Here is a 62,756-nt window from a genome sequence, read left to right as displayed (position 1 = left end):
ACTATGGCAACAACCGAGAGGAGCAATCTCAGAGTGAAGGAATGAGAGGAGGGCGGGGAGGGCGAGTGTGGCTTATGGGGGGGTTTGCTATTCTATACGTAAAGAATGTATAGAAGGTAAACATTAAAGCCGCTTTATTGGAAGCTGTCTTCAACTCAACCAAATGGAACCAATCAGCCCAACAACGAGAGGTGTTCCCGTGTTCTCTGGGATGTTCCTGTGTTCTTCATGTTCCCGCGTTCTCCTTCATGTTCCTATGTTCTCCTTCATGTTCTCGTGTTCTCCTTCATGTTCTTGTGTTCTCTTTCATGTTCCCGTGTTCTCTTTCATGTTCCCGTGTTCTCCGTCATGTTCCCGTGTTCTCTTTCATGTTCCCGTGTTCTCTTTCATGTTCCCGTGTTCTCCATCATGTTCCCCTGTTCTCTTTCATGTTCCCGTGTTCTCTTTCATGTTCCCGTGTTCTCTTTCATGTTCCCGTGTTCTCCGTCATGTTCCCATGTTATCTTTCATGTTCCTGTGTTCCCTTCTATGTTCCCATGTTCTCCTTCATGTTCCCATGTTATCTTTCATGTTCCCTTGTTTTCCTTCATGTTCCTGTGTTCTTCTTCATGCTCCCCTTTTCTCTTTTATTCTCCCGTGTTCTCCTTCATATTTCCCATGTTCTCCTTCATGTTCCTGTGTTCTCCTCAATGTTCCCGTGTTCCCTTTTAATCTGCTTTGATCACCAGTTTCCCACCTGTTCCCGGTAGCCCGACTGTTATTAGTCCCACCTGTGTCCCGCTGTCTGCGGTGTTTCCTCTGCTTCCTCTTCCTCGTTTCCCACAGGAGCTTTGGCAACATTCGGTCTGCATTTTACTGTTGAGAAGGGATTTTTTGTTTTTATACTAGTTTGGATTTGAATTTTTTATGTCCTGTTGACTTCCTGCTTATGGTCAAAGTGTACATTTAAGCCTTAAATCTTGGTTTAAATCCAGAATTAAACCTCAAATGTTGATGCAAAATTGGGCAACTCTTTCTGGCTTCTCCCACCCCAACCTTCAGGTTCAGGGCAGATAAACTTAAATTCACCAAAATAAACTCAAACTGTGGATTAAAGGTTCTGCTGTGTTGTTTTGTGTGGGTGGCACTTATTCCAGCCTTCATCCGGGTTTATTCCTGTCATTTCTGTGTGCTGGAGAACGGGGTTGAACTTCAGGGAAGGGTTTTATAAGTGAACCTAAAGTAAATATGTCAGCTTTGTCTCCAACCCGACAAGGTTTTTGCTCTTATACAGATGGTCAAAGCCAAAGTGTTTCATTTAATAAAAGCTACGGAGCCAAGTTTGGACCAAAAAAAAAAGTGTTCTGCTCAGAGACACGTATTGCAGGATATAAATATATATATGAACCTTTCTGCCAGGTTTAACAGGTGTTATGCTCGCCATCAGTGATGCCCCCCCCCCAATCACCCAGTGCCCTGTGAGGTTGCCCCCCCCCCCCCCCCCCCCCCATGATCACTGGAGACGCTTCACCTCGGAGCTGCACTGCGGTGAGCTCCGAAGCCGACAATAATGTCACCCCAAACCCTCCATGCCCGTGTTTCCATAGCAACCCCAGGACCATTTGTCACAGGTGAAGGGAAAAGAAGTTGTGGTTTATTTATTAATTTAACTTCTTTAAGTGGTGAGTGTTGTAAAAATAATCCAGAGTCAGCTGCAGCTCGCTGGATGTTGAGTTATTATTTTATAAAGGTCACCGGAGACTGCCCTCCTGAGATAGTTCAAACATGACATCACTTCTATAAATAGAAAACATATCATTTTTATAATGCTGAATCACTGTTTTCAAGTTTAGGCACAAAGTTTTCTATACTTTTGTTTTGTTATATTTTTAATTAAAAAGTGGTATTTGTCAAAGAAAAACATAATAAAACAAGAAAGGAGATAGGTGGACCTTATTTACAGAGTCCATTCTTTTCCTTCTGAAAACTCTTTGACAACAGTAAAAAATAATAAAAAAAAACAAATTGAATTGTTTACAGATAATAAATCAAATGTTATTGTCTGACGGTCTCTGGTTCTGTGTTTTACCTGCTGACCGTGTTGGAACAGCAAATGTTGGTTTCTGAATTAGAAGAACTAGAGTTTTGTTGCTGATGCGTCCAAAAAAACAGAGGAAACAGATTCAAGTCTTCTGTATTTCTGACTGTATTTGTAATTTATTGGGAGAATTGCTGTATAAAACAGAGAAGAGTGCAGGTGAGATGCTTCTACCTGTGACCCTAAGCTGGAAAAAATAAAGTTTTTATCCTGGAGTTAATTACAATCAACTACTTCCTGTTGCTTATAGATGTTTTCATTTAGAAAAATAATATTTAGACAAACTGTTTATTTTTCCTAAATGACTTCAGATCAGTTTGTTTGGACAAAAAGTAAAAGTATTTTTTCACTTTTTACACATAAAATGTTCAAATATGTGTTGTAAAATTATTAATTTGTTTTTTATACAAATTCTTCTTTTCTTTTCTTTTATAAAGAGTCTATTACCTGACCAACAGATTGAATAACGCATTTTCTCAGCCATCCTCTGATCTGCGTTTGCCTTTTAGGGACTGAGGAGCAAAATCCTGCAGAACCAAAACCCGTCTGCAGCATTCGGGTCAAAGAGGACAGAAAAAAGACAAAACCTGCAGACAAACAAGTGAAACTGGGATGGTGACAAAACGTGGGAACTAGGGCTTTTGCTGTCCAACAGAAAAATCCACAAAGGGTTCTGTTGAAACAGGATATGAAGTGTAATGTTGTCAGAGTAAAAGACAGGAAATGAAATGTTCATTTCATTCGTACCTGTGTTGGTTTGTCAAAATAAACATCAGGAAATGTTCATTTCTGTAGTACCCGTGTGGGTTTGCCAAAGTAAAAGATAGGAAATGTCAATATTTGTCGTACTTGTCTTATTTTGTCAAAATAAAAGACAGGGAATGCTGTATACTGTGGTGCAAGTGTTGGCTTATCAAAATAAAAGACTTGGAATGCTGAATTTTGTTGTACCCCTCTTGGTTTGACAAAGTAAAAGACAGGAAATGTTGGTTGTTGTTTTTTTGGTACCTGTGTTGGTTTAAATTATAGAAATAAAAATGTTCCAGGCTTTTCTCCATTACAGTAATGAAACAAAGCGGCTGACAGGAAATGAAAGCAGTTACATGAAACAGTCTTCAGCAGCCTGTGAAAGAGGAGCGAGCTCCTCTCCTCCCCAACTGCTCATGGTTTTACAGAGATATGGAAGGTAGAGCCGAACTGTTTGTTCTTTCAAAGCAGCAAATTATTCATCTCTTTTGTCAGAGTGGCAGATCCTGACATGGTGTCCTCAACAGTGAAACACCTGACAAAGTGTCATCTCCATAACTCCCGCTTCTGTGTGAGCTCCCCTTCGCCTCCTCGTGCAGCGTGACGCTCTTAAACATCTACCTGCCCCTGTCACAGCAAGTGAAAACATCCCATTTAGCTGTGTTTGATTGACACCGCACGTCCAAAACATGAATCATCTCCGTCTCCCTACAAGCTGAGATGAAAGAGGCCATTTGTGCCTGTTTACTTTCCCACTGAAGCCGCTGAGCGGAGTAAACCGTGGAGTCACATAAAAGATTATTGAAATTCAATAGGACACCACTCAATGAAAACACAATTAGGGTCAGGGGAAGTGATAAAGCTTAAAGACGTCCGTTTGTAACAAGCGCAAAAGGAATTATGCAATGAGACACGGACAATTTTCACAGTTGTTTGTCAAACCCGACTTGTAAGAAGTTGCAGTGAATGCTTGAACGGCGTTCTGGGGCTTGAACGCACACATGCACTGCTGCCTTTTACGGAAAAGGATTAGTTAAGGCCACGGAGAAAGAAAGAAAAAAGGGCATATAGAAAAATTTGACTTTAATCTCAAGTTTCTGACTGGTTTTGTCAGATTTCTGAGATTAAAGTCAGAATTTTCTTTGCCCTTTTTTTTTCTTTCTCATGGCCCTAATCGTCTTCCGTAGCCTTTTAGTGCACGACTGTATTTTTCCTCATGAAGCTCACATGATCCAAACAGAATCAAACAGAGCGCCTGAGTGACCATGAATTGAAGCTTATTGATTTTTCATGAACAAACCGGAACACTTTGTTTACTAAGCAGACTGCACTTAAAAGGTCTGACTTTAACCAGACAGCCTCAATTTCCTGTTCGGGCCCAAATCAGCGGCTGTTGCCCACGCCACAGCGAGCAGTGTTTGTTGTCCAGATTAATCAGCTCTGATAAGAGAGCAGGAATAAAAAATTATGTGTGTGTGCGCTGCGGATTAGATGGCATACCTTGAGGTTGCTATGGTGACTGGCAGGCGGCAGACACCTGTGAATTAACATTAGTGCTGCAGCACCGGGATCTTAATTAGAGACGCAGGGAAAGAGCAGGACGGCCAAGCGATTCGGCGTGTTATCCCAGCCTTTTATCAACACGCTGCTTGCAGGGAATCAAACAGAATTTGCTTTCAAATTAACAGGTGTCGATAAAGAAAAATGCATGAAGGGATGAGCCACAGACAGATTTAGACTCAAACACAAAGGTTCGCATCCTGCTTGCGTTTGAAAAACGGCTTTCATGTGATTCCAGATGAAAATGAGGAGAAGCTGCAAAGCCTTGTGGTTTTGCAAAATATCTCCTCTGCTTCCCCACACACAGATCTGACCTAAAAAATGACTCCCACCTTTCTATTCAGGATCTTTTCTGAGTTTGATTCCTGGAAAGTCTGCAAACTTCCAGATCCCTCCACTCCGATCATCTATTGATCAATTTTCCAAGTTCATGCAATTACAGCCACAGCCTAACCTGCAGTTCTGATCCAGATTCCAGCTCAGACGAAGAAAACAAAGACATTCATGGATTTATTTGTCTGCAGGTGAACGTAAAAACGTAAAAAACACAAGTTTTATCTTTTGTGTCACTCTTAACATTCACAAAAATACAAAAGGCTGAACTTCACAGCTTCCTCTGCAACTGGAGACAGAAAAAACATCCACTGTTTGACATTACATTTTTAAAGTACATAACTTCAATCTGGACATGTTAGTGATTTGTAAAACACGTATGAATAAACCCAGGAAAAATACTCTATGGGCTTGTAAATAATTAAAATGATTACTTCCTGTTTAAGTTTAAAAGAGTTTTCTGTTGAAGTGACAACAGAAGCTGCTTTATCTTGAAGAATAAGTGTAGGTTTCTGTAATCGTGAATTAATCCGTGTCTCAAATGGACTTCATCCATCCAGTCTGTTTTGACCTTTGGCAGACATTCGTGCTTTCGTGGTCCTGCAGAGGCGGGAGGGACGTGAACGATGTTGCATCATGCGCTTTGGTTCCAGGCGCTGATTCTCCTCTTTTCTGAGGACGACCCGTTTCCGTCTTTTCCCACCAATGCAGATAACTTTGGCTGTAAAACGGTGTTACAAATGCAGCTGCTGTGTCAGCTTTAGTGTAATAAGTAAAGCAGGAACACTGCATTTGAATATTTGTACACGTTAACATGACTTGTGTTATCTTAAGGGTTGAGTAGTGGTAAAGATAAGTCCCTCCAGCCAGGCGTCTGACAACTGATGGAGCTTTAAGTTCTAACATCCGGGGTTTAGAGTGAACTTTGAGTATAAAGAGACCAACTAAACCTTTTCCCATGAGGAGTAACTGTTTTTTGAGATTACACCTCCACTCACCTGCAACACACACGTCTTTATTTTGTCAGGGCTTAAGGGAAAATCCTAAAAGTAGCCTGAACGCATCGTTTGATGTCTAAATGAATTTTAGGGATTTATCATATGCAAGTAAAAGAAACATACCGCGAAATACTGCTGGGGCAAAAATATCTGATATTTAAATGTAATTTCAACATTTTTAACCGTCTGCTCAGTCTCAGTATTTGTGACATGTTCAAGAAACAAAAGAGAAAATCAGTTTAAGACAAATGAAAGCTTTAAACCTTGGTTATGACAGGAAAACTCTTTAAATAAATGTGTTTATAATGTTTAGCCATAGTGTATTGTTTTGTAAAGGGAATAGAGATGGAAATGAGCAATGAAGCTACAATCTGGTGCAAGCATCTTTGCTTTTTCAGCTGAATGCTTTTGCATGCTGTCCTGAGAAACATATAAACAAACAAACAAACAAACAAACAAACAAACAAACATCAACTGATGTAATGTAGTAATTTGGTTTATTTACAATCTATCCTGACTTTGTATCACCCTCCATTCCAGGGAATTTGTTTCTAGTTATTTAAAATGTTTTAAGAATAAAAAACGTTTGCAGAATATGTATCTGTGACATATTTAGAGTCCCGTTTTTTTTTTTACTAGTTTTTTATTTTTTTTTCTGAGTTTTTTCTTAACCATCTTTCAATGGTGCACCTCAGAAAAAAGGTTTGGTGTAAAACCTCGTGAGGTCATAAACTCCCAGTTTTTTAAGGAAAAAGAATCAAACTTGTGTGTAAATTTGATCCTTAGAAACCAACTCTAACAAGAAACACGTACAAATATAATTGATATAAATAAAGTTTAGCCTCAAATACAAAGGGGTTTGTATGAATATACACCTCCTGTGTCCAAAGATTCATAACCTCCTGTTGTAACAGTAAATTCTGCTCAGCTGCTGGACAGTTAAAAAAAGATGAACTGGAAAATCCTAAACACAAATTTAAAAACAAAGTTTGTTTATTTTTTGACACGAAAGTTAATAAATTCAATTCAATTAAAATGTCATCTGATCTAAATTAAGTTAATTATAAACTAACCTACTGATAAAAAAGTGGACACATTTGATAAAAGTATTGGCTTCTTTTGTTTTTGCTTGAGACCCTTTTATAGTGGTTTGATAAAATTTAACTGGCATGATAATATGAGGATAGTGAGGGCGGGGGACTCCTGCTTTACGATCACCTCCTAATCCCCCTTTTAGGGGCTAAAATTATGGTAGACATTTCGAAAATCAAACCCAGAACCCATCTCTGCTTTATCAGTTCATCCTAACCTCACCTAAAAAATAAGATGTGAAGTGTTAAACAGAAAATACATTTCCAGAGGTCCGGACAAGCAGATGAAATCTTAGCACCTACACCCCAGTGTTAAAACCAAGCATTGAGCCAAACAGGACAATCCAGCCTCACCTGGTCGCCATGGCAACCACGGATGCAGGTCATCTGCTCTTGTTTTCTTCAAGGTTTATTTTACTTTCTCCACTGTCTAAGACTAAACTTAGCTTACAGGTTTATAATAAGATTTTTTTGATTTTTCAAATAAAATGAGATGTTTAGGTAATAAAATATCACAGAAGATGATTTTTCTTTTCTTTTCCCCAGTTTAATCAACTTTGGCTTATTTTGTTTTGAGGTTTAAACGGGAACTGAGAACTGAAACGAGAAACTCATTATCCCGTTGACAAAGTGATCCCGCGTTCGTTCTTCTCTGCTGAAGTGAACGTGCTCAGCCGGACTTGGAAAGAACAAACCGAACCTTTTAGCACCAGAACAGCCACAGTCCTGGAACCTGTTGGAACACCACGTTGGTAGAGCGCCTCCTGCTGCTGCTGCAGAATTCCCAGCTGGTCATTTAGTCCTCACACCTTTCCTTCTGTGTCTGAAACTGCAGAAGTAGGAGGTAGAGAAGAGCAGGCTCACAGGTGGAATGATCTGGAGCAGAGACTCTGGCTTTAAACGAGGTTTCATTTGCATCTGTCATTGGCTGTAGATCAGTTTTTCTAACGGACACCTGTGGGATTGTCTTGTTCTCCCCTTCTGTTCCAGAGCAACAAATATCAGGAGCTTTAACAACATCTCAGTTCTGCGGCCGGACTTCTGCCTGACTCATCCTGTGATATAAAAGGAAACTGAGGTGATTAAAATGCTGAAAGGTCTAATTTCCATCCATCATTTCCAGGTAAATTAGAGCGTTTTTCTTCTCCAATCAGATTTCGCACAACATCCTTTGATGCCATTTCCCAAATTGTGTCTCATTTATTCTCACTTAAAGTTTTCCTGATTAAATCCTTTATTTTCATGCTTACTGAGATGATTATTTATTTATTATTATTTATTATTCAACGTGACCATGAGCCACAGTTCTTTACCAAATCCAAGTCAGCGTCTTCTGTTGCCATAATAAGATATAAAACCAAACGTCAACATCTGACACTCAAGCTGTTCAAGCAACTTGGAATTGTTTGATTTTTCCTGGTATTGCCTCATTAATCTCTTGTGTAGCAGGAAATGTCAGATTGGTGGCGGGTATTCTGCCCGTCGTCTCCTCCAGTAAGCAGAGGAGGAGCAGTGAATGCACAGAGGGTTCCTGCAGAGAGGCTTTTCATGGAAACTCTGAAGGGTGCTTATTAAGACGGTCTGGGGTCCACAGGAGGATGGGTGTGTTTGTCAGGCTGCCTGATAAAGCACACTTCCTTGAAAAACATTTTCAGTTAAGGAGCAGGGTTAAAACTGAGGAGCTTTCAGGCACGGAAGCAGGTCGGAATAGGAAGCGAAAGTCCAGTTTTCCAATGCTGGAACATTTTCAGTGTTTTAAATCAAGAAACGACAAAAGCTACACATGTATTTAAATAAAATCATTCTGTAGTGAAATGTTTAGTGAATCCTATTTGTCTTATTTTGGGAAGCCAGTTTTGGCGTAATCTGCACAGTTTGAAAGATGAGTCATGGCGGGAATCTTACCTTGAATCCACTGCAGCACAGATTTCTTTAGTTTTTTGGCCATTTAGATAAAATTTAATGTTTGTTTTGGGGGTGTGCATGATTAATGATATATCTATCTATATGCCCAGGCTGTGTCCCTAGACAGGGAACACATTCTTACCTCCCTCCTTCTCTTCCCCAAACCCTCCTCCTTCAGTGTGTGTGTGTGTGTGACTGGTCTAAGGCCTGGTCTAAGCCACACCACACTGCACCAGTGTCAGCTGCACACTCCAGTGTGGGCACCTCCACAGCAGGGCCTCAGCCAAGGCTGGTTTCCCCTTGCCGCTTCATCCCAAGACCAGACCTCTATCACACCCATCCATTCATCCATACACAAACTCTCTCCACCCATCCTTGTCCTGAACAGCCTCTCTCCCCTGCACCACAGTCATCCCTCTTGCATTTAATGCTCTTTTTACACCCTCTGTCCATCCCATTCCTCTCATTCTCACTCCACTCACATCAGATTCGTATACCTTTTTCACCAATCGCACCCTTTCCATTCTTGCAATATGTCCAAACCATCCCAGTGCCTTTTGCTCTGCTCTATAAGCCAATGATTAATGATAACTATGCAAAATGGATAAAATAAACTTTAGCTCTAAGTCCGCCTCCGGATGCAAGAGCAGATGTTTTTTGTTTCTTCTCCTTTTTGTGTCGCTGTGCGAGACGCTGAAACAACTTTTTCCTGATTGGGTTTGTTTCCCATCTGTGACGAGTGTCGCAGCTCTCTAGAGGTCTGTGTTGTGGTTTAATTTGAGAAAAATCCACTTCAGAATACAAAAGTCCTCCTTCCTCCTCCTTCTCCACAGATCCTGAACTTTCTAGTGGAGCCAATATTTCTTCTGCATAATTGAAGACAGAAGTTTTCTCTGGAATTGAAATTCTGCACAAACAGCTTATTGATCCTTGTTTCATTAAAACTGCAGACCTCAAAGATACGTCCACAACAGACAGTAACAACAGGGTGCAGTTCAACACTTCTTATAGGAAACTTGTTCCAAAGACGGACCGTCAGAAGGTTCATGCAGAACCAACAACCTTTGAGCTTCACAAATGATGATAATTGAAACCAAAGCAACACTTTGAAAAATCAAATAGGTGTAGTTGTTGTTTAAAAAGAGCAGAGGTGATGTCACGGGACACTTTACGTGTGCAATTCCCTGAAAAAACATCTGTCAATCATAGGAACACAAGCATTAGCCCAGGTTCTGCAGTAACAATCATTGCAAAAACCTGCTGTTTGCAGTAAAGCAACCTGGGAGGCTTTTTTCCTGCAGCCCCCCCCCCCTCCCCCCAGCACACACACACACACTTTTTAGAGGTCAAAGATCTAAAAAAAAAAAAAAACAGTATGAAAATGTGGAATTAAGCTGATAACTTGGAAAATCTGACTCGTTACAATAAGAGAAGGAATAATCTCCAAAAATGTTCACTTGTCAACATGTTCACAATACAAATAATGTTCCCACACACATACTAATGCATTCAAACCACCTAGCAAACTATTAGTCCAAAGGTGAGCTAACACCTGTGCTCAGGTGAGTGTTTATGTTCTTCTAAAATGGATGATGGAATGTAAAAAGAAGGAGGGAGAGTGTCCAGCCATCCCCACACCAAGAACCCCGCCGCAGCAGCAGCAGCAGCCAGAAACCCCCAACACCCGCACGGCAGCAGATATAGAACAACCGCCCCCCGGACGACCACATCCGCCACCCAGGCCAGGGCAAGCAGGACTGCCACGGGGGCCCCCAAAGCCATAGGGCAGGAAGGCGCGGGGGAACAGAGAGTACTGCTCCAGCCCAACCAGGAGAGCCCCGCCGCGCCAGGTGGGCCCAACGCGGGCCCCACCCCAGAAGAATGCCAACAAGAGCACCCCACCACCACCCAGGAGTTCTGGGCATCCCCCCACACCAACCCCAGGTACGAGCCAGGACTCCCCAAGGGAGACCCGCCCCACACTCCACGCAGCCACCCACCCGGCCCACGGTTGGTCCAGGAAGGAGCAAGGCAGGGGCGAGCTGTCCCCTCCCAGGAGGAGGACACCCAGGGGAAGAAGGGGTCCACAAGGGGTGTTGTAAACATGGCCCGGCCAGGCTCGCCCACAGTTGGAAATTTGGCGAGGCCCAGCGCTCAGAGGCAAGGACCAGAACCCACACCACGGGACACGAACACCCCCAGGCTCAGATGTGATGTGAACCCCGGCTTCTGGCCTTGCCAGAGAACTCAGGCATCCCTCTCTTGGTTCATGCTTTCTACGTTTGTACCCCATCTTTTCTGCTGCGTTGTCCCTCTGGTCTGGCCGCTTACTTTAACAGATCCGTGGTGAGAATAAAACCCTAAATCCTCTAAATTCTCCCACATCCATTATTATCACAAAGTTTCCTTTATTCCATCAGTTTAAATTCACTGTTTTTACCATAAATCAGCATAAAAACACTTCCTTTCCATAGTTGGACTAATCTTTGCTAGTTGGTTTGTTTTCTTCTTAAACAACTGTAATCTATAATTCATCACAGTAGCTGTGGTATTCTGAAGAAAACAGTAGCTCCTCTCAAGCTGCCTGACAGGTGGGTGCCTGTGGAGAAAATGGAAAAAAGATCTCTCCTCCATATTCATGCTGGTTTCTGTCAGTGGGAGTAATTTTCTGGTCGCCGCTGTGTGGGTGCTTCTAAAGCAAACAAATCATCTTGAGTCTCTTGCAGGTTGATAATAATCTCTGGGTAAACCAAGATTAGCTGGGAGTGCACTTTATCGATCCGAGCTACAGAGCTGAAGGCTCTGTGCCTTCCTTCCATTTAGGAAATGCCGGGTTTCAATAAAAGAGGAAATTTGATTTAAAAAATCCAAAAAACTTGAAGCAAAAAACAAAATGTTATAGAAGTTGACTTCTTGGTTAAATGCCATCAGAAAACAAAGGAACGTTTTGTCACTCTTTGTACTCTGTATGTAAGAAGAAACTGGTCTTTCTTTTTTTAGAATTGCTGTGAATGTGCTTTGGTTCCATTCAAACCCGAGCTGCAAAGGTTTCGTGATGGGTCCAGCATTTAACGATTGCTAAAACTACTCTTACAGGTTGATACAGGCTGGGCAAACCTCTACCAGGCACACGTGAGGCCCTGCTGGTCATAGACCGGCGCACATTTTTTTCTATACTGCCGACTGTGCAAGGAGCCCGTTAGAGCTCGTCAGTGCAAGCTCCTGAGTGCAGCTTGACTGTTAGAAATACAGAGTGTAGTTTGGGTGGACATCCTACAGGCATTGGCGTATCACCTGCATTCCCCATAGCCAGTACTCAAAGTACTGTGTGGTGTAAGGCACCGTTCAGCAGCATCACCCGTGTGTCATAAATGCGTGCAACTTCTGTTAGTCTTAAGCTAGGTACACACCGGGCATTTGGTGCGTGTTCAAGAACATGCTAAACATAAGATTCTTAAAAATGCATTTAGCCCTTGGTGTTTACACTGGACAAGCAGGAGGGGCTTCTTTGTATTTTTCTACTATCTTAAACTGTCTCTCGGTGCAGTGCAGTTCTTGTGTTGTCCCTGATTCCAGTTTGCTCATCGGTGAACCTAGTGAACCTAAACTTGGCCATAGACCTCGCCTCTGGCTCATCTCACGCCCCCAGCCTTCCCCCAACGTCATCTGGATGAAACCCATCTGTTATAATATCCAAAAATGTAGTTGTAGTTGTTTTTCCTTACCGAGAAGGAGGGTCTAAGGGTAGGGATGCCCAGTTTAGTTTAGTCTGTTTAGTTTAGTTTAGTTTAGTTTAGTTTAGTTTAGTTTAGTTTAGTTTAGTTTAGTTTAGTTTAGTTAGCAGTTACCTATTATATTTTATGACTTCATGTTTTTACACAATTACCAGTATGAAGGCCATTGAGACAACTATTATTGTAATATTGGTCTAGATAAATAAAACTGAATTGCATTTACTAGCGTATGTCCACCACCAACAGTTGAAAGAGGGTGAGCACAAAATATAGAAACAGTTCAAATCTCACAATTTGGGAACAAAACAAAAATGGTTTGGTTCATTGCTAGCATCTTTGCAATGGCAGATATGGATTATCATATTGTCCGGAGACTAGACTTCGTTTACCTTTATTTAACAAACAAACAAACGCAGATGAGGTCAGGCACGTCGCCGTGTCTGGGTTCACCTGTCGCTACCAAACATCACTTTCAAATCCAAGTCCCTGATCGGTCAAATTTCGACCGGGTTTAACTTGCAACGTACCATTGAAGGCAGTGCATTTTGTCTATGGTGTTAAAAACATTCCTAAAGACACGTAAATCGAAGAGTTTTGAATGCAGAAGACAAAATGCATGTTTAGATCGACTTGAATGTGCGTTGCTGAGGGGGGTGTAAATGGAGATTTACAAATAATTCAATTCAAATCAGTTCAATTTTATTTGTATAGCCCAAATTCACAACAACAGTCGTCTCAGTGGGCTTCGTATAGGTACCGTAATTGAAAAAGTTAAACATAAAATCAAAAAGGATCATGAATACATGGAATTCAATAGGAAAATACTAAATTGAACTAACAAACTGACTAGAGCTTCATCCAGACGGAGTTGGGGGGACGAGTCGAGCCGGAGACAGGATCCACAGCCAGGTGTAGGAGCAGGAGCAGAGACGAGCTTCACCCATGTTAAAGTTTGTTTAGATCTGAGCTCAAGCTGACGTTCTATGATGAGACAGCACACTTTTCACATGTGTGGCAATGGTACGTTCCAACTCCATTGGGTAAGCGGTTGGAGCTGGGTACCTTCCCCTGCAGTTTCAGGTTTTAGCCACAACTGTGTCCCGTACAGGGAGTTTACCCCTACATGTGCTGCAGTTTTTTGATTTGTCCTGACCCGTGGACGGTCGAGAGGAGAGTACCATTGTCATGTGTGTGGTAAGTGTATTGGGGAGCATTTGTTAGGCTAATGGAAGTTGCATGATGTACAGGTGATGCTGTTGCATCGGCACACTCTAGTCATTGGTAAGGAAGTGCCTGTAGGACACCCATAGTACGCACAAATTACGCTCATCGCTCCACGGGTTCCTTGAGATTCTTGACATTTCCTACCGACCACCTCCACATCTATTTTTCACCCGTAGACAGACCGTATCCCCCCGTAAGGTCAGTTGAGCGTGAGGCTTGATTCTGAAGCGGTAAAATGTTTCTCAAACTGCTGAACTCTAATGTTCTGAACTTTCCTGACTTTCAGTGGGAAAAGTTAGTGTGTTCCTTCATTCCTGCTGGTCTGAGACAAAAGGACTTAAGTGTATTGATCGGTTCGGAGACGTGAGATACAGATACGACTCCACCGTCCAGCTGCGTTTTTGGGGAGTGAATGTGGCTGGGATGATAATGTCAGCTCAAGACTGACGTGTCTGCCTTTCTCCTCCTTCCTTTTTAATCAAAGAGGCTCCGTTGCGTTGGATTTGATTTGACAAACCGCATCTATTTTTGTAATCTGATCAATGCAGGAAACAATACCACAAAATAATCAATGGCTCAGTCTGGGAGTTTGCATGTTTGCTTCTGTGACTTCACTGGTTATTTCAAGACTTTGCAGACAAAAAGGGCAGAAAGATGGTTTAGGACATAGCTGAGTCTTAAACTGAAACAAGATTTAAAACTAAAGAATGATGGAATCATTAGACTTTCTTTCTCCAATGTACAAAGATGTCATTTTTGCTTTGTTATTCACAGTTTTTGGCTCTCTGTGCTTAAATGCTTCATCGCCACTGTCACCACTTTTTAGTTTCAGAAACTCACATTTTACCTCCAACTAAGACATTATAATTGCTGCTATGTATGACATTTACTAAGATATTTAGTAAATAGATTTCAAATGCTGTTTATTTCTTCCAATTTCAAGTGTTGTAAAACTGTGGACCTTCTTCCATCCCTGAAGCTGATCAAAAAAAACACAAAGTCGTCCCACCTGCATGATTCCCTGGATTCAAGGGAAGAGACATGGTTCAAAACAGTCCAATAACGGCAGAACGAGAAAGTGTGATTAGGCAGAATGAAATCAGGGCTTTTAGAACTAATGCCAAATATGAATACAAGGGGGTTTTAAGTTTAAGATCTAAAAGCTTTAAAGACCCACTACGATCAAAATAGTGTTTTTCTGATGATGGAGGCCAAATATATTAAAACAATTAGCTATCAGCTTTAGAGAACGGGAATTGGGAGTGGGTTCGTTTTACGCAGATGATCCCGCCCACCTCTCAGAGGAGTGAGAATTTTTGATGAACTCCTGCTGCTCTGCAGAAAAAAATGTTTTAGAATATGACAGATTTTTTGGGTTTGGCTAAAAACACCAGAATCATAATGAAAAGACATCTGCTTTGAAAATTGATGAAAAGATGATCAGAGTGGGACTTTAAAGGGCCAGTATTCTGCAAAACCATCTTATTGAGCTTTTAAGTGTACTATTAACCAACCCAAAGTGGTATTTTGGTCTATTCACACATGTCTGAGTTTTCCTCTAAAAACCTGTGCCAGCTTCTCGAAAATGAGTGGGTTCTCACATTGTGACTTCACAAAGTGGGGAACCGCCCCTTCCAGAAAGAGTCTGCACTGCTAGCACTGCCCATCACTTCACGTAAACAATAATCATTGACTAATCATAAGAAAATTGTAGACTTAATGACTACTGAAATAACCGTTAGTGACCGCCCTAATGGTCATCTATATGGATATAGTTCACTCTGAAAGGCTTGAGAAAAACAAATTCTAGACCAGGGGTCCCCAAATCCAGGCCTCGAGGTCTGGTGTCCTACATGCTTTCCAACCAACCTGCCATTGAAGCTCTTTACTGGCTGAACACACCTGATCCAGGTAATCAGCAGCAAAAAAAGGTAGGGTTCCTGGAAAACCAGCAGGACACCGGCACTCCAGGTCTGGATTTGGGGACCCCTGATCTAGACCCTTTAACCCTTGTGCTATCTTAGATGACCCCCCCCTTCCATTGACGTGTTCTCCCTATCATGACAAAGGTGGATAAAGCTGGAAAGATTTCATGTAATCCATGGACACCAGTGAAGATCACAAATCATTGAAGAAAAAAGGTTAAGAGCACTGTCTAGTGGGTCTAGATGACCCAACTCCCAATGTTAAAGTGCCTAGGATAGCACAAGGGTTACAAGAGTCTGAAGTGGCCTTTCTAAATGCTGAGATCTTCAGGAAGGCTTGAGGGAAAAACCTCAGGAATGTGATGCGACCATGCAATTACGTTCAGGTGTTTCTGATCAATACAATGAAAATGAGAGAAAAAAAGGATTGTTCACAGCCAGATGGGAGAGTGGATCTGTTTTGTAATTTCTCAGCATGAATTCCTCTGAAGCTGTTATTATGACCACGTCCAAAAAAGTAATTCCTTGGAGACGACAAAAGCTGAGAAGTTCTTAAAGAGAAATCTGGCAACATAACATTTCAGCGTTTCAGCCCGCTCTTTAAGGGGTTTATTGTTTAAGATAAAATAAATGATGCAGTTATGATCCTTTTTTTCTCCTTTTAATCCTGTTGAAATGTGATGGTTCTCGCTGAGAAGCCGCTCTCGTGGTGTGTAATAACCTCCCTGCAAAGGTCACACTGTGGTACTCTTGCGAAGCTTAATCAAGTCTACAAAAATGAACTGATGGGTTTATTACAAGATTATCCGTCACCGTATCTGGTGAGTCTCGCTGGATCAAGAAGCGCACATTTCACACAGTGACAACAATGTGTGTAACACTTTTTTAATCATCCACTCCCACCGATGTTCTCACATTTACTTCTGTTAGATTCAGTCAATAGTAAATGGATGAAAAAATAAGGACACAATAAAATTAAATTTAAGTCACACAGCTTTACGTACTGTAACGTAATTTCAGTCTTACGTAATCCATGAGTGATATATGTAATTCATGTTTCTTGTCAGATGTCAATCGAAGGTTTCAGCTGACAAATCTTTACGTGAATTTGTTTGATGGTGTTCAATTTTTGGTGGGGGAGCCGGGGGATGTCCATGTCCCCGTGGTGCAGTTTCTGCTCCTTGCGCTCGAGCGCTCACCCACTGGTTCCTTCCTGTGACGTCATTTCCGGGTGAGCTATTCCCAGTGCTAGTTGTGTGACTGCTGTCCTCTTGTTTGGCATTAGCCTTACTACTATTGCTTACTCTAAGGGTTATCTGGGTTAATATTCACATCTAGTACCTTTTATTAGCTAATTCACCACTGTTAAACCGCTTTCTGTTCACTTTTCTCATTTTGCTAAATAAACCACTTCTCTTTACTTAAACACCGCTAGCCTTAGCTTAGAACCTAGTATGGCCACCACCACTCCTTCCGCCTCTCCTCCTCTCTCCTGCCCCATGTGCCATATGTTTAGTGATGATCCTGCCTCCTTTAGTGAAGATAGGGGTAGGTGTGTTAAGTGTAGTCTTGTGTTAGACTTGGAGGCCAGGCTGGAGCAGTTAGAAGCGCGGCTCCGCACAGTGGAAGCTAAGCCGGCTAGCCAGGTCGTTACTCGTAGCGCGGGCCGCGCTACCAGGGCTAACTTAGCTAGCACCCCAGCGCCCTCCCAACAGCCGGGAGACAGTCAGGGGTTTGTACCGGTTGGGAGGAAACATAGTGCTAAACGCAAAAACTTAGAGCACCCGAGACTCCACGTTAGTAATAGGTTCTCCCCCCTCAGCGACACACCCGCTGAACACTCAACTCTGGTTATAGGCTCTTCTGAAGTTAGAAACGTGGAGCTCCCAGCGGCTACAGTCAGGTGTTATCCGGGGGCCAGAGTTGGTGACATCGAGGGGAACCTTAGGATGTTAGCTCAGAATAAGTCCAGGTTCCGTCGAGTCGTGATTCACGCAGGCGGTAATGATGCCCGACGGAGACAGTCAGAGGTGGTTAAGTTAAACGTAACTTCGGTGTGTAAACTGGCTAAGACGATGTCCGACACTGTAATTTTCTCTGGTCCCCTGCCGAACTTAGTCAGTGATGAAATGTACAGCCGCTTTTCATCATTTAACCGCTGGCTTTCTAGATGGTGCCCAGAAAACGGCGTTGTTTTTGTGGATAACTGGAGCGCGTTTTGGGGGAAGCCCGGTCTCATGCGGAGAGACGGCGTCCATCCCACCCGGGACGGTGCCGCTCTTCTTTCTAGAAACATTTCTGCTAGCCTTAGTCTGTTAACCTGACAATCCAGAGACGAGACCCGGGCGCAGAGCAGCAGTGTAAAACGCTCCTCTGAGCCTCCCTTAGGGTTAGTGCCGGTGCAAAACCCATGCAGGGAAAGTCAAGCAGGTCCGAGCTTTAGCTTATGTGCTGAAAGACAAATGAAAGGAGCGCGTCATAGAAACTTAAAAGTGACAGACAGCAGTTCTCACAAGCAGAATTATGTCATTAAATGCGGTTTATTAAACATTCGATCCATTTCCTCCAAGTCCCTCTTAGTCAACGAGTTAATTACTGATAACAATCTTAGTCTTTTAGCCTTAACAGAAACTTGGCTCCATCAGGATGACTATGTTAGATTGAATGAAGCAACCCCCCCCACTTATGCTAACTATCAGAAATCCAGGATTTCAGGGAAAGGAGGTGGTTTGGCAGTAATATCACAGTCTAGCTTACTTCTCAGCCCTAAAGTTAAAAATGCTTATAATTCATTTGAAAGCATCATATTGTCTTTAAGTCACCCAAACAGGAAAACTCGAAAACCTGTTTTACTCATAATTATTTATCGCCCCCCCGGCCCATATTTAGAATTTTTAACTGAGTTTTCCGACTTCCTATCGACTATTGTCTTAGATTCTGATCAAATTATAATATTAGGGGATTTTAATATTCATGTTGATGACCCCAGTGACTGCCTAGGAAAGGCTTTTGCAGCTTTATTAGATGATGTTGGTTTCACCCAAAGTGTGAATGAACCCACTCACTGTCATAAGCACACCCTGGACCTTGTTCTAACCCATGGGATAGAGATCAGCCAGCTGAGTGTCCTTCCTCTTAACCCCATCATTTCTGATCACTTTCTGATTACCTTCCAGTTTACACTGGAACATCCTTCTGTCCCAGTGAATAAGAAACAACTTAGAAGAACCTTAACTGACCGTTCTGTGTCTGAGTTTAAACACACAGTTCAGCCAGTACTTAGTGATATTCTGAGAAAATACTCTGAGACCAGCTCCCATAGTATCAGTCCTAGTATAAATGACCACTTTGTTAATGATGCCTTACAAGCCCTCAGGAGTACACTCGATGTTGTTGCCCCCTTGAAACCTAAGTTCGTCAGACAAAACCGAGTAGCACCGTGGTTTAACGCTGAAACTCGTTCTCTTAAACGAGAAACCCGTAAGTTGGAAAGAGAATGGCGCCGCTCCGGTTCAGAGCAGTCTCTGGATATCTGGAAACATAGCCTATTAAATTATAAAAAAGCTCTGCGTAGAGCTAGAAGCCAGTACTATTCAACCTTAATATCAGAGAATGGAAACAATCCAAGATTTCTTTTTAGCACTATAGCTAAATTAACTCGCAGTCAGAGCTCAGTAGAACCACATGTTCCTGTTTCTCTCAGCTCTGATGATTTTCTTACATTTTTCGATAGTAAAATCTCAAATATTAGACATAAGTTAAATCAAGTTATTCCTATTATCAGCCCAGAACAGGCTGAAGCGGTAGAAATGGAGGCATCCATAGAAACCTCTGTAACATTAGACTGCTTCACTGCTGTGGATCAAGCGGAAATAACATCAATTATTACGTCCTCCAAATCCTCAACGTGTCTGTTAGACCCAATTCCCACTAGACTTTTTAAAGAAACTTTTCCCCTAATTAATGATCCCATATTAACAATGATAAATGCCTCTCTGGAAACGGGTTACGTGCCACAGTCTTTTAAATATGCAGTTGTTAAACCTCTTCTGAAAAAGCCCAGTTTGGATCCTAGCATCTTGGCCAACTATAGACCGATATCAAACCTGCCCTTTATTTCTAAAATCCTAGAAAGAGTTGTAGTTAAGCAGCTTTACTGCCACCTACAGGACAACAGCCACTTTGAAGACTTTCAGTCGGGGTTTAGACCTCACCACAGTACGGAAACTGCACTAGTTAGAGTCTCTAATGACTTGTTATTGGCCTCAGAAAAGGGACTACTTTCTATTCTGGTCCTGTTGGACCTCAGTGCTGCCTTTGACACTATCGACCACGGTATTTTACTCCATAGATTAGAGCAGGACATAGGGATCAGAGGATCTGCTCTCCAGTGGTTTAAATCCTATCTGTCTGATAGGTATCAGTTCGTTAATGTAAATGGCCATTCCTCTCAGTGCACTCGAGTCAACTATGGAGTCCCACAGGGCTCAGTCTTGGGACCGATCCTGTTTACGCTTTATATGTTACCCCTAGGAAACATAATCAGGAAACACAGCATTAATTTTCATTGTTATGCCGACGATACGCAGTTGTATTTATCCATGAAGCCTGACCAGAATGACCAGATAGAGAAACTGAACGCCTGCATCAGTGACATCAAGACCTGGATGACAATTAATTACCTCCTCTTGAACCCAAAAAAAACTGAGGTCATTATACTTGGTCCTAAAAACCTCAGAGATGCTCTGTCTGCTCAGATAGTCTCCCTGGATGGCATAAGTATAGCCCCTAATTCCACAGTTAGAAACCTTGGGGTTTTACTTGACCAGGATTTATCATTTAAGGCTCACATATCTCAGGCATGTAGAACTGCCTTTTTTCACCTGCGAAATATTGCTAAGATCAGAAATATACTTTCTAAGAGTGATGCTGAAAAACTCATCCATGCATTTGTTACGTCGAGGCTGGATTACTGTAACTCCTTGTTAGCAGCGTGTCCTAAGAGTTCCTTAAGAAGTCTCCAGCTTGTTCAGAACGCAGCTGCTAGATTGTTAGCTGGAACCAGCAGAAGAGATCACATCACTCCTGTGTTAGTTTCGCTCCATTGGCTCCCAGTTGATTCTAGAATTAAGTTCAAGATCCTCCTGTTAACCTATAAGGCCTTACATGGAATGGCCCCGTCCTATATTAAGGACCTCATAGTCCCTTACCAACCAATCAGAACACTTCGCTCGCAAAATGCAGGACTGCTTGTGGTTCCTAGAATTAGTAAAAGTACGGTTGGAGGTAGAGCGTTTAGCCACCAAGCCCCTGTCTTATGGAATAAACTCCCAGCTCATGTAAGAGAGGCCGACTCAGTTTCTACATTCAAAGCTAGACTGAAAACATTCCTCTTTGGACAGGCTTATTGTCAGACTAGCTAGTATTCAGAGATTATTTAACTTAATGTTAGTTTGTTTAAATTAAACTTAATAATAACTATTTCTTTTAAAAGGCTGCTAGAAGTTGAAGCTGGGGTAACTATGGTGCACTGGGGTTCTGTCCTCTTTCCTTTTTTACTTCTACCCTTCCTCTCCTCTATTCTTGATCATAATTTATCATTTAGTTCTCCATGCCTCTGTTTGGTGCAGTGCGATTCATGTATTGTCCCTCTTTTCCTCTCCCCTCCTGGGGAGTGGGAGTGCTTCCAGACTCCAGTTGGCTCATCCGTGCTCCAGTTCCTGACCGTTTACCTCGCCTTTGCTCCTGCTCCTACACCTGGCTGTGGATCCTGCCTCTGGCTCATCTCTGGCTCGTCTCTGCTCTGTACCTGACCGAGTACCTCGTCTCTGCTCCTGCTCCTACACCTGGCTGTGGTTCCTGTCTCCGGCTCGACTCGCGCCTTTGACTGTCCCCACAACCACGGCTGGATGAAGCTCGTCTGCTGGACTTTTATATATGTAGTTGTAGATTTAGATAAGTTAATTCTTCTCTAAGATTTCTGGTAAATCGCCTGTCCGTCCTGGGGGAGGATCCCTCCTTCATGTGGGCACCCCTGAGGTTTCTTCGTTTTTTCCGGAATCCGGTTTTTTTGGGAGTTTTTCCTTACCGCGAAGGGGGGTCTAAGGGCAGGGATGCCAGTATAGCTTAGTCAGTTTGTTAGTTCATTTTAGTATTTTTCTATTGAACTCTTTGTATTCGTGATCCTTTTGATTTCATGTTTTACTTCGAAGCCCATCGAGACGACTGTTGTCGTGATTTTGGGCTATACAAATAAAATTGAATTGAAATTGAATTGAATGGTTCAACAGGGGGTAAGCCAGGTCGGACCATGTTTGTAACACTTTTCAGGGACCCCCACTTCTCTTGGGCGTCCTCCTCCTGGGCAGGAGTGGGAGGCCCCTGCCTTGCTCTCTCTCCTTCTCCTCCACCTCCCGCATGGTGGGTGGGTGGCTGCCTGGAGAATGGGCAGGGCTCCCTTGGGGGGCCCTGGCTCGAGCCTGGGGTCGGAGTGGGAGGATGCTCAGAGCACCTGCGTGGTGGGCGGCTCCTTGTATGGGCTGGAAGTTCTCTCCGGGGGCGGGGCCCTGCGCTGGCCCCCGGGGCACTCCCTGTGCTCCTGTGCCTCCTGGCATTGGGGGACCCTGTGGTGTTCCAGCTGTGGTCTGGGTGGCCGACATGATTGCCCACTGGGCAGATTTCCTCTATCTGCTATGCCATGCAGGTGTCAAAGGGGGGGGGGGGGTCCAGGCTGCCACGGTGGGAGTCTTGGTGTGGGGATGATGGGCCACTCTGCCACTTTTTTTTTTTTACCTTCCATAATCCACCTAGCAGGACAGAAACACAAAAGGGGTTTATTCAAATATACACCTCGTGTGTCAGAAGATCCAGAACCCCTGTTGTAACAGCAAAATATGTCCAACACAAGAGGCTTTCAGCTCATATCTAAATGCTCAGCTGTTGGACAGGACAAGTTAAAAAAAATACAAAGATTTGGGTCGGTTAGTCAAGAATTATGCAGTTTATGCGTATTTTATGTAGTTTATACGCAATCCTTGATAACCCAAATGAAATCCAGTAAACAACAGTAAAATCACAATCTTCTTAGTAGTCAAAAAATTCAAATACCTTAAAACTGTTATTTAAAATTTTATTTTGCTCTATGAAGTTTCTAAGAACAAAAATTACCAAATACTATGTTCACAACATAGCAAAAGTACAACTTTCCCTCTTCCATAACTTTAAATTGCTTTATTGAGCATTTCCCTCCCACCTAAGTGGGACAGAGGGAAAGAACATGAATTATACTGAACCAAAACAGAGGCATGAATGAGAACTGAATGATAAATACATGATCAAGAATAGAGGAGAGAAGGAGAGGTAGGTGGGAGTAGAGGACAGAACCCCAGTGCACCATACTTTCCCCAGCTTCTAACTTCTAGCAGCCGACTAACAACTAATTGTTGCTGTTATTACATTTAATTCAAACATCACCCGTACTTCATTAATGCGTCTATCTTCCATTATCCTACCAAATATTTCACAGTACACTTACCACCCGTATGACAATGGTACGTTTATACGCAATTATTACAAAAATCGCAAAAAACGCAATTGCACATGATTTTTGTGAGACGTAAAAGTAAATATTTGGCTTTCCATGACCATTCCAAGTGTGTTCACGTATGTCTAACGGACTTTTCATGCACATATTACCAATGTATAACTTCTATATCACTTTAAAATGATGTAATTGACCATGAATCACTAATGAATTTCACATAAACAGCGCAATAATCATGCACGCTTTATGTTTTCTACGTTTGTTTACGTGTTCTTTGCGTTGTTTATTTGTACTTTTTTGACGTGCAGACCACAACTTTTCTCCCTTTTTCTCTGTATATTCACGTATGACCAATTTTCATCCGTGCAACATGTTCAAAATGTACGTATTGGCTGTGTGACACAGCCACAAGCTTGGATTTTATTTAAAGACACTTTAAGTCCACATCAGCAATTAAGGCTGTTTATCATCATTCTTACCATCACCTGAATGTCATGAATAACTGTTTACAGAAAGGCATCAACTGTTTGCACTACAAATGCAAGGTCAGAAGCACCTATCTGAGTGCCAACGAGTTTTGTAACAATTCATTTCAAACGATCCAATTCACTGACCTAAAATCTATCCAAAAACTCCACTGGTGTGACTCAGAAATAAATTCCTGGCTACTGAACAATGCGGGTGAAGTTTTCCAGATTCATTGGAGTTCTTTCTAATCAAGTGTGATTTAAATCTGTGTACAATCAAACAAGTAAACAAGAAATAATGCAAATTTAACTATATGCCAGGCATGTCTGCATGCATACTGGTTTTGGTGCGATGGTGAGCAGGCAGGTGTGTTTACCAGAATGTGCCATGATGTCACCGAATGTAGAAAGAAAAGTGTGAAAGATCAGGGGCCGGGGCCGGGGCTCAGCCGGTCTGAGGAGCTAGATGGACTAGAGCCGCTCAGGTGGGTCTCTGAGAGCTCCGGTCAGCCAAACACCCTGGGCCTTTTGCCAGACTTGACCAAAGCAGGAGAAAGCAAGGGTTTGATCCCCTTAAAACATAAAGTTTTATTTGTATTTAACGGCGTTGCTCATGTTACCCCTGTGAATGCAGCAATTATTCAGAATGTCATCTGTGGTTTTAAGATGAGAGCATTGAATCAAACCTCCTGTCTGACTGTGCAGCTTATGAAATTACAACATTTCAAACATTACTGAATACACCAAAGGAGAATTATTGGAAATAGGCCATTTTAACAGATGAAAAGTCCCGGAACGCCAATAAAGACGCACGATTAACATTTCACAATAACAGGTAGCATATTATAAACAAATATTGGCATATTGTAAAAATTAAAATCCAGGACTGTTCCGACAGAGACCCCACTGAGCCAAAAGCTTTCCCCCACAGACGGCTTCATCTCTGAGCTTCCTCAACCCCGTCTTCCTCCTCCTCCTCCTCCTTCTTCTATATCTCCTTTTCCAGTCCTCCACTCTGCCAATATTATTCCATCAGGAGAATCCTTGATAACCCAAAGGAAATCCAGTAAACAACAGTAAAATCACAATCTTCTTATTAGTCAAAAAATTCAAATACCTTAAAACTGTTATTTAAACTCTTATTTTGCTCTATGAAGTTTCTAAGAACAAAAAATACCAAATACTATGTTCACAACATAACAAACGTACAACTTTCGCACTTCTATAACTTTAAATTGCCTTATTGAGCATTTCACTCACACCTAACTTGAAAATCCCCCCCCCCCCTCCTCCCGGGGGAGTGGGACAGAGGGAAAGAACATGAATTATACTGAACCAAAACAGAGGCATGAATGAGAACTGAATGATAAATACATGATCAAGAATAGAGGAGAGAAGGAGAGGTAGGTGGGAGTAGAGGACAGAACCCCAGTGCACCATACTTTCCCCAGCTTCTAACTTCTAGCAGCCGACTAACAACTAATTGTTGCTGTTATTACATTTAATTCAAACATCACCCGTACTTCATTAATGCGTCTGTCTTCCATTATCCTACCAAATATTTCACAGTACACTTACCACCCATATGACAATGGTACGTGCCATTTTCATGATGTCCCTTGAGGTGAAGTAAAACCCACCTGCGCTCACCTTAAGACGCAGCCGCCTCCTCTTTTCCAGCCCACTATGGGCCCAGAGGACCCCTGTGCCTGACACTGACGATATCCAGCTCTAGCTGCTTACCCTTTGGAGTTCTACAAGGTTTCGTCGACTACCCCTCCACCTTTCTCCAAAACGATGATGCATCGCCCATTTGTCCTTGTCAGGTTGACATTTCGATCCTGAAAATGAGACAAACATTTTGTTGTTTTCATAAAAAAGGTTGGGATTTTCCTCAAAAAACAGCTGAACTTTATTAAAAACATGTCTTCCACAAGGAGATGTCTGCAACATCCACTAGAAAAGGATCTGACTTGTGGGTTTATGCATCCAGTTTTCTCTGCAGCCACTCAGCTTGATTACTGCAATGCCTGTCAAACAGCCACAATCAACCCTCTACAGATGATTCAAAGTGCAGCTGCAAGTATTCATTTTCAATCAACCCAAAAAGGACAGAGGGGTTCATTGAACGGCACCATCCACCATGAACACACCTAAAACACCCAGGTAACCCTCCCACCTCTCCATCAATTGCAAAATCGAAATCTTAATCTGTGTCAATATTGGTCATTGGTCGTTTTACGTTATAGTAATATATCCAATTTTCCAAGATCGATTATCGATTTATTTCACTTGAAATGATTTTTAAACGTTGTCAGTCGATTTGATTAACAACACCCCTATTGAACTGGACGTTTTTCACACTGAATGTTTGATGCAGATGCTTAAGCCGGGGCTCTCCTTTACATCATATAATTAAAAGCTTTTCTGTATTTTGTGGATTTTGTTTTTCTTTTGCACAAAAAAAGCAAAAGTCCATTTTAAATTTTCAGAAACACGTTTGACCACTTAGGTGAAAAGTGAAGGGTTTGGACATTTTTAATCAAAACGACTTAGTCTGCAGCCAATCATCTGCCTACCACTTGTTCACACCAATCACCCTCATGTCCTCTTTGGTCTTTCACCAGATTTCTTTTTGTCCTGGTAGCTCCAATCCCATCATCCTTTCACCAACATCGTCCAGTTACTCCTGTCAAGCCATCTCCATCTGCGTTCATCTCCAAAACATCTAATCAGCTCTTCTTCTGATGGATTCATTCCTGATGGTATCTCTCCTGGTCACTCCAACAACTCATCATCTTCATCTCTCATATTCTGTCTCTAAACATCTCTCCCAGCAGCTCCTCTCTCAGTATTCTGTCATTCTTTAGATCTAAAGAGACAGAATGCAGCTCCTTCTGACCCTCTCTGTTCTCCAGAAACCTCTTCAAAGCAAATATTTTATCTGTGGATCTCCTTCTCTACATGAAACCGAACTGTTGCTCACAAATGTTCACCTCTCACCTCAGTCTGGCTTCCTAAAACTCAACTGTCCTTGGCTTGGACATCGAGGTCGTGGAGGACTACAAGTACCTGTGTGTTCACCTAAACAATAAACTGGACTGGACACACAAGGTCCTTCGGGGTGTGCAGGACTCTGCTAAGAACTTTTTATGACTCTGTGGTGGCTTCGGCCATCCTTTATGCAGTAGTCTGCTGGAGCAGTGGAAGCTCAGGGAGAGAAAGGAAGAGACTGAACAAGCTGGTCAGACGGGCCGGCTCTGTCCTGGACTGCTCCCTGGACTCCATCGAGGAGGTGGGTGAGAAGAGGATGTTAGCCAAGCTGACATCAATCATGGACAACCCCTCTCACCCACTGTATCAGACTGTTTCAGACCTCAGCAGCTCCTTCAGTGGCAGACTGCTGCACCCACCATGCAAGAAGGAAAGCTGCCGCAGGTCCTTCATCCCAGCTGCCATCAGGCTGTTCAACACCAGCCTAAATAAATAGTTTTACAGTTTTTCGTTTTTTAGAAAAAAAACAGCAGGGGTTTTATTTTTATGTGAAGGTGAGTAAAGACAGGAAAGTTGCATTTGTTCAGGTCTTCCTTTAAATTCAAAGTTGACCTTCTAGCTGGGTTTTTATTACAGACCCACTCTGAGGAAATCTTTTTTTTTAAATGCCGTTGTGGTGTTTTTTTGATGATGGAGGACATATATTTGGAAAATAAAGCCTAAAATTTGTATTTTTTAATATTTCTTTATTGAAATTGTTGTGAATTAGGAGCAGACAAAAAATGCAGTTTGAAAAAGGGGTTTACTTATGAGCTAATGAGAGAGCATGTAAACAGATGGATGAAGGGAAGTGGGGGCGGGGTTGCTCCATGAACCAGCAGCATCCAGGGAGAAACAGCAGAACTGACCTGTTTATGCCAAACGAGCATTTGTGACAACAACCTCGCCTTCATTTTTTCACTTGGACAGACTCTCTTCAGTCTTCTGTCACCTTCATGACACAATGCTGCTTATTTTTTAGAAGAACTGTAAGACAGGTGAACCCGTCACCCTGGAAACCCCCGGGTGGGGTTGCACCACCAGAAAAGCTGACGTGCAGATGTCCAGAACTCAAACACAAAAGAATGTAAAGCAAACTCAACAGAAATGACCCAATGATAAAACCTGAGACGGAACGACAAAACTACAGAAAAAGGCAAAAGTTCAGCAGATGATCCAATAATGAATAACTCAACGAGGAGCAAGAGAAGAGCTGAGAGGACTCCAGGAATTAAAGACCCGATCTGAGGAAAATGGTGTTTTTAACTTGCTCTTGTTGCATTTTTCTGATGATGGAGGACATATATAACATAATTTAAGATTACAATTGCGTTTCTGAGTATTTCTTTATGCAAATTCTCATGAATCAGGAGCAAGGAGAATAGATCAGAAGATGATCGGAGTGCATCGCGTCAGAAAAACCAGAGAAGGAGGGAAGAATCTGAATAAAAAAAGAGGATGAGAAAGCGGCATGGGCAAGAAGAAAAGGATGATTAAATGTGAAGAAAGACAAGTAGGAGCAGGGATGAGGGAGATGCTGAACAATGAATAACAGTAAATAAGGGTGGGATGCGAGGGACTGGAGAGATGAGGGAGAATGAGAGGCTGAGGGGATGGGGGTGAGACAAAAGGCGCTAATTGGTTTAAATAATTAGATCGTTATAAATAGGTACAGGAACAGCTTTTTAGGTTATTTGAGGAGTTCTGCAGAGTTTTATCTAAACATAAATCAACATTTTATTGATTTATGCTTTATTCTATAGATAGGTTTGTAAATGCGACCATAAACTCTTTTTAAAATGTCAATAATTTCCATCTTTTGTAATCTTTGTACTTGATAAAGATAAAAACTCAGGTAGGCTTAAGTAGGCTGGTAGGTGATGAGGTGAGTGGTCACAGCTGGTCCCAATCAGGAAGCAGAGCAGAGATGGGCGGGGGAGGAGAGACTGCCAGAGGCACCATGACATGCATTGCTTAACATTGTGATCATTAAATAAACTGAATTTACTGAAGACATATTGAAATTCAGGTTGAGTTTTTTCTAAGTCATACTTTAAAAAATAAGAAAGGAAAAGTGTTTTGGTACATTATCGGGATATTGTATCGCCAGACTCTTGCCAATACACTCCCCTACTTTATAGCATTCAACCAATTCATTATTTATAAGCAAACATGTAGTTCAGCATCACACTTTTCAACCACTAGCTGGCAGGACATCATCTGGCCTCTGGTAGCAGCTTTGCACCGCAGCAAAACATAGAAAGGATGTGGCGAGAACCGTCTCACAATAGAGCTTCGATTAGTCTGGCGGTTGTTTTACCGCTCAGTGACAGCAACAGAATGCAACTCCATTTGAAAAGACTTTTGCAGGTTGTTGATGGTCGTTACATCCAGTGGTTATTTGTCAGCTGTATTGGAAACACATGACCGTTTGGTTTCATCCATTCTATTCCTCAACAAGCTGCTTCTTTTGTTCATTGTTGTTGAGTCATCAGCATTACACAATGACACGTGCTCGCTCAAAAAGATTCTCCTTCAGATGTTGAATTTTAGTTTTATTTGTTTTTTTGTGTGTAATAATGAGTTTGTGTAGCTAAAGTATCGTTGGCGTCGGGACCAACATGCTGTTTGTGTGGGAAAGTGTGGCCCTCCACTAAATACTTTATCTGTGTACTAATATTTGCTGTCTGAAGGAATGCCAGTTTGCTGCTGGTGGGGGTGGGCTGGTTTTGCCGAGAACGCCTCCGCCCGCCGCACAGATGTGTTCATGGGGAACGCCGCTCGCTCGCTGTGTCTTGATTGCTGCTTGACGCTCACCTCTGTTTGACAGAGTAATCCTTTTGTTGCCGTGGTAACAGGCCTGGGGCTTGTAATTGTTGTAGTTATATATTTATTGCTGTTTCTTTTGAAAGGTACACTAAGTGAGACTTTGGAATCTGCATAAAATGTTTGATTTGTTGAACAACCTAATTAAAGAAAAAAAATCAAATTTGTTCCAGAATCAGTAGAATGTAGTTGTTTTTTGTTTTTATTACAATTATTTCGTGTTTAGCTTTGATTTTTCTTGTAACCGGAAGATGCAAAAGGAAACAACATTAACTAAAGTAAATGAACTGAATCCGACTGGCTTCTCCAGCATCCCTGATCCGCTGAGGAGGAGCAGTGATGAAGATCTCAGCCTCTCCGGTTCGGACCCTGCAGGCTGAAGATACGACCGTTTATGATTCCCGTCAGGGGAGAGAAATAATCTCACATTCAACAATCTCTAATCTGTCCTTTCTGGCTGAACGGTGTGTGGTTGGCGTGAAATGATGCACCCCCTGGCTAATGTTTGCTGTTGGTGTGATAACGGTCTATTAACCTCATAGATAAACTCAGCATTGCCACAGCATCCTGAGGTAAGCCTTTTCATTCACATCCTTGTATTTCTTTCACAGTCTCTGCAGCTTCTCCTTTAGTTTCCAAGCAGATCTTTAAAATTCAAATCCCCTCAGTCTTACTTTAGTCTGAGTTTCCTGCACTTTCCAACCCGGCTGCTCCTCCTGTTGTCTTTGCAGACAGCTTTTTCCACGCTTCGATGCTTATCTGATAGGAGACGGAGACGGGATTGGGGGGCTCAGAGGAGATGAGGAGATGAGGGGATGAGGGGAAGGGGAGCACCGATAAGAGAGAAAATCAGAGCAGAAGATTTAGGGGAGACAAAAGGCAGAACGGCAGACGTTCAGAGCCATTTAGACAAAGAGGAGCTCAGAAAGAGAAAGCCTCGTCTCTGATCTTATTATCCATTTTATTCACCTGGAACAGCCTCACAACTTCACTCCTGTGAGTAAGAGGACCGAATTTCCTCATCTGAATTCACTCAGTCTGCAGCCTCTGTTGTGTCTCTCCTTTAAAATTATGAAAATTTTCTATATATTTATATATATAATTATGTTTCTTAGGCTTCTGAATCCACAAAAGACTATATTTAGTCTGGTATGGCCCAGAGCGGCTCTCCTCTCCATTACCTGTCTAATTATATCTGGTGATGGAGAGGAGCAGGCGGAGCATTGTTATCTCTCAAAGCTGCCTGTCATTGTGGTTTGGAGCTGCAGTTTGTGACCAGCGGCAGAGAGAAGAAGCTTTTTAGAACACAAATGTGGACGGTTCAGGAAATCAGAGGAAACTGCATTCAGACACATTGGGCCCATCATTTATTTATGTTTCTAGCAGCATAAAAAAACATTTTAAAAGGTTGAATTAAATAATTTCTAAGTAAGTCAGGGGATTTTTGCAAATTTTCAGAGTTTATGAATATTTTTTCCCACAACTGATCCAAACGAGTGAAATTTTACCAATGTTTTGTCCACTTTCTGTTTTCCTGATTTATATTAGAACTTTACTTAAAAACAGAGGAAATAAATAGTGGAAGTACTGGAGTTGGTTATAAAATCAGAGATCGTACTTTCTGCACCACAGGATTCATCTTTAGGAGTTTGCAAACAAGCTTTTTGACAAAAGGACTAAATGAAAGTGAGAAAAATAAATAAATGAATGTTTGCTAAGAAAAAACACCCGTCAAAGGCCAAAGGAAGACCTTTCATGACGATGTGTCCGTTCCAAACCACCTCTGGTGAGGTTTTTCAACCCAATACATGAGTGTCTGAAGTACAGAGAAATAGATTCATTTGACCAAATAAATGTCACATTATCTCAGATAAACTCGTGATCTTGCAGTGGGACTCTGTGACGGAGCCAAGAGGCTCCTGATTGAGTCTTTTCATCTGTCCTTCAATTCAGATATCCAAATTTTAAAGGGCGTATTGATCCAACCTTGATGAGGAACTGATTGATATCAGCGGCCGAGTCCTGACCTGTGTGCTGCAGAACCTGTGTGTAAAATGAAAGCCATCAAACAAATTCTGAAATGTTTAGCAACAAGGATTTGACAGCTTTCAGCGCTTGAGTTTAGCAAGCAGTAACATTTTGTAGGGAGTTTTTATTATACATTTGTAAATCCAGAATGAATATTCAATAAACTTCTTTATCAATCTTTAGTCTGACATTTTTAAGGCTGGACTAAATCAGGCAAAAACAAACAAAATGTGAATAGATTTATAAAATTCCCCCTTTCCCTTTGAGTTTGAGTTCTATTTTTTGTCTCAGACGAGGAAAACGAAGACGTTTGTGGATCCATTTGTCTGCGAGTGGATGCATCAGAATGGAACTGCATTTTTTCATCTGCCCCTGATTCACAACAGTTAGAATAAAGAAATACTTAGGAATGCAATTTGAAAGCTTTTCCTCTTAAATGTCCTCCATCATGAGAAAAATGCAACAAGAATATGTTAAAAAACACCATTTTCATCCTCTTTAAGATGCAGCCGCTCCTCTCTACAAGCCTCCTCGGGTCTGGACAACCCAAAAACCTGCAGAGCTCATAAGAGGTGGCCAGTGGAATTCCCCCAGTCGTCCATACGGCTGATCTTTTGGTCTCTTTTTTCCATGTTTGCAGTCTCAGTACCTGCAGTTCAGGCAGGAATCTCTTCTTCTGCCTCTGTGAGAAACCAGACGTCAGCTGTGGGCCTCTTGTTAGCTGCACACACATTACCTGAGGCTCATTACCCAATATTTGTTTCCCAAAGGTCAACTCCAGTGTCACAATTGATCATCCACAGACTGGAGGTTACACCGGTTTAATTAAAATGTGGCTCCGTTAATTTTTCTGAGCACTTGAATTTGTTAGGAAGTCTATGCTTCTGTTTTCTGAGCATATTAATGACGGGAATAAATGAGCACATGAGGAAAGCGCCAGCAGAGGACGTTTCACAGAGAGCACAACGATTGTGTTGGTTTTTCCAAAAGGCTGCAGTAAATCTTTGGCAAATCTCTGCAGCTCACCCATAGGAAAATGTTTCTCCTCTGGTGTTTGTGAACGCTCCTGAACGCTGCAACGGGCCCGGTAAACCCCAGGGTTTGTCTCTTCCTCCACATGCCTGCCTGTCTTCATCAAAGCTTCTCCTCTTCGTTTCAGCTGGAATCCGCCTGTCTGTCAGTCAGAGGGATGCTTCGCCGAAGCCACGCTTGTTTCTGCGCCAACGCTCCAAGGACCAACTCAAGTCTGGGGGAAATTGTTCATTTGTTTTCTAGCTGAAAGTGAGATGAGAAGACTTTAGCTGTTGCGTCCCTCGGCTTCAATCGTTGAGCTAAAAGGGATTCGTGTTGGATTAGGCGTAAGGGCTGCTTCTGTGCATCAGTAAGACTCCAGACTTAAGGATCTTACAATCCGTGGAAAAACAAACTCTCCAGCTGTTGTTTCTTCCTCCTTCCTCCTTTAGATTTTGTTTGTTCATAAATTTGATTTTCAAAGCTCCTGAATGCTGAACTCAAACCTACAAGTCCTGAAAAGAACATGTTTGCTCCCACAGAGCATTTACACGTCTGCTTCAAGACCCACTTCAATGAAACTGCTGTTTTTGGTGTTTTGTTGTGGCCTTTTTCTGATGATGCAGGACATATGAAGAAAATGTAGATCATATTTACAAAATGCGCTTTGTGCGCGTACCTACACTTGGAGGTTTGCTCTGAGATGTGGAAGCGGTGCAAATCTTTTTCTGACTTGGCGTCGTAGAACTTCTCCTCCATGATCAATTTCCAAACGGTTGGCACTTCCGATAATGAAAAGGGGCGCCATCCATACGTCACGACCAAATCCAAGTCCCTGATTGGTCAGACTTCCACTGGTTTCACTTTTAAAGCACGTTCGTTTCTTACGCTTTTTGTACAACGAGCCTGAAAAACGGTCTCAAAAATTCGTGCAGCGGCGTGATAACGCGACGGTTTTCAACCCACTAAATCCACGTTTACATGCGTTTTCACGGATATTACATTGAAAGTGGTCACTTGAATGCGTGTTGCCGAGGGCGACATGAGCGCATCAGAGCAGCAGGTAGCCATTAGGCTGCTAAACCTTATTCCATCACTTCAGATGATACTTTAGAAGAGGGAAGAATCAGGCGGCACCGACAACGGTGTCGTGTAGGGTTGTCGTGTGTTGTCACCAGATGTCAATCATGTCCTTGTTTGAGCCAATGGGCTTAAGGCTCCGCCCTCATGTAGGCAAAAACGACCATTCTGAATTAAAACTGTCAATTGAGGATTTAAAGCTAAGAGAGGCGGGCAATTAAAAAAAGTTGAAAATAGTCAAAACAGCTACTGTTACAAATAAACATCCTTTTTTATTTGATAGATGTGTTTTTTATTCAAGTTTTGACTATTTTTTCCAATTTGATATTCATGTTTTTTTTCTAATTTACAATATTTTTTTTTATTTTTGTCAATTCTTTTAAGTTTACATCGTGTACCTTTGAGTTTGAAACAGTTTTTTAAATGTACAAAATCTGTTTTTCCTGATTTGACCCAAACGGTCGTGAATGAATTTATCGATTTTATAGATGCAGGAAAAGCTTCTGTACCGTTTTAAGGAGAAAAGCAACAAAGTTAAACACTAAAATCAGGCATTTTCTGTTTTCCATCCCAGTAATTCTGAATCAGAGGGACAAACTTGTGCGACCCCCTCCTGTAGATGTTTTGAAGTCGTTTTCAGGTAAAACAAGCACACTTAACTGTGACTGGATGGAGTTTAGGCATCCACTTGTCCCACAGAGGAGGATTTCTCACTCCATTGAAGGCAGACTTTGCTTTTGACTGTTGTCCCCTCTCCAATGATCCGAACATGACCTCAAAATAACAAGATGTTCAGAGCAGAAGATGGCAGCCATTAGTGGAAAATGACTTTCAGGGAACTTTTTTATTCCAACCACTATTGAACATTTTATGTTTCATTAACACAGAGATGCAGGAGAACAGGCCACTAATGCTCTGATCATTTTGCAAATGTTTTTTCTTTTTTTGGAAAGACAAGCCTTTCCTGTTATAGATCTAAAACCTTGAGAAGTTTTTAAAATTGTATTTCCTGTTTTCATTTATTTTCGAAAGCCACCATCTAATGGGGCTCCCAGGTTGAATTTGCAGCCAAGTGCAGTTTCTATTTTATCCTTTTTGATAAAAAACAAACATCAAAATGTCACAAAAAATAGGTTTTCAAAAAGCAACGTCTTCTTTAGTCATGTGTTTTTTCCTTTTGCAATCATAATGTGGACTTGTTGAAGGAAGAATAAGTAAAATAAAACATGTTTAACTTTGACCGATCAGGAACTCGGGTTTAGTGACGTATGGATGGCGTCCTTTTTTTATTTTATTTTTACTTTAACCTTTATTTACCCAGCAAATGTCCCATTGAGATCAATAATCTCTTTTTCTCTTTATAATTCACAGACGTGCCAATCGATCATCCTATTCTATTATTATGTGTGTCAGCCTGGGGGCGGAGCTGGCAGCGCAGACTCTTCCTGGAAGGGCGTTTCCTCACTTTGTGACATCACAATGTGAGAATCCAATCATTTTTGTGGATTGGGTGGGCCTGCCGCTCAGAGAGCAGGTCATTGGAGGAATACTCAGAAATGCCTGAATGGATCAAAATACCACTTTGGGGTTGTTTTTATGAGGAATTAACATTAAAATGCACTTAATAGCTCAAAAAGTTGATTTTGGATGATATAGGCCCTTCACAGAAATCTCTCCCAAAAGTGCAACATGATATATTTTTCTTTATTCTGCATTTTTTAGCAGCAGCTACTTATACTCTAGAACAGTTTATTGTCCGAAAAAAATGGTAAATGACTGCATCAGAGAAATTTCTCAATAAAATTCAGAGAGAACAGCCTTGGTAAAAGCAGAACTGATGAAGTTAGTTGAACATTTTCTTGATGAGTTTATTTGTGATGTGATGAAGAGTGGGCGTTCCTTTCCACCCTTCATGATTCTAAATTTTAAAAGACTAAAGCAACCAGAGATTCTTGAAACGGAACGAAAGGTCGCTAACGAGTGTGAGACTAAAGTTTCCACCGTGTTTGAACCGACAACGCCGTTGGGTTCATCACACCGTCTAATTGGCCGACGCGAACGAAGCTTTGTTAATTACCTCTGTGCTCATTTCACAACCTCACCAACTTTTTGGTCTCCTTACTGGAGGATCCTGTGATCGTTCTTTGTTTTATCTCCCTATTTAAGCAAACGATGAAAAAAACAGGAGAAAGGAAAAGTGGGACACAGACGGGTGTCGAGAGGATGAAAGTACGGGGGGTAGAAAGGACAAAGATTGCTAGTAAGAGAAATGATTGGCATAAAATGCTGCTGCTGTGCCGCCCGGGCCCAATTAGAACGCCATTATGGAATCGCCATAATGATGCATCATTTAGCACGCTGTATTTCTGCTCTCGTCGGTGAAGCCTCAGCAGTGCAGAGCGCCATTATTCCCGCTTCCTTCTGCTGCTCTGGCCCCACACAAAGGACAAAAACAAAGGCTGTGTGTGGGTGCTGCTTATTATTGCCACAGCCGACAGCCGACTGCCCTCCAACCGGGGAAAACTTTTCAGACTCGACGGATAATTTTACCTCCGCCTTCCTTTGATGCCATCTGTCTGCATAGTGCCCCCCCTTCCACCGTAGGTGTAAAAGCCAAAACGTGAGATTCTTGCTCTGGTTTGTCTTTTGACAGAAAGTTGTGTTCTGGTCAAAAGTTTGGACTATTTTTTTAAAAGGAGAAAATGTTTAGTTTTAGTTTTCCCAGAAACAAGGAGAAAACTGTCAGGAGAACAGGGAGAGGTGTGAAAAGATGAAACCAAACTGGCACTATGTGGCTGAAATGAGAAGACGGATGCTTGGCTTGATGTGAACAGCTGGAGCCACAGCTGCTCTGTGGCAACAGGTTATTAGTGGAGTACCTCAAGGATCTGACCTAGGTTCTTTACTCTTCATTTTCTTAATGACATAAATGATGTCTGCAAAGATTCTTAAATTATTTTGTTGTTTGCTGATGACACTCATGTTTACCACTCCAGCATACCGTAGGTTTAGCTCAGCGGTTTACAACCTAAAGCTTCCGAGCCTCATGTGGCTCTGTGACCCGACCATTTTGCTCTCTAGTTAAGAAACTGAAAACGTTTTGAGTTTAAAATAGGTTCTTCAAAGTTTAAATTAAGTAAGTAGTAAAGGAAAAAAAAGGACAGTACGTGTCACACACTTTTTCGACAGTTTTAGTGCGCCGTTTACCACAGATATCAATTGGAGGTCAGTAATTCAAGGATTTTAAGTGTTTGACAAATATGTTAAGGGTCACTGTATTGGCTTTGGCTTAATTATAGCTACTTGGATTTACACATTTCTGGCTGAGATTTGTGATGATCCCATGTGAAACATGGTGACTTTTATTTTGAAAGGAAGTCATGCCAAATGTCATAAACTATTTCACATTTTGAAAAACAGATATTTTCTCTTCATGTTAATGTTTTATTTATGCAAAAAAGGGCAAAAGGTAATATATAAATATTATAATTGTAATAATAACATAAATAAAACTCTGTGTGTTTTTTTTTTTTGCAAAGGGAAAAGTCTCATTTCCCACTGGGTTGTCGTCAATAAGAAGTCAAACCTAAATGCCTCTTTACGTGTTGAAGGTTGCAGATCTTTGGTTTAGCTGAATTAATGGAAACTATAAAAGTTGAAATGGTCGAGGTTGAAAATTGTTTCCATGAGAGTAATTTATTTATGAACAGAGAAAAAACTAAGCTTGTGATTTTTGCAGTTGCTAAATCCATCATGAAAATATAACGCCGAACATTGACTACAAAAGCTTTTTCCATCCACACCAACCCTTTGTTTTACTTACAGAGAAGAGCTGTTGGAAATATTGATTCAAAAAAAGGACATGTCAGGGTCGGCTCGGCAGAGATTGAGCCACAGGACAGAGGAGATCTTCAAATAAAAGGGTTTTATTTTACCCAACACAAAAATGGCATGGGCCTGGATTAAAATGGGGTCAACTTAACAAAAATGTAACTGAGAGAGTCAATAACAAAAGCTCAAACCAACTGAACCAAAACTGATCACCCCAACAGGAAACATTACTAAGAGTTTATACTGGCTGATCAGACCAATGACACAAAAGGGAGGGAACCTCAAATACAAAACATCAGACCTAAACCTAAATATTAACTAAATAAGTAAATTACTAGTAATTTAAAGCTTTAACAAACAAATCGGAAGTTATACTTCGAAACAAGTTTAACATATTCCAAAAAATACAAACAGTCCAACATAAGAATAAACTGTGTCTCCCCCTCCATCTTCTCCAGATGGAAGTGTTCAGAAAGTTGTCCAGCTCCTCCCACTGCCTCCCATCAGGCCTCAGAGAGAACTCAAAAGAATAGAATTACTCAAAACAAAATGTGTGAACAAGTCATTAAGTCCATTTGGTTATGTAATGTGTGAAATAAAATAAACGGTTTATTCAACAACAAAGAAATATAACAAATGAGTTTCACTTAACTGTGTGATTATTAATGGCTTTGAAAGCCAAATCCTGAATTCTGCTAAGCACTGTTCAGTCCTCGTTTGTGTCCGTTTAAGAAGAGAGAAAATCATTTCAAAGTTCCTTCTGTGTGTAAAACACATAGGTTTATGGTGTGAAGTCAAGGAACTCAATGGATGTTACATTTAACCAATAAACAAGCTGTTTCATTAATTGAAAAAATATATGAGTATGGTTAATATTTATTATATATGTTGTTTGCTATTATTATTAGTTGTCATCTAGTGTTGATGGGCTGATGTAGAATGAGTGGATACTTGAATTGTCTTTTGTCTAACTCCTATTTTTAAGAACTAATCTTGTAAGTTAAAGGCCGTGTCTCACAGCCACTACGTACATTTTGCGCTTGTTGCACGCATGAAATTTGCTCATCCGTGAATCTATGTGGAATATATATGAGGGGGAAAATAAGTGTCTTACAATTTCTGTTTTTTTGTGATTTCCTATCCATTTGGGCCTAAATAAACACCTTAAATTTTAATTTTTTTACAAATGTTTTTTATTTTAATTTCCCAACACGTTAACTGTAGAGGACAACAGGACGATATTTCTGTGAAAATAGAAGTCAATTTGGAAAATCAGAAAAAAGGAGCAGATTAAATCTTTAGAGTGATATTCACCCAAAAAACATTACATTTTGTTCTGAAACAATAAAATTCTGCATCACTCTTTTGTTACTTGTTGGACCATCTGCTACAGAGGAAGATCGACCGGTAAATTGAGAGCTTTGCTTATTGGCTCAGCTCTCTCCTCACCACAACGGACCGATAGAGCGACCGCATAACTACGGTCGCTGCTCCGATCCGCCTGTCAATCTCCTGCTCCTGTCTTCCCATACTCATGGACAAGACTCCAAGATATTTAAACTTCTCCACCTGGGGCAGGGACACTCCACCCACCGAGAGATGGCAAACTCCCTTTCTTTGGTCGAGAACCATGGCCTCAGATTTAGCGGTGCGGACCCTTATCCCGGCCATTTCCCACTCTACCACAAGCCACTCCAATGCATGCTGGAGGTCCCGGCTTAATGAAGCCAACAGGACAACATCCTCTGCAAAGAGCAGAGATGAAACCCTATGGTCCCCAAACCAGACCCCCTCCGGCCCCTGCCTGTGCCCTAGAAATTCTGTTGTTGAACTGTTGTTCCTGGATCTGAGGTTCGACTATCGGACCGACTGTCTTCTCCAGTACTGTGGCCTATAGACTTTCCTAGAGAGGCTGAGGAGTATGATTCCCCGGTAGTTGGAACAAAACTAGATCAAAAACAGATCCTCAAAAATGTTATCAATGTACTGTGAAAAGTACGAGATTGAACTCCGGTATTCACAAACTTTGGCGTCATCTTGATAGGCAGGGCGCCCTGGTAGCACAGGTGTAAACCTGTTATGATGGACGTTTAAAAAACACAAAAAAATCAAGTTATTTAAAAAAATGACAGTTATTTCTTCCTGAATCTCATCCTTTTTATCATCTGAAAGCTCCAAATCTGAATCTCTCTCAACTATCTGGTATAGAATCCTCTCTGCTTCTCTTTTTCTCCATACATTATGTGCAGTCATTAAATACCGTAATTTCCGGACTACAAGCCGCTACTTTTTTCCTGCGCTTGCAGCCTTGCGGCTAATTCAGTGACGCGGCTAATTTATCTCTTTAATTAGCGGTCGCCATGTACGTACTTTCGAACTCAGTGAATAGTTTGAATTCTCTATCTAACACCAAGCACGAGGCATTTTTATTCAACACACCTCTTAGCAGCCAAACAGCATGGACTTGACTTCAGGTCTTAGACACTTCAGTCATGGTTCAACAAAATGAAACACGCATGCCCGGCCGCATCCCAGAATCCTTTGGGGCCATTAGACCCAACGTGCACGTGATCGCCGCTACATTATGATGAAAATTTCAAGTTAAAAGCAATCGTTAAAAGCAGCGTAAAAAAGTCCACCGTCACCAACGGGTTTGGAAAAGCCGGTTTGCTGCGTGACGGAGAGAACAGCGCATGGAGTGAATTTACACTCCATTTACGGTTTCTAAGGAAACCGTAAAAGCGGAATTTTGCTTTGAAAAACTCACAGCCTCCGTGTGAGCTGGAGACATCTTCTCCTGCTGATTGAGCTGCGGGGCCGATGGCAGTCTGAAGGCTCCCACACGTAACAACGCACCCGCCCGTCATACACAAAACGTACAGTATTAAGTCCGATTGCTTTGCACAGACACGATTTGCTCCGTCCACCGGCGCAACGGGGACGAAGTGTTCCTCCTTGAAGCCGCCCTGGCCAGAGGTGTCGGAGTAGATAGGAAGGGGAGACAAGGAGCGCGCGGGGCGGGAGCGGAGCGCAGAGGCGTCCGCGGAGTGCAGAGGCTTCTGAATTCTGACGCACGCGCCGCACTGAGGCGCGCGTATCGCGCTGAGGCGCGCGCTTTTCAGTCGCCGCTGCTTTATTTTTCCGTTGTGTTTTCTAACCAGTCCTGTTAGTACCATAACGCTGCTGCGACACAAGCGGAAGGAGAGCTTTTCCCGTTCACCCCTCCATGCACTGCTGCTACTTGCTAATTCTTAAACACGTACAACAGAATGGCGAGCCGGGCGTTGGCCCCGCCTTTAGCCCCTAAGACTCATGGGAAATGTGGAATCGCGGATGTAAATTTCCTCATTATAACTGAGGGATGTAATGTTGATTATATGGTTACTGTTTGTAATTTTATGTTAGATACCTAGATTGTCAATAAGTAAAAAAAAAAAAATGAAATAAAAACACCATAACTGAGGGACTTGTGAACAGAATATAGGTCCATGCTGTTTGTCAGATGTCGATACACTCAAATACGTGACCCAGAGGCAAAACTGGCACCACCCACAATGTGCTAATACATTGCACTTACTCTGGGATACTGGCCGTGATCTGTCAGGATGACAATATCGGCTAACGCATGCGCGGCTTGTACTCTGACGCGGCTTGTGAATGTGTAAAGGCAGCCATACACGTGAATATGGGTAGGTGCGGCTTGTAATCGGGTGCGCTCTGAAGTCCGGTATTTACGGTACATTAAAATGGTACATTAAAATGGTCCCGGTGTCCTCTACAGTGGACATTTATTAAATGCCTGCTGTTTTAAAACCGAAAACATGAAACTTTTTTCAAAATATTGTTCTTAACATGTTTATGACCAAGAATATATATAATTATCATGGTAAAAAAAGGAATAGATACATAATATTTGACTTGCCTTTCACCTTTCCATAAAATGAGGTAAATGGCATGGAAGCCATCTTTGTAGAGGTAAAACTTAAAGTTCCCAGCATGCAAACTCATCACATGACACATCAATGGAAAGCCCAGGATGTCCTCTACAGAATAGAATAGGATTTGGAAAGGCATCTCTTAATTCCTTAGAAATATACAGGTAAAAAAAATGTCCATTATAGAGGACATAAGTGAATGGGCCGGGTATCAGGAGGATATGTGGAAAAAGTGAGAAAAGTCTATATGTACGAATAAATCCACGCAAGGAACATGTAAATCAACGTAAAAGCCACACAATATGCAAATCATGCATGAATGCGCTGTTTGTATGCAACTTATTACTGATTTGTTCATCAATGATGTAATTTTAATATGACATGTGTGCCGTATGCTTTCACTTTCGGCTAACTTGGCAATGTTTTACGCCGGATGCCCTTCCTGACGCAACCCTCTCAATCCAACTGGGTTTGGGACCGGCACAGCATCGGAGAAGGGAATGGGGAGCAGCCCAGATTTGAACCCTGGTTTCACAGACGGAAGGCGCCGCAAACCAACACAAGCTAAACCGGCCCCTTAGGACTTGTGCGCCGTATACGCAAAATAAAAGTTATGTAAATAAAGTTCATGTGTGAAAAGTCTGTTAGACATAAGTGCAACAGTCGTGGAAAGACGCAAACTTGCGTATGCATCTCGCATAAATCACGCACAATTCCATACGATTTACGTAAAAATTGCAGATAAAGTACATAAAATCCACCTAAACTGTTTAATTCTCAACCAAACAAAAATGTTGAACAGCTCAAAACCGAATTTATGTAAAGACTCGTCAGCCGAAACCCTCGACGGACATTGTGCACATCGAAGAACGCAATAAACACGCATGAACAATGTATGTCGCATGTATTGTGGAATACCGAAACGTTGTACGTGGAAAATGCGCAGAATGTGCGTCGTGGCAGTGTGACACGGCCTTAATGAAGTCAACCAATAAACAAACAAAGTAATAAACAAATAATCACTGTTTGTTTCAAATGTGTCATTGGAAATTTTTTCTAATACAAATCCTGTTTGTTGTGCTGTTGATGCGAAACATGACGGCAAATTAAACTAGATTGGTTACATTAAACTATTGGTTACATGCACACATAATTCATTTGGGTAGAAATGAAGAACAGCTCATCATTAGAAATAAAACACATCTGTCTGTGTTTATCATAAAAACAAAGCTGCATCAGCATCAGTCGACAGCAGAAGAAGAAAACGTTAGCGTCTCATTAAACTCGCCTGCTGTTGCTGTTCCATGAACCTCCACGCCGTGCAATAATGCTCTGCTCAGGAAGACTCTTACCCTGGGAGGGGGCGTTTGTGGCTCTCGGGCTACTTCCCGCTCCCAGGTGGCGAAATGTGGCGGCAGAAGCTGTAGCCTCAGAGCAGACACCATCTGTCTGTGTGCGTCTCATTACATCCCTGTGATGGAAACCGCCGACCTCCTGCAAACCCAGCGCTTAAAAACAGCCGCCGGGGGCAGAAATTCAGACTGGCTGCCACATTTTCCCTGACTGCTTCACTTTCTCCTGGCTGTTTGTGTCCTAAAGATGACACTTCTTCTTTTGATCCTTTAACGTCGCTGTCAAATCTTACAGGTTCTTAATCAGCTGAAGGTCTAAAGAAACCTCAGATAACCGCAAAGTATTCACTCCTTCTGAGCAGATGTTAACTGCATTAAGTCAAAGTTTCTCTGCAATGTGGGGAAACTCTCTTCTGCTCTCCAGTTTCACAGAAACCCTCAAAGGAGATCCATCGGTTTTCAGATCGACTCGTTTCTAGCTGCTAAAATATTCACAGACCGTTTACAGAACTTTTATCTCTCCAAGAAAAACCTCTTTTTCTTTGCATTCCAGCCTCTTGACAGTTTTAATTCTTTGGTTGCCATCGCATCATTTGCTTAGCGACCTTGTGGAGTAGTGTGAGTTAAAATCCGGGCTGAGTGCTGATGCCCAGAGCGGCTCACTGAAGACTCAAAAATCTGTTTTATTCATAATTATTTATTGCCCCACCCGCCCGTAGTCAGAATTTTTAACTGAGTTTTCCGACTTCCTACCGACTACTATTTTAGATTCTGATCAAATTAAAATAATAGGGGGATTTTAATATTCATGTTGATGACCCCAGTGACTGTCTAGGAAAGGCCTTTGCAGCTTTATTAGATGATGTTGGTTTCACCCAAAGTGTGAATGAACCCACTCACTGTCATAAGCACACCCTGGACCTTGTTCTAACCCATGGGATAGAGATCAGCCAGCTGAGTGTCCTTCCTCTTAACCCCATCATTTCTGATCACTTTCTGATTACATTCCAGTTTACACTGGAACATCCTTCTGCCCCAGTGAATAAGAAACAGCTTAGAAGAACCTTAACTGACCGTTCTGTGTCTGAGTTTAAACTCACAGTTCAGCCAGTACTTAGTGATATTCTGAGAAAATACTCTGAGACCAGCTCCCATATTATCAGTCCTAGTATAAATGACCACTTTGTTAATGATGCCTTACAAGCCCTCAGGAGTACACTCCATGTTGTTGCCCCCTTGAAACCTAAGTTCGTCAGACAAAACCGAGTAGCACCGTGGTTTAACGCTGAAACTCGTTCTCTTAAACAAGAAACCTGTAAGTTGGAAAGAAAATGGCGCCGCTCCGGTTCAGAGCAGTCTCTGAATACCTGGAAACATAGCCTATTAAATTATAAAAAAGCTCTGCGTAGAGCTAGAAGCCAGTATTATTCAACCTTAATATCAGAGAATGGAAACAATCCAAGATTTCTTTTTAGTACTATTGCTAGATTAACAATCAGTCAGAGCTCAGTAGAACCACATGTTCCTGTTTCTCTCAGCTCTGATGATTTTCTTAAATTTTTCAATAGTGAAATCTCAAATATTAGACATAAGTTGAATCAAGTTATTCCTACTATCAGCCCAGAACAGGCTGAAGCGGTAGAAATGGAGGCATCCATAGAAACCTCTGTAACATTGGACTGCTTCACTGCTGTGGATCAAGTGGAAATAGCATCAATTATTACGTCCTCCAAATCCTCAACTTGTCTGTTAGACCCAATTCCCACTAGACTTTTTAAAGAAACTTTTCCCCTAATTAATGATCCCATATTAACAATGATAAATGCCTCTCTGGAAACGGGTTACGTTCCACAGTCTTTTAAATATGCAGTTGTTAAACCTCTTCTGAAAAAGCCCAGTTTAGATCCTAGCAACTTGGTCAACTATAGACCGATATCAAACCTCCCCTTTATTTCTAAAATCCTAGAAAGAGTTGTAGTTAAGCAGCTTTACTGCCACCTACAGGACAACAGCCACTTTGAAGACTTTCAGTCGGGGTTTAGACCTCACCACAGTACGGAAACTGCGCTAGTTAGAGTCTCTAATGACTTGTTATTGTCCTCAGAAAAGGGTCTACTTTCTATTCTGGTCCTGTTGGACCTCAGTGCAGCCTTTGACACTATCGACCACAGTATTTTACTCCATAGATTAGAGCAGGACATAGGGATCAGAGGATCTGCTCTCCAATGGTTTAAATCCTATCTGTCTGATAGGTATCAGTTCGTTAATGTAAATGGCCATTCCTCTCAGTGCACTCGAGTCAACTATGGAGTCCCACAGGGCTCAGTTTTAGGACCCATCCTGTTTATGATCTACATGCTGCCCTTAGGAAACATAATCAGGAAACACAGCATTAATTTTCATTGTTATGCAGATGATACACAGTTGTATTTATCCATGAAACCTGACCAGAATGACAATATATAGAAACTGAACGCCTGCATCAGAGACATCAAGACCTGGATGACAATTAAAAAACAGAGGTCATTATACTAGGAAAAACCTCAGAGATACTCTGTCTGCTCAGATAGTCTCCCTGGATGGCATAAGTATAGCCCCCAATTCCACAGTTAGAAACCTTGGGGTTTTATTTGACCAGGATTTATCATTTAAGGCTCACATATCTCAGGCGTGTAGAACTGCCTTTTTTCACCTGTGGAATATTGCTAAGATCAGAAATATACTTTCTAAGAGTGATGCTGAAAAACTCATCCATGCATTTGTTACGTCGAGGCTGGATTACTGTAACTCCTTGTTAGCAGCGTGTCCTAAGAGTTCCTTAAGAAGTCTCCAGCTTGTTCAGAACGCAGCAGCTAGATTGTTAGCTGGAACTAGCAGAAGAGATCACATCACTCCTGTGTTAGTTTCACTTCACTGGATCCCAATTGATTCTAGAATCAAGTTCAAGATCCTCCTGTTAACCTATAAGGCCTTACATGGAATGGCCCCGTCCTATATTAAGGACCTCATAGTCCCTTACCAACCAATCAGAACACTTCGCTCGTAAAACGCAGGACTGCTTGTGGTTCCTAGAATTAGTAAAAGTACGGTTGGAGGTAGAGCGTTTAGCCACCAAGCCCCTGTCTTATGGAATAAACTCCCAGCTCATGTAAGAGAGGCCGACTCAGTTTCTACATTCAAAGTTAGACTGAAAACATTCCTCTTTGGACAGGCTTATTGTCAGACTAGTTAGTATTCAGAGATTATTTAACTTAATGTAATTTTTTTTTAAATTAAACTGAACAATAAAAATAAAGTTGTCACTAGGCTGCTAGAAGTTGAAGCTGGGGTAACCATGGTGCACTGGGGTTCTGTCCTCTTTTCTTTTCTACTTCTACCCTTCCTCTCCTCTATTCTTGATCATAATTTATCATTTAGTTCTCCATGCCTCTGTTTGGTGCAGTGAGATTCATGTATTGTCCCTCTTTCCCTCTCCCCTCCTGGGGAGTGGGAGTGCTTCCAGACTCCTGTTGGTTCATCCGTGCTCCAGTTCCTGACCGTTTACCTCGCCTTTGCTCCTGCTCCTACACCTGGCTGTGGATCCTGCCTCTGGCTCATCTCTGGCTCGTCTCTGCTCTGTTTCTGACCGAGTACCTCGTCTCTGCTCCTGCTCCTACACCTGGCTGTGGTTCCTGTCTCCGGCTCGACTCGCACCTTTGACTGTCCCCCCAACCACAGCTGGATGAAGCTCGTCTGCTGGACTTTAAATATGTAGTTGTAGAATTAGATAAGTTAATTCTTCTCTATGAGTTCTGGTAAATCGCCTGTCCGTCCTGGGGGAGGATCCCTCCTTCATGTGGGCACCCCTGAGGTTTCTTCGTTTTTTCCGGATTCTGTTTTTTTTATAGGAGTTTTTCCTTACCGCAAAGGGGGTCTTAGGGCAGGGATGCCAGTTCGGTTTAGTCTGTTTAGTTACAGTTTAGTATATTCCAATTGAATTCTATGTATTCATGATCCTTTTTGATTGTATGTTTACCTTACAATTACCAGCACGAAGTCCACTGAGACGACTGTTGTTGTGAATTTGGGTTTTACAAATAAAATTGAATTGAATTGAATTGAACTGGCTGCACGGTGGCGCAGTGGTTAGCACTCTGGCCTCACAGCAAGAAGGCCCCTGGTTCAAGTCCCGGCTGGGAGACCTGAAACAGAACATCAATGGGCGACCTTTCTGTGTTGAGTTTGCATGTTCTCCCCGTGCATGTGTGGGTTTTCTCCGGGGGGCTTCCTCCCACCGTCCAAAAACATGCATCATAGGTTATTAAACTCTAAATTGTCCATAGGTGTGAATGTGAGTGTGATTGGATGTTGGATTGTGACCTTGCGACAGTCCCCTGCCTTCACCCATAAGTGGCTGGGATAGGCTCCAGCAGCCCTGTGACACCTAGAGGGATAAACGGAAGAAGATGAATGAATGAATTGAACTTCTCCTCCAGGGGAAGGGTCAAAAACGGAGGACAAATTTTACACGCCTAACTACATTAACAGGAATTTTTTTTTACTTTACCCTTTAGAGCACAGAAACTGGGGAAACTACTTCAGCATCAGCAAGGCAAGTACAACCAAGCGCCACAGTGACGTGCACATCAACTTTGCCTCTCCACTCCACTGTTTTATAGGTCCACTGCAGCACAACAGCACTCAGATTCATCGTCATCAAGTGAACCTTGAACATTTTCTAGTGGAATGTTCCTACGGGTAGAAATGCAGTTCCTCTAGTTCAGGGGGTTCTCAACGTTTTTGTAATGGAGGGCCAAATTAGACTGGGGGGCAATTTTGGTGAAAAAAATGGATTAACAGAAAAAGTTGTTTTTAACAACTTTAATGACCAAGTGTTATTAGTACGGTTAACCAGCCCCTCCAGATGTTTTCCCAGTTGCGGTTGGAGGTTACTGCCCAGATCTTCTACTCGTCTAGTATTCGTCTTTCTTTTGCTCTGAAAAAACAATGCCAGCTACTTTAGCATACATTGTTTTTACAAATTCCCATCACTGAAGGACTTGCTATTCTGGGCCATTTCCAAAGCCACACTGTAGCTAGCTTCTGTCACAGCTTCACTGGATTTAGCCATTTTAGCCATTGGCCCCCGGGCCACACTTTGAAAACCCCTGCTCAAGTTCATGGAACCAAAACAGATGTGATGCTGCAGACTGTTTCCATTCAGACAGTTCAATATGATTTGATTTGATCTCAGCGTTTGACGAATTCTCCTTTTTTAACCATTTTATTAACGTCTAAGATTTGAGCTTGTGTCGTCTGAAACCAGACAGCTAAACTCTTCCGAGGCGGATCTGGTCAGACTTTCTTTCATGGGTAAGCAGAAACACTTTGACTTCCTGTTTGTGTGAGGTTTGCCTCAGCACTTAGAATAAAAAGGTAGTTTTTCAACGAATCAAATTTAATTACTTCATAGTTTTGTTAAAATCGCGTGTATACATATTTTGAGTGACACTCTCTATCAGCTGTTGGGTGGACTGTCTTCCTATTCCAGTCATCTTCTGCTGTTCCTTGTTTAGGAATTGCCCTCCGAGTCGATTTTGTCATGACTTGCTAGTCTAGACAGACCCAGACGCTGGAATCCGGAAGGAAGTCAACAGGTGAGTAGTGGTAAGTAAGGATTGTTTATTTTCTCTGATGTGGTTAGATTTGAGAAGTTGCAGGAAGGCGGCGAAGTCGGAGATTCGGTGTTGGCTCGCGACGTAGCTGGAGGTTCGGCGAAGCTTCGTGGCGAGGTAGGTAGCTTCGGTGATCTTGTACTGCTTGGAAGTTCAGAGATTCAGGCGTCCACTCGTGGGTTTAGGTGATCCTGAAGACAAGGCAAAGTTCGTGAGGCGAGAGCAAATAGCATAGAACAAGAAACTATGATGACCAGACTAAGCACCATCAGGGGCAACGAATTGGCGATGAATACTGGTCCTTGAGCTCCTTAAGAAGGTCTGGCGGCGTGATGAGGTGAGTGGACGCAGCTGGGATGAATCAGTGGCCAAGCAGAGAGGGGAGGGGGAGGAGAACTGACAGAGGCACCATGACAGATTTAAGACCATCATTTTCAGTCTCCACATTCTTTTGTCTCAAAATAAGTGTTAAATATAGACAAGAAAGGCAATGCCTGCAGGATATTTGCTTTTCCAACAATCTTTTCTCACATATGGGCTAATTTAGACACATTTTCAAAATTATTAGATAAATATTTAAAAATCAAGATTTAAATTTACTCAACTTTATTGTAAAAAAACAGAAACTTCATTGGGCAGTTTCCCTAAAGCCTCTTTTAAATAAAAATAGAAATAAAGATAATGTTCATTTTTTGAAGAAAATAAGCCAAAGTGCGTGCAGGCAGGATGTTCTGTGTCACAGGTACAAGGTGTGTTCCTGAATCCTAACATGTTTTCGGCATAACTGCTTTTCCTCTGACGACTGAACCGAACTCTCAAAGAGCTGAAGACATTAATGACTGAACTGAGCACTTTTGGGGCTGGTAATAAAATAATTCAAGCCTAATCAACTGCTGGAAAAGAACATCAGCTAAAAGGCCCATGGCAGCGGCGTAATTGTGCTAATCATTACAAATGACTATAGTGCAATATATCTACAAAGACGGAGCAAACTGTCTGTGCAAGTGCAAAATTCTGAGTAATTAGAGACTTTTACAGCCTCAACTAGTCCTTAAAGTTAAAGCACTAAAGGAGATAAAAATGTTAAACAGTGGATTTCCAGAGCTTCATTTCCACAAGCTGCACCTACAGACGATCATTTTATGACAAAGCTGTCATGCTGAGGCTGAACAGGCGTGTGCGAAGAGCCAGAAGTAGCTTTTCACATTAAAGTGCTCACTCAAGAGGTGCCACTTTCCACTCATCCTGTAATGGTTCTGGACAGAGCGGCAGAATCGTTGCTGAAGAGTTCTCTCAGAAAGCAGGACTTATCTGCATTTACTGCATGCCCCCCCGAAGGCCACAATTACCCGAGCTGCATTACAGGAGAACGCTTCTGTGAGACGGCTTTGCTGCCCAGCTCTCAGGATAATCACACACGTGTTGCTGTTGTGAATCAAGTTATAGTGTTTGAACAAGCGACTTCTTCTATGTTTTTCAGCCGCTCCTTTCTTGGAAGCCACTGCAGATCATCTGCCTTTGTGTGACGGGGTTCTTCTTAGCAGTGAATAAAGACATCCCTCTAAAATAAGAGGACCAAGCCAGAAAACACAGTCAGACTCCAAACACCTAACAGTGGGATATGATTGATCCAAAAACAATAATCAAAGAAAGAAGTCGACTGTTCTGGGCGAGCCTGCTGCCACCCCTGCAACCAAGACTGCTCTCCCCCAACTGGGAAAGGTTTACGCCTCACAAAGGCTTAGCCCCTCCCACTGGCCAATTAACCAATCACTTCCAAATTCCTGCCTTGCCACCTGGAGAATTCTTAAACATCACTCCCAAATTACAGATATTTTACAAAAAAAGACAGTAATAATTGAAATACAGAAATAGATTAGAAACAAAATCAATTAGACAGAAAGGAAAACAAAAAAAAACCAAAGAATTCTGACATGTGATGTCACTTCCTGTTTCCTGTGTATATGCATGCTGATGTGGACATTGCTCTGGTTTGGCTGTTTGTGGAGGGAAACTTAGATGGTGAATAAGATTCTGTTTAAAACCAAGTTAGAATTAAACAAAATATGAAATCTGAATGATGTGTTTGCCTGTGTGTGTCCACTGAAAACTATAAACTGCTACTGGGCTGGGAGATGAGACAAAACATTTCATGTATTTATGTAGTTGTTCCTTTAATGAAAATTGTTGATTTTCATGAAAATTGTTGATTGTCAAATATGTTTACATGTTTGTTGTTCATTATTGAACATTGTCACGATTGGAAAGGAGCAGAATTGAATCCTATTTTTTTTTAATTTGCTGATAATGAAGGATTTGTTTATGTAAATTTTAGATGAGATATTCATATTCATACCTTACACAGTCAACATTGCATAATGTGAACATTTCTCACACCATCACCTGTCCTCAAGTTTCACCATAAACAGTTCAAATAAGCAGTAAATACTTTCCATTCATTTAGTAGATACATTCCATTCAATAGTCAAGTTTGTACAAACTGAATCATATTCTGACAACTGTTTAACTGATTCTCCTGGGAATTCCACATTTTCAGCCTGACTATAGACAAACACTTTAGCTTTAGTTTTGTTCAAGGCCAACTGTTGTTTGAAATCAAATCTTCTCTTATGATTTTCGTCTCCTGTGGTAAAAATAAGAAGCTTTTGTGAGTCTTCTGGTAAATCTCCGTTTCTGGCTTTAAACATAACTAACAAGGTCTGCAATTCGATGACATCTTTAAGTTTTATACCCGACTAAATGAAAAGTTAATTTGTGTGATCTCTAAATGTAGCTTTGTGAATAATTCCAATAGCTCTTTTCTGTAATAAATTAAGGGCATTATATTAGTTTCATATGTATTTCCCCAGACTTCAATACATTATGTAAAATAAGGTAAAACCAAAGAGCAATATAACATGTGCGTAATATGACATGGTAAATCATATATAGGTTTGTTCAGAACAAAAAGGCTCTTGGCTACTTTATTTTTTACATAAAATATGAGATTTCCATGTTAGTTTGGCATCCAACGTAACCCCAAAAATGTAAATTCAGACACCTGTTCTATGTTTCTTTTAAACAAACAATTGAGGCTGGTGTTCAGGCGCTGTCATGCAACCTGTGACGCTGCTACGTCATCTTTGCTCTGCATCCTCCTCACCCCCCCCCATGTCCTCCTCTACATTCAGGGGATGCAGAAGGGGTTTCCAACATGTGGCTCCTTCCTGCCCCCATTATGGCACACTAGTTGTAGAAAAAACAAAACAAAACCCTCAGAGAAGTCCAACTGCATTCCACTCATATGTAAAATAGTTGAGGTGCAGTACGTATCCCTCAGCGAGGCTCCTGACTACATTACCCATAATGCTCTAACAATCCATCAAGCTGAGGAGCTTCTTGTTTTACTAAAGTCATACTAGAATACTTCGACTGCTTCCACACAGTAGAAGTCAGACAGCAAAGATCCCCATCTTTAAATCTCAATGATTGGTTCTTCTGTTTTTTGCAGCTGCTGCATTTTTTAATGCGATCATATAGTTCAGTGTTTTTCAACCTTTTCTGAGCCGCGGCACACTTTAAGCTTAAAAAAAATCCCGCGGCACACCAGCATCCAAAAATGAAAAAAAAAGGAGAAACTCATAGTCTGTATTGATCTACAGCCCCTCCACAATCTCACATGCATTTTTGTGATAATTATTGCAGAAAAAGCTGGAAGCTGCAGCTGTTTTTCTAAAAAAAGCAATAAAAGTTAAGTTAGAAGATTTAAAAAAAGTTTGAAGTGTGTTCGTTGTTTTCAAGACGTTTAACAACAGATCTCCTTGTGCGCTGTCACTCTCACAACCCAATGCATCATGGGAGATGTAGTGCATAAAAACGGCCGGCGGAGATCGCTTTTCGGAGCTTCATTGTTTTGTTCACTTGTTCCACGGTCTGATACTGGATTCTGTGGAAAGCTACACCGCTAAAGACGAGCTTTAGCTGGTATTTTTGTTAGAACTGAGCGACTTTACGAGCTAAATCGAGACAAGGAAGTGAAGACTTTAACCACTTCTGATTGGGCAGACTGATGACATGTGATTAAGCCTTCAAGAATGATTGGTGGAGACAGGTAAAGGGGCGGGACTTTTCCTAAACACAGCCGGAGCTGCAGCTGAATCGCGCTGCCGTCATTCTTATCAAAATGTCTTTAATAAAATAAAATAAACGCAAAGAAAAAGTATTTTACGATCTTTTATATTCCTAACTCCTCAGTGTTTTATCAGGGCCTGTTTGGATGAATACAGAGCTGAAATCCTGGAGATGGAAAATGTTTTTAGATCAGTTAATGAGGGCAATTTCCCACGGCACACTAGTGTGCCGCGGCACACTGGTTGAAAAACACTGATATAGTTCATCATTTTGATGCAGCATCTCTGTCTAGACCTCCGTTCTGAAAGCAGCTCCTTGTTTGGTGTTCGGAGGAACTTTACTTTATTGTACGTTTACACTTCAAACTTTCTGCTTGGAGTCTTTTCTCTGGCCTCACACTCTGCCTGAAATTGTGTTTCATTATGCTGCATCATTAACTTTCTATCTGTCTAATAGTCTTTGCAGCAGTTATGAAGAGGAAAAGCGTTTCTTTTCTCCTATTAATCTGTCTATTACATGTTTTTTTTCCCCTGCTTACCCTCTCATTGAACATTTTAACAGTTGGAATGTGAAAATGTATTTATTTTTAGAAAGGAACATTAATGAACATTAAAAAAATAAAGCTTCCCGACCTTCACCCTTCCTATCTGCCAGCCTGGTCAGAGCTGCATGGGACAAATTCATCAAAAAACTCTCTTTTCAAAATGGTGTTGGTATCTCCATAGCAACCATCTTATTTTCTGGCCGCCTGGGGGTGATGAACAGGTTTACCTTTGGAATTCCTTGGCAACAGTGATTTTTTTTTTTTGCCTACATTCCTAATGTTTTCCTATCACATCTCCTATTGTTTTGTTCAGCTCAAATAAAGGATTCATATATTTTATTTTCACAATATTCAGGTAAAAAATTGCAAGCAATTGTGAAAAACCACTTTTGCTAGCTCGCCGCGCTAACGCCATTCAAAATCTATAAACTCTATTCCCAACATTTTTCCCGTAGTAGCTTCCAAATGATCCTCGAGGAGTTAGGAAGATATCTAGGAAGACTTTAAAATTTGTAAACTCCTGAAGGGGAACTCCTGAGGTCTCTTCCTGAGGTCAAAGGTCGACAAAACTAATGGCTGTGGTTGTGGACCTAACCTGGTGGCGCGTGTGTGAAATTCTGTTAATTGCTCAAACCAGGATTTTCTTTTTCCAGATTGTGCGAAAATGCAAAAACTGCCAAATTACAAGCTGCCACAAAATGGTCCTGTGGCCATCCCATAATAATTTCAAAACTTGATTTGGATATCCCAGACAAGTGTTTTTTAATTTTGTCAGTGAATTTCAAGACTGGTATATGTGTGTGTACATGTTTGTATATGTATATGTGTATGTGTGTATGTGTGTGTCTTAAGTCGGTGGTGCGGCTCAAGTTTTGCTCATAGTTGCAGGAATTATGGTCCTTCATCTTTGGCTGCACCGGGACATAAATGCATTTTCTTATGTTAATAAAAATGAATTGTTCCCTCAAATGTCAGATGAAAGATGAAATGAGGAGGACGTAACCTAGAATCCTTCTAAATCTTCTTTCCAGATTTCCAGACTGCGATCATTTTCACCGACTGAAACTCTGTTCCTACCCAGGCCAGACCGTTCCGAGCCGTTCCCTCGGGGGCAGAAGGCAGCCGCTGAGACAAAACCTCTTCATTTAGAAGCATCAAGCTGCTGACCTGATGTGGATCTCATATCTCGCCTGGGCCCCCCACCCCCAGCTACAAATAAATGCGTTTGTACTTTTCCATTTGATTTGGTGTCAGTGGTCAGGGATGACTTGGAGGAAGCGCCGTGTGGCTAACAGGGAAAAAAAAAACGTACTTTCTGTGGGTGCACGATCACCTCGTATGTTCCTGTGCATGACCCCCCCCCCCCCCCCTTCCTTTAACTGGTGCTTTGTCAGACGAGTAGATTGGCGACCAGCAGTTGTTTGTTTGGCAGAAGTGGATGGGACCGGTCTGATCGTCTACGTCCATCACGCTTGGCGTGCAGTGATGCTCTGAAGTCTGTGATCTGACTCTCATTAGCATTCCTCTCTGCTGATAAGCCTCAGTCTCAACCCTGACGTCTGCTGGCATTTCAAGCCCCTTATTAAAAATAGTTTCCTACTGTAAGAAGATGGGGGATAATGTAGGATATATTGAAGAATATAATTAAAAAAAAAAACTAGAATTATCATTGTCTCTGTTGTATTGATCTGTTTCTGTTTTTGGGGGGGGGGGTACTGATCACAAACATGTGGCTGTTCAGAGACAGAAAAACAAATTTTTAATGTGGTTTGAAAGAAACGCGTCTGTGAGGATTGAACTATAGTGGCAAGATTATAGTGGCATCATTATTAATGACAAAAATAGTAATAAGCTGCTGGAAGTATTTAGCTGTCAGTTGTTTCCACTCTGGTGTAATTTTGTTCCAGACTCTCAGTACCGGTTGTTGGTTGTGTTTGTGTGTAGACAAACGTTTGGTTCATGTAACTGTGCTTTGCTGCACATCAGAGTAAAGCTGCAGAACTCGATTCTCCTCTCGTTGGATGTTGCCAGGTGTAGGTACCATAACCGTTCGGCCTGGAACTTCTGGGTGTTTTTGGGACAAACTACGTGGCGTCGAGATCTGCTCGGGCTCTACAAATTTTCATTTCACGTTCCCTTTTGTAACCTAAAGTTATTTTCCCTTATGAATTGTCTCTGACAACATTCTTTGTCTTCTTTCTCTTTCGGCTTTTTCCATCAGGGGTTTTGCCACAGCGAATCATCCTTTTCCACCTCACTCTATCATGGACATCTTCTACCCTAACATTAGCCAACTTCATGTCCTCTGTTAAGACATCCATATATCTCCTCTTTGGCCGTCCTCTTGCCCTCCTGCCAGGCAGCTCCATCTCCAACATCCTTCTACCAATATATCCACTATCCCTCCTCTGAACATGTCCAAACCATCTCAGTCTGGCTTCTCTGACTTTGTCGCTAACACAGGCAACATGAGCCGTCCCTCTGATGTACTCGTTCCTTATCCTGTCTAACCTGGTCACTCCTAAGGAGAACCTCAACACCTTCATCTCCGCTACCTCCATCTCAGCCTCTTGTCTCTGTCTCACTGCTACCGTCTCTAACCCATAGAGCAGAGCTGGTCTCACCACTGTCTTGTACACCTTTCCTTTGAGTCTTGCTGACACTCTTCTGTCACACAACACTCCTGACACTTTCCTCCACCCGCTCCAACCTGCCTGCACTCGCCTCTTCACCTCTTTTCCACACTCCCCATCACACTGAACTGTTGACCCCAAGTACTTAAACTCCTGCACCTTCTTCACCTCAGCCCCCTGTAACCTAACGCTTCTACCTTGATCCCTCTCGTTCAGACACATGTATTCTGTCTTACTACGACTGACCTTCATGCCTCTTCTTTCCAGAGCAAACCTCCACCTCTCTAGCTGTTCCTCCACCTGCTCTCTACTCTCACTGCAAATTACAATGTCATCCGCAAACATCATTGTCCAGGGAGATTCCTGTCTTACCTCGTCTGTCAGCCTGTCCATCAGCATAGCAAACAAAAAAGGACTCAAAGCTGATCCTTGGTGTAGTCCCACCTCCACCTTGAACCCCTCTGTCTGACCTACAGCACATCTCACCACCGTCATACTTCTCTCATACATGTCCTGAACTACTCTGACATACTTCTCTGCCACTCCAGACGACCTCATACAGTACCACAGCTCCTCCCTCGGCACCCTGTCATACGCCTTCTCTAAATCTACGAACACACAATGCAGCTCCTTCTGACCTTCTCTGTACTTTTCCATCAACATTCTCAAAGCAAAAATGGCATCAGTGGTGCTCTTACGGGGCATGAAACCATACTGCTGCTCACAAATCTCCACCTTCTTCCTAAGCCTGGCTTCCACTACTCTTTCCCACAGCTTCATTGTGTGGCTCATCAACTTTATTCCTCTATAGTTGCTGCAGTTCTGCGTGTCACCCTTGTTCTTAAAGATCGGAACCAGAACGCTTCTCCTCCATTCCTCAGGCATCTTCTCACTCTCTAAAATCCTATTGAACAACCTCGTTAGAAATTCCACTGCTGCCTCTCCTAGGCACTTCCATACCTCCACAGGTACGTCATCAGGACCAACGGCCTTTCCGCTCTTCATCCTTTTCAGAGCCTTCCTAACCTCATCCTTTCCAATCTCTGCTACTTCCTGCTCCACAACAACCACATCTTCCTCCCTTCTTTCCCTGTCATTTTCCTCGTTCATCAGCTCCTCAAAATACTCCTTCCATCTTTTCTGTACACTCTCCTGAGTTGTTAGCACCTTTCCATCTCTGTCCTTAATCACCCTTATCTGTTGCACGTCCTTCCCATATCTGTCTCTCTGTCTGGCTAGCCTGTACAAGTCCTTTTCTCCTTCCTTTGTGTCTAACCTGTCATAAAGCTCATCGTAAGCTTTCTGTTTGGCCTTTGCCACCTCTCTCTTCACTCTACGCTGCGCTTCCTTGTACTCATGTCTACCTTCCTCAGTCCTTTCTACATCCCACTTCTTTTTAGCCAACCTCTTCCTCTGGACGCAGTCCTGTACTTCCTCATTCCACCACCAAGTCTCTTTACCGTCTTTCCTCTTTCCAGATGACACACCTAGCACCTTCCTACCTGTTTCCCTGATAATTTCTGCTGTAGTTTCCCAGTCATCTGGAAGCTCATCCTGACCACTCAGGACCTGCCTCAACTTCTGCCTAAATTCCTCACAAGTTTCTTCATTCTGTAGCTTCCACCACCTGGTCTTCTTTTCTGTTTTCCCTCTCTTCTTCTTCCTGACCTCCAGACATTCTTTGTAATTTTTATAAAGAGATTTGGCCACAATCCGCTTGTTATTCCAGTTTAAGTTCAGCCGTGGCTGAAATTGCTGTCAGCACAGCTCAATGTTGTTCTTCCAGGACCGTTCTGCCAATAATAAAGCACTGGATTAAAAAAACTATAAGCAAACATGCATTCAATAATAATCATAGCAATAATCAAGGCACGTTTAGAAGACAATCTCACTTTATGTCGGAGTTCTGCTTCTTTACAGAAGACTTCATAATATCTTCTTCTATGGTAGTATCGGAATTTGTCCAGACCAATCACTATCTGACACGTCATCGAACCAACGGACAGCCAATCACATCATGTGACGCCAGCACTAGTCCCAGGACCCCGAACGGAAGCTCCAGGCCGAACGGTTATGGTACCTACACCGTAAATGTCGGTCAGAGCAAAATTCTCTGTACCTTAAAGAAAAACTACCACAATAATGTTAAAGGAGTTAAAGGAATTCAAAGCACTTTAATAAGGCCCCCCCCCCCACCGCCTTATCTTCAGGTTTTAGAGCCACGTTTTGGGGTAAATTCCAAAAAAACAAACAAACCACAGCCTCAAATTGAACTTAGTGACACCCTCGTCTTCAGCCTGCAAATCTTTGTGGCAAAGGATGAAGAGTGGAGACATGAAGACACACACAGGGAATTACAGCTGCAATCACAGACGCATGAAGAGCTCACGTTCTGTTTGTTTTCTCTTAAATACTTCACTGGTCCTCTGACTCGCACCTCTTGTAGTATTTAGATGAAAACACGGAGCCCACACAGACCCCGCCTCCATCCATGTGTGAAACGACCTGTGAGAACGATGTGGACTACAAAGTCTCAGCTGCTGCTGCTGCAAACGCTGGAGCTGTTTGGGGAAACCAAGCGATGATTCATGCTGGCAAATTGATTCATTTCTTGTGCTGATAAGCACCTTTTCGCTTTGTGCCTGTGTGCTGCAAACACTTTGAAAAGATCCACAGAAAAACACGGAAGAAAACGGCAAAAAAAGAACAGATTGGGTACACAACATCCACAGAATCCAAAATATCCACAAAAGTGGAGGTCAAACACAGACGGCACAAAGTCGGAGGCGCGTCTCTCTGAACGGTACCGACGTGGCTTTGATGCATGCATGGGCCTAAGCACAAACGGAGGACGATTTTAACCGACAACACAGCAAAACTTCAGCCGTGAGATCCAACAGAAGCAGGAAGCCTCATCTTAGAGACCAGAAAACCACTGAATAAAACTGCAGCCTCCACGTTTCTCTAGAAATCCCCAAAAACAAAAACTCCAAGCTAAAATCCCTCTATGGAAACATTATATCCTTTTCTCATAACTCTCATAAAAACGTGGAATAAACTAAATGAACTAAAATGATGTTTTTTAAGTGAAACAATTATTTTGAACAAAACAGACATATCAGCATTAATACAGGCTGTATACATTTTTTTGCGGTGTCTCTGTTTTGTTTTTTATCATGAAATGGTTGTACCTTTATTAATTACTGCGTTGCTAATTGTTAATTCATTTATTTCTACATCACGTTGACTGCAGATGGAAATTAGCTCTGAGAGCTAAAGTCTGGTACAAAGCAACCTTTCTTTGATGAATGCTCTTGTGCATTAGTCGAATAAATGACACAGAACTAAATGAAAAATATCTAGTCGTATAGCTGTGGATGCATCTGAATGGCCTTATGCTCAGAAATGCAAGTTGAAGCTTAATTTTCTTTATAAATGTCCTCCATCATCAGAAAAATGCCACAAGAACTCGTTAAAAACACCAATTTCACCAGAGTGGGTCTTTAACCATGTTCTGACGATGACAACAGTACCAACACGAGGGACAGGAGAGGGAAGCCCACCTCGCTGTTGAACAGTTTTCAAGTCAAACGCTTCATTTCATTGGTTGACATGACGGCGTTGCTGGTGGCCTGTGTTGCAGTAGATGATCAGCTGCTTTCAGAACAGTGATGGAAACTGAACTTTTTCACAAAGGAAGAGCAGACGAGCATCAGAGGACTCCTCGCCGCCGCCGCTGCCGCTGCACGCCTGAACTCTGCCCTGCACAGACACTCCTCCACCCCCTCCACAGGCGAGTGTGTGAGTGTCTACGGCATGAATATGAATATCTCATCTAAAATTTACATAAACAAATCCTTCATTATAAGCAAATTTAGAAACCAACTGAGGACTGATTTTCATGTGTGGCTTAATCCTATTTCCCTCAGCAGTTTTTTTGTTTTGGGGGGGATTTGCACTCTGCTCCCAGCTGAACGCTTTAAATATTTGAATGTGGTTACGCCTCAGGCAGAATCTCATTTGAAGTTTGTGCAGAATATTCATGTTTAGTGACAGCTTCCACTTATTGAATCTTTCTAGCCAAGAGAGGAAGCGGAAACGTCAAACTAATGTATACGGGACATGTAAAAATGAGAGAAAATCTGCTATTTTATGATCCTGCCTTCATTGTTTAATAATGATTCATTTCTGGACTCATTTCTTTTTGACATCACAATGGACTCGAGGGAATCTCAGGGCGAGAAGCTCAATCTCCGGCTGGAATGAATCAGTGCTCAATCAGAGGCAAACTCCCACTCAGGACCAGATTCAGCCTCACAAACTGAATGGAAATGATCCGAGGCGGAGAACAGAAACCCGGGAAGCCCGCAGATGCAGCTTTGATGCGGCGTTTTCTGCTCTCTGTCATCACTGAGAGGATGTGGATCTTCTGACTATTTTAGGATGACATGGAGGAGCACTTTTCCCCAAAGCGGTAATTGATTTGGTTATTAGTTTTTATGGTTGGCCGACTGCAGTGACGTTTGCAGAGCCTGTAACAAGGCGGTGTCACTGTTAGCCCTGATAGTTTTAAAAATAGAGTTTCCCCCTGGTTTTTTAGTATGATAATCTTTAAGGAGACAACTTCCTGACATTCTATATTGTCTTTTAATTAAAATTTTGCATTTGTCTCGTCTCAAATTAACATATTAAACGTAACGGGAAACGTTTTTGCTTTTTTGAAGGACGTACATTTAGAAAAAGTAAATATCTTCCACAAAAATGGTTATTGGCCCCTTCTTCCCCCGAGACCCTGCATGTGACCAATTCATTACAAAAAAAGTACTTATTCCAAAATGCGGCTTCCCTATCGGTTTTATCTCTATAGCAACTATAATATTTTTTGGTTGCCTGGGGGTGACGAACAGATTTCTGTAATTCTTAGAGGAATTAGTCAAAGTAAATTTTTGGCAACTGAGGTTTTTTTTTAGCTCGTTGTTTTTAAACTGGTGTGCTGCAGCACACTAGTGGGCCATGGGAAATTCCCCATTTTCACTGATCTAAAAACATTTCCCATCTCCAGGATATCAGCTCTGTGTTCATCCAAACAGGCCCTGATAAAACACTGAGTATGTAGGAATATTAAAGATCATAAAATACGTTTTTCTTTGTGTTTATTTGATTCAACTAAAGACATTTTGATAAGAATGACGGTACCGCGATTTAGCCACAGCTTCAGCTGTATTAGGAAAAGTCCCGCCCCTTTAACTGTCTCCACCAATCATTCTTGGAGGCTTAATCAGATGTCATCAGTCTGACCAATCAGAAGTGGTTAAAGTCTTCACTTCCTTGTTCTGATTCTGCCCATAAAGTCTCTCAGTTCCAACAAAAATACCAGCTAAAGCTCGTCTTTAGCGGTGTAGCTTTCCGCAGGATTTGGTATCAGACCGTGGAACAAGTGAACAAAACAATGAAGCTCAGAGACAAGAGTCTATCTGCCATCACTACATCTCCCATGATGCATTGGGTTAAAGTGACTGCGTCTCAGCGTACAGTGAGTCTTCCCTGTTAAACGTCCTGAAACCATAACGAACACACATAAACCAGTTTTTCAATCTTCTTGGTGGAATCAGAGGTCAGAAGTCAACAGTTTAGTTCTCCTTCAAGGTTTGTGTTTCTTAACAGCCAAACATCCCAGAGTTTGGTCCAAGTCATCTTTCTAACTGAAACACTTTTCTAATAACGTCTGGATTATTTTAGATGTTAAACTTAAGAAGAAGTAATAACAACATTTAAGAAACAGTTTAGAAACATAGTTTAGTTGAAAATTATTACTAAAAACTAACTTAACTTTTATTACAACTTTTAGAAAAAACTGCTGCAAATTCCAGCTTTTTCTGCCACAATTATCTATGAAATGCATTGAGATTGCAGAGGGACTGTACATCAATACAGACTATAGAGTTTCTCCTTTTTTAATTTTGGATGCTGGTGTGCCGCAGGAGTTTTGTCAAGGATAAAGTGTGCCGTGGTTCAAAAAAGGTTGAAAAACCCTGTTGTGGCTAACCACGCCTGCATTCCCAACATGTTCCGTTCTATGTCATATCATTTGGTTCAGGTTGAGCCAACAATTCATAAATTAAATTTTCACAATATTCCGGTAAAAAGTATGTGAGCAACAAGGAAACACAGACCCCAGACCAGGTCCCGTTCAAAAACCACAGGACCTGGACCGCTCAAACCTGGATTATAGTATGATTCAGATAGTAAAGAATACATTATACGCTGCCTTTATTTCACAAATACAATTACTGTATTTTACAACTGGTCTTACCTGCTGTCAGTACGTAAAGTGCAAAAAAATTATCCTATTTCACATTTTCAAAATTCAGAAACTGTGTTTGATGTATTCTTTATTATCTGAATCATACTTTATTCCAGGTTTGATCAGTCCCAGTCCTGTGGTTTTTGAACAGGGCCTGCAGTGAAATGTTCCTTTAGTATTCGCCAATCGGAAGCCAACTTCAGCGTCGTCTGGGGCATGCAAGTGTTGCTGAGTTGTTGACGGAGATCCAATTTTGGCTCAACAGAAGAAAGAACTGCTGAAACAATCTGCTCCTCGCCGTCCAGGACGGCTGCAGGACATAAAAACAGAACCTCTTTAACGGGAGAAGGAACCTTAAGATCAGATTCACGCCCGCAGAGGCCGACCTTCCCACAGCTGGCTGCAGACGCTCATCCACACCGACACACCTGAACATGACAGCCTCGGGATCGGCCCCACGCTCCTCTGGTCTTCTGACAGCCCTAACCCCCCACAGAGAGCTTCCATGCTCTTCCTAAAGCTGCAAAACACCCAGCAGGTGAGCTCATTTCTGTGTCTGCTGTAGTCTGTCCTGTGCACACCTGCCGACTGAGAAAAGGGATCTGCTTCTCTGTAATGAGGTGTCACTTTGCTTCAGGCACCTGGTTGGAGGGCCGAGACTATTTACACCTTCATCAGGCGGATGTTGGTTTCCAGGCGGATGCGGCGTCTGGTTCCTGAGCAAACACTGCACATGTGTTTAACGTTTCTCAGAGATAATTCATGCAAATAACTGCTGAACATCCATGTT

The 62,756-nt window shown here is 42.0% G+C and overlaps 1 long non-coding RNA gene across 2 annotated transcripts; it reads right to left on the bottom strand.

Annotated features, from left to right (window-relative positions):
* Positions 1-18,115: 18,115 nt before the first annotated feature.
* Positions 18,116-43,247, bottom strand: LOC144991959 (uncharacterized). Of its 2 annotated transcripts, none has more exons than XR_013655651.1 (3): positions 42,701-43,247; positions 25,348-25,445; positions 18,116-22,400 (listed from the first exon to the last, which is right to left on the bottom strand). It is a non-coding gene; the product is annotated as an uncharacterized LOC144991959 (long non-coding RNA). The 2 variants fall into 2 exon arrangements; XR_013655650.1 differs by lacking the exon at positions 42,701-43,247 and adding an exon at positions 34,243-39,622.
* Positions 43,248-62,756: the final 19,509 nt, after the last annotated feature.

The sequence above is a fragment of the Oryzias latipes genome, chromosome 4 (genome assembly GCF_053564925.1).
Source record: "Oryzias latipes strain Hd-rR chromosome 4, Olatipes_Hd-rR_3.1".
In the NCBI taxonomy this organism is placed as follows: domain Eukaryota; kingdom Metazoa; phylum Chordata; class Actinopteri; order Beloniformes; family Adrianichthyidae; genus Oryzias; species Oryzias latipes.
Note: the sequence above shows the minus strand (reverse complement) of the source record. Positions and strands in the feature narration are given on the sequence as shown.